Raw genomic sequence first — 72,089 nt, 5'->3', positions numbered from 1 at the left:
ACGTTTGTGGGTTGATAATGAGCCACCTGCCGAGGGCGGGAATCCAAAATGCATGGGAAAAAATAGAAACTTACTGATAGCTTGAGCAAGGGGCGATGATCGTGGTATCGAAGGTATCGCATCAGCTGTTGGTGAGATTATTACGAGTGAAGTCGAACGAATGGTTTATGAACGCTCAAGATAGCCAAAAAATAATTGTAACATTGAAAGAAGGATATGAAATACATTCAAGAATATGTTTATAAAACTTATTGGGCGAGCAGAAACCCGACACAGAAAGCACACGTTTAATTATTTGAACTTAAAACCGAACTTTACTGCGACCACCGCAAAGAACTTGAACCAATACGGTTCGTGTTTTAATGTTCACTTGTAAATTCTTTGAGTCAAGCGACAATTCGAAACAGTTTATGACTGCCATCGAGCGCCAACTTGCGATGGACGAAATGGACGATGAAACTTGAATCTCGAATCGAACGATGGACGGATGGGAAGATGACGCCACTTTGAGCTGCGAATCTGTTTTAATTTCATTTCCGATCGGCGTGGCGTGGGTTTGTTGAGTCCTTGAGGCGATTGATTGATTTGTGTACCATATTTAGCTTCGAATTTCTTGTAAATGGCATTTAAAATTGGCGAATGTGTAAGCTGCTAAAGATTTGAGAGAAGAAATATTATTTTAAAACCAATGAAAAATATCCCAATATTTTCAAAAGGCTTTTCTTTCGAAAAATGAAATCGTTCTTCGAATGTAGAATGCACTGTAAGTGAAACGCTGACATGCTCTGATTTTGGTGTTCACGCAGGTCGCGAATTATGACCGTTTGCGCGACGTGAATGTCACTGGCCTTGATCGGTCATTTTCTGTTGGATAACTTTAAACAAGTGCAGACACGATGGGAGAGGCTTGAGGAAGGAGATAAAAAGACCAACAGCAACAAAGTGCACGCTGCACCATGACACGAAGGTGTGTGAGTACGGGTTTTTTTGCATTTGGCATTCGCCAGGCGTCACTTCACTTTCGTCGCACTAACAAGAGGCTTCAATCAGTCTCATATGAAAAAGCAAGCGACGAACCTCTGACTTTTTTATTTTATTTGTAACTCGCAATGAAGGGAACCATGCGATTGAAGAAAAAGAAACTAACCGAAGGTACCCTTCTTACACCTTGCAGTGACTCAAGATTGAACTATGGCGGTAGTTTTGGGGGCCGGATGCACGTGTCTCTCTTTCGGGAACCTTAGCGAATCGAGGAGCCGTTCGAGCGGAAATTGGATCGATCTGACGAATGGTTCACCAGTTCGCTTGGATTCGGATCTTCTCGTGTGCCGAAAAAAAGTGAATCGATTCGTGATTAGAGTTTGCTTTACGGCCCTGAGAAATAAGACCACAACATGTGAATGTTCGATGTTATTTTGTAATGGCACACTTACCTCAACGGGTGACCTATTTCCTTGGCCTAAAACTAACGAAAGAAGCAAATCAAACAATGTGGTAGCAGTTTGCTGCTCGCTAATCACTTGGTATGTAACCTAACCTTCCTAACCTGGCACCAATTGTTTGATGGTCTTTTCATCATGTACTTTTCGAGGATGAGTTTTCTCCCTGCTTTGTCTTGTGTGTATGTGTGGTGTGCTCATTCCCACTGCATCCCGTTTGAGTCCCGAAGAATGAATCAGCTCTATTTATTTTCCTCCGCGGCGACCGTGCAGAAGCTAACACTTTCTTCCAATCCATCTCATCACGAGGCGAATGCTGTCCTCCCCAGTTTCAACCCCCGATATCAACCGAAGGGGGAAGACACGGGCTACGAATCCAGTGGCGTCGGAGAACGGAATCAATTAACCATAATTTTCGGTTCATTTTCCTCCCTCCCATTTTCTTCACCAAAAAGGCATCTCGGCGAGGCGCGAGTCGCTCATGAATCCCCATCCTTTGGCCTCCCGTGGCTTCCTGCAAATGTTGTTTCTTATTTGTTGGCGCACAATCCTCACTTTCCTCCCGTGTTCTTTTGTTTTACTTATTGCTGTTATTTTCCCCGAGTTTTTGTTTTATTCTTGGCGAACCATGGCAGCCTTATATCAACCAGCACCTTCGAGCAGCGCTTTCGACAACCCGCGGGTGCTCGAGCGAATTATGTCCCGGACTGTTTTATGATCGTCGTATACCGTTTGGCGGCTTCTGAAGGCTCCCAGGTCGACCCGGGCGAGGCGGGTTCTTTCCGCTCTTTACGACAATAATCTGAATTTATAATTATGTTATTCTGCTAATTATCGACTTTTAAGCATCCGACCACCGGTTGGCGGTCGAGCGAGTTCACCCCAAAGCGTGCCGTGTTTCAGTGAACACATTCAGTGGATGAGCTTTGTTGCTAACTTCTTTCCGGATTCTAAGATAATTGATGTTACCCTCATGCTCTGAACTATTCAAGATGTTTGGGTAGAGAAATAGAAAATAATGTTTTTGTGTTGAAAGTTTTAGCAGATTTTTGATTCGCGGGTTAATTATTTATTGGTTTGTGGTTGGAAGTGATAATTAAATGATACTTTAATGTTGGTAATGAATAGAACTGCAAGTCTTCAAAGGAATTTCTTCTGGAGATTACGTACGATTGGGAATGTTTAAAACAAGTTGCATTCGAAAGATAACTCTCCAACTCATTTGTTCACGTCACAAGCTGACGTTACACGACTCGCCCTAATGATAAAAGAAGGAAAATCCTAATATTTACTCCAACAAATCTAATTACACATTCAGGATAATCAACACCAATGCGATAAACGGGTGCGTGATAATGCTGCTTTCAAGAGAGAAGCGCGTCCAAGCACTCAATCACCAACGGCGTACGAAAGGCGGCGGCAATTCGCAAACTCGATAATAATAGACGCAATCCTCGGCGAGTGGTTGCGCAGGAATCGAGCATAGACCACCATCCACCATCGGTCTGCAACGTCAGGCTGACCAGCATGTTTCTGTTCCGGTGCAAAAGACGCCGTCGGTGCGTTGGGTGTTTATTTTTCTTAACCCGTTTTTAGCTTTTTTACCTCCCTTTTCTTTACAATGCATGGCTTACCACCGGAAAAGAGGGCGATGGGGGCCGGTTGGGTACATTGCGCAGAAATTGACACGATTAACGCAGCCACCCATTGCCATGAAAGGGCAGAAGCGGACTCGCCGCTGACGACGAGATTCTCTTGTGCTCTGGTGGTGGGAAGGGGGAAGGTGTGCTGTATGTTGGTTAAGCTATGGAACCTATTTATCTCGAGCCCTTTCGCGAACCTGCATCGCGAGTGAGCTGAGAGAATGTATGGGACCAAGGCTTACAGTTGCATTATCACGTAGTAAAGAAGTTTGTTTGTACGATTTTTCACTCCTCCAATCTACGGTTCTCATCAGGCGGTCATGTTGATCAAGCACGAGTGAGTGGCAGCATAAGTAAGTATGGCTTAAGGCTGACGAGAGGTTAAAAGTCTATCGAACGCAGAGTGATAAGTTCTTGTTGACACGTTAGAAACAACTCTTCAGTATAAAGTGTGAAAATCTCCTCTAAATCTAATGGAAAGTGTTTTCTAGAGAAGTCTAGAATAAACTTGATGACCTGATCTAAGATAGAGAAGATTGCCGTCGATGTTTGAGGATGATGTACAATTGTAAATTGCTCTCTCACTCGAATCTGGGCCAATTATTTTGTCTTTTCTGGACGCACACTTGTTCTTAAGCAGCTTGTAGAGAAGGTTCTTCCCGTTCCAGGAAACGATTTTAATCGAAAAGTAAACAAATTGTTACGATAATATCCTTCTTGGCTTAACGTCTCAAGCCGTCCCACCCTCACAGGATACCGCACAAATGTTCGATCATTAAGAGGTCATTAAGCACTTGAAGAACGACGAGTTTGTGAAAGGAAAGGCAGAGAAAGAGGGAAAAGGTACGATTTTTAAATGGATTCTCGATCGGCGGAAACACCCTGAAGTAGCGCCTCCAACGGAGAAAGATGCTGTACGTCTTGAAGTGGGACATAATTGGTGAACAATAATTCCATCATGAACCCACATGGGTGTGGTAGTACAGGGAGGGTTTCTTCGATCCCTTTTCCAACGATGGTCATCGTAGCGCGTGTTGAAACTCGGTTTGGGAGACGAATCGCATTGACTGTACAAAGATTTCCGCGTGGAGATTTCATCACTGCTGTGTAAGGCGACGAACCCTTTTAACACTTCAGGTGGAAAAAGGGTGGGGGGCCTGTCGTTTCTTTGATATTTTTATGAACCGAATAAAGCTGACAGTCGAATGTCCGCTGAAGCTGACACGTAAAGCTCCCGAAGATTTCTACTGCCGATCCCTCGAAATAGTGAAATGTTGTGGAGGCGCTGAAGTGCTCTTTAAGGTGTTTCATTGCGATGAAATTAAGGCCTAGCGGTCGTGACTGAGACATACGTTGGACGTTAGAAACTGGCTTACTGATGCCTCCTAGATATCTGTATTGAACGCCAGTCGAAGACGATACAAAACGGGAAAGAAATCGTCAACCCTCCTCGATTTGTATCAAGCTTTGCAGCTTCTTAATCTTTGCCTATTTCAGTGGTTGAAAATGCTCGACGGAGTAGGGAAACATTATTATGGAAATTAAATACGCATTTTATTGCACGCGCTCATCGATGAGCCTTCGCATCATCCCTCCCGGTGGGTTTTTATGGTCAAATTAAAGGTATTCATAAGTTTTTAATGTTCACCTCCCGTTCTCGTCGTGCTCTTTCTCTGTCTTTTTTCGATTGGAAGTGAGAGCTTCCGAATGGATCGGTTGAAAAACATCGGCGTACGGCGATCGAGATCAAGTACTGATACGGAGATTCCGGTAAGTTCTTCGGCTTCATTGGAGGGGGCAAACATTCCGTAAGAAATGCGCTGGTGGAAATTGATCGTCCATTTTTATCGAAGCGGTCAAACACAAAACACTGCATTTGATGAGCGCCGACCACCCAGGTTGGCCACCCAATGGTGGCCGAAGTAAATTGATTCCTTTTTATATCCCTCTCCTCAGCCTCCATCCCACTCTCATTGGCCACTTGGAAGGGTGCACTGTTGGTTGATTGTATTAAAAAGCATTGATTTTAAATGGCCGATTCGACCGGGGTCGGACGAAACTGGTTAACGGAAAATCACGTCATTACTCAATGGTGGTGGTGTTTAAACGTTAATTTGCGTCGGCGGCCATTTACGACCGGGCAAGCGCTGGTGGGCTATCATAAGACGCGAGATTATTGTTACTGTGGAAGGGGTTTCCTTTTTGAATCCGGAGTTTTATGATTATATAAATTGGTAGACCGTTCTAAGACAAGCTTAATATTGTCTATTATCATCTAGCTTTGCTGAGAAGGTTTTTGGAATTTATTAAAATGTGTAGAAAACACAATTGAACTTTACACTTGTGAAAATATCTTTCTAAGTATTTTTCAAATGTGTCCAACAATTTCAGGTGATTGACAAATTAGTAAATTGATGATCCACACAACAAACTAGAAATCAACCGAATAAACCTTTCCTGGACCAAGTCTTGAGATAAAACATTTCAATCAACCTTCTCACTTACCGGGAATGACTGCCATCTTTATCGGGCCCTTTCGATCGTCATCCCATTGATTTCTCATCCCCCTATTAGTTTCCAATTAGTTCGAGTTTTCCCGCACTCGCATCACCCCATTGCATCGTCCATTACGTAATTTATTTGTCACTTCAAACTCCTCCAGACCCAAAGGAAATCCCGAAGAATGGACAGATCCGGTCGAAAGAGTTCTGCTTTTAAACGTGTTCAAACTAATTAGTCACGATCCGCGATTGCTGTTAGGGTTCTTGAAGGGGTAAAGAGAGTGGGAGGGAATGCGAACGAGCCGACGAAAGAGCCGCTATCAGTTTACACGATTGGTAACCGATGCGGTCATCTTATCTCGTTGGAAGACTAATGGCGAGTTGCGAAAGAGGTCGCGAAGGTTTGCGGATTTATTCTAGCCTTCCAGATGGAGTCGACTCTGAGGAAGACTCCAGCAACACCGAGTCTCCAGCATTGCAATAATGGCACGGATGGATGAAAGCATCCCGCTTTCCTGCTTCACACGATCCCACATCTCATCTTCTTCCATCTTGTAGGGGGAAGAGGGAGTATGATGGTGTGGTAATCAATAAAATGTTTTTATCCGTGTAGGATTTTACCAAATGAACGCGCCCTCGATGCCCCTTCGGTTTGAGGGAAACATTCGCGGAAATCATCGCTCATGTGTTCTTTGCGACACGCCAGGGGGATTTTTCCACCTGGTGGCACACTTTTCCCGGGCCACCGCGTGTCTGGATCGAGCCGTCCGGGAGCCGTTAGCATTCCGACAGGCGAGTCGCGGTCTTCGGGCAGGGGTTTGGTCCCGGTTCAGGAAGCTAGACCAGAATGGCGCGCTAATGACTGGTAATGAATATTATTGAGCGTCTGGACTCTCGCACGAGTGGCCACTTTCTGCGTGCGTTCTTCGTCCATACGATGATCGTTCCAGCTGCGACTTCGACTTCTGTCGGTTCGATTTGGATGGAGATTTCAGTTTTCCTTTGCGTTGTCCGGTGGTGGAAGCTGCTTGCGTGTGGACTCTTTTCACGTAAGCGTACCCGATTGCGTGTGAGGTCATTCAATTTATGTATTTGCAATATATTTAGTAAGGTAACTTATATTAACACGTTGACTGCCATGGCTATCATTTTTGATAGCCAGTGATGTTTCCTGGGGGGCCATGGCTATCATTTTTGATAGCCACCTACCATGTTTTTTGAAGTACTATATCTTTGAAATGACAACTCTTACCTACAAATCCTTTGGTAGTTACATAGTTTCATCTTCTGTCTAGCTTAATATGTAGTTGGTTTTAAAATAACTATGGTATGAAAAATGTTACAAGCTGTTTTAGTGGAAGGTTTTTGTTTATAGAATCACATGTGAATCGCTTTGTCTCTTTCGCTCAATGTCATTGCGTGTCTATTGGGTGAATGAGATGGATGCAGTCGCGCTGCTAATAAGTAAGCCGTTTATTGGAGAAATCTTGAGGCGCTATATATTTAATAATTACGCCAATAGAAATAAACAATAAGGTGTTAAAGGCAAAACACCAGAAAAATATCAATTGCCGAGCTGTGTGTGTGTGCTTCGAGCACCTATGCACTTCCCAGCAGACCATGGCTATCAAAAATGATAGCCAGCGATATTGTATGAAGAAAAAGTTGGCCTGCAGGTAAACACGACCAAAATAAGCTTGGCAGTCAACGTGTTAAAGGAGGTATTGTGTTTATATTTCTTATTCAGTTTTTATGCAAAATACTATATCGCAAAAGAACATTACATTCTTTGTTCCTCAAAGCAGCGTTAAATATAGTTAATTTATGAGAAGTGCTCGAGGAATTATCTGGGTCAAATTAATTAAAACTTCCTCCATTGCAACCGACGCGTTGCGATCATAAACCTTTCCTCCATTCGGTCATTAGAATTTCCCTCGGGAATGAAGAGGTAATAAAAGTTGCCACTAGGTCAGGACTGTTAGTCTTCCATTTCCTTCCTAGCTCACCGTAAGCGTGGAAAAAGTTACCTTCACCTTCGTGCACATGTCGGCCAACGAGACATTTGCTAGACATTCTAGACCGGCCGCAAGCGGTTTCTTGCATCCGGAAATCCTTCCAACGTGATGGTTAGCTTCTTTCTCGAGGCGCCGTGTCGCATTTCAACGAACAAACACGCGACGGTGCGGGAAAAGGGAACGAACCCTCCGGGCGGAGTGTAAAGTAAATCGTGATGATAAATGAGTCACTGCGCATCGATCGCGTCACTTGTTCGCGCATTTAATAACCCTCGAGGACAGTTATTATTGCACGGAACGCTACCGGGCGGCTTCCGGAGGGAAGAGAGTTATGTTAGGTGATGGAAGGTTAACTGCACGATATTTGTAATTGGTGTGCTTCTTAGTAAAAAACATCTTTATCGACGCAGCTTGTCTAAATCCCATACAAAACAGTAAACATGAATACAAACAAGAAGATTTTTTAATAATAGTTTCGTGTTTTACTGGTGAAGATTACTGTATAGAAGTTGAAGTTTATACTTTCTTCGATGAGTGATGATTTTTGCATCATTTTCCTACTTTTCCTTTATGTTAACAATAACTCAAAATTAGATGCATTCGCTCCGCCACAAAAGTTTGAAAAGAAAATCTAATTATCAAGAAGTCGGATGGATCCCGATCCCGGTCGGGAGTAATTAGAAACGTTCAGGCCGAAATTCCCGGCACCAAAGTGGAACCCCGACGCCGGAACCTTTTTCTTGGTGCCGGAGAAAGACGGCGCAGCATAATTCAGGCAGCATAGGTTTGCATGATCCGCCCTCCACAAGCGTGGGGGAGAGTTCAAATGGGCGAGGTGTGATGCAAGAACTCCGTCAATTAAATCTCCCTTCTCTTCGGTGCAGTCGCGTGTGCCTTCGCCGACATTGGAGTAAAGCAAAGAGCGGAAGAAAACTGACCCCCGCCTGACTAGGAGAGAACATTTACGGAGCATGGCGTCAACCGGTTGCGGTGCGCGTCGCGAACGCAACAACGATTAATCGATTTGGCGTCGGAACGCTAAACCGGCTATAATTTACACCCGCCCGGAGACGCCCGAGAACGCCGGGACTTACCTTTCTTATCCCCTTTTCGGAATGGATTCGGTCCGATTTTCGACCTCCCCGTGGAGTACGCAGACCACCAGAATGTTGCGTGCATGTTGCTTTACTTCGTGGAAGATCTCGTTCGGGAATCCGACGTATCCCGGCTAGACGCGAAAGGTAGGCAAATTTGTTGCCGTTCTGGTTCTGGTTTGTTCCTTTTTCCAGCCCACTACAGTCTGTTTGCATCATGCACATTCCTGGGTGACGTCTTATCGGAGGCCGCTTGTGCAATTGAATGCCATGTGCGGACGATTTTCTTTCTGTCGAAATGTTAAATCTAACCCGGCAGAACTGAAGCTACCATTTCTTCGGACCGTTAAGTATGTTCTCGTTTCTCGGCAACAAATCGAACTCGAGACTGCCTACAAGCATAGAAGAGAGAGATAATTAATAAAATGAAGGATTAAAGGCAACCCCTCGAGACTCGGAATAGTTTTAATGTTTTATTTTAACTTTTCTCAGACCGAAGATAGCCAACTCTGCGTTCCATGTTTCCTTAGACTACAAAAAAGAAAGAAAGCTGCAAACGAATCGTAAGTAGCGTGCCTGGATGGGAAAATGTGACAGCAATTGACACTTTCAATGGCGATGAAAATCAATTCCCCGGCGCAACATTTGTCCAAACGATTGGCGTCACGAGAGATAGAGTATTCTTTTCTTTACATGTTACTTCCATTTTCCTCGCGATCATTGGTTCCATCTGACCCAATCCAATCCCTTCGTTTCGTTTTGGATGTTTTTCTTTTTCGCAACTCCGTAAAGTGTTTTAAGAACGTTTTGTGATAACGTATCCTGAAGAGCCACTTTTCTGTGACTACCGTTAAAGGGTTTTAAAGCGTGCAGAAACATAATGGTTCTCTGTCACGAAATGAGAACGGATGGGGCGCAAGAACGTCCTTAACTTTGGTACGACAAAGATGACTTATCCAAGTGTCAATCTATTGGGTACTACACTTCACGTTTTTCTTCACTGAGTGTATCAATTTCATTCTCTTATGCTCGTTCTTTTCTGTTTGTTTTGCAGGGATTTTTAACTCGGCCGATCAGCGAGCCTCTGTGACATAATTCGCGTTTATTGAGAGAGGTCATGTACTTTTAAGGTATTCTTTGATGAAAATGAGATTTTATGCGATCTGCGAAAACGTCATAGAAGCCTATGATCACAATAACAGGAATGAAAAACGATTTTAAAGATAACCTGCATCAACTCATATAAATCAAGCTCTGTAGAAATAAAATGTGACAAGCTTAAACTGTATGAGCCTTCCTGAACGTTGTCGAACTTTTAAATACTTCCATAGGTATCTTTCCACAAAGAATACAACTCCTACAAAGGAACAAAGATTCGGCAACACATTTCACACTTCATTCGATGTTTCTAAGCCCGCCTTTTAAAAGTCGGTCGTAAAGTTCCCAAACGGAACGGTAATAAAAATGATTCGAACGATGTTAGAATGTATTAAACCACGGCGAGTTCATTGGTTCTAGAGCATCATCGATGATTCGATCCTTTCGGTGAGGGAAATGAGCCTCCTGCCTTCGATTAGCTCTGGGATAGTTTCTCCCATTCCGCATCATGGGTCAGTTTTTGTTTGTCGGAAGGAAAATTTATGGTGTGAAGAATGAACGATAAAAAAGCCAATGAAATCGGAGGACGGCGGCAGCTCGTAATAAAAATCCGTTAGAATTCGCATAATGCCAAACGTGGACGATCGCTGCTCTTTGGCACAAGCGATAGCGACCGAGATTCCGCCAGTGTCTCGTGCCTCGTGAAGCTTAGAGAAGCGTTCGAGGTCTGGACAGTAAATCGCGAATTGGTGCGAAGGAGCTCATTTCGTTTTAGACGACTCCATAGGAGATCCTCCACAGTGGCCTTCGGTCTGGCAATCACACGTCACGCATATCGCGGCGGCTTGTAAAAAGATGAAACGTAAGCCGTTTATCGCGAAGCAGCTCTCGATTGAATGACATCCCTTTCGAGACCCGGACGACCTGTTGTGCGTGTGTCTGGTTGGGGCGCAGTTTAGCGATTAGATAGCGGCTAGTACCGCTTTTTTCCACCAAGATTTTCGTTATAAGAGGCCCTGTATGCGTCAAGGAAGAATCGATCGAAATAGGCTCATTAACGGCGAGCCACAAATATTTACGCTGAAGTGACAGATAAAATATAGCCCGTTTTACGATGGTGGAGTAATTTAATCTCTGTTTTATTGGGCGGCAGATTGAACCGGCTAGAAGATCGATTACGAAACCATCGCGTCAACGGTTCCAATTGGATGGAGAAACAACCTGTCCCATAAAATAAAGCAAACCTCCTCACAGTTCGGTTTCGGTTCCACTGTTTTGCGTCCCTTATTAAGTAGAGCACTATGCAAAGCATTGAAACGATAGCGCACAACGCGGGAAAATACTCAGCTGCTGTAAGGCAGTAGCATCTTCACCATAAATTTCGCTCCATCCACCAAACCAAATGAAGGCCTCCATTCAGCAGCGTCGGAAACACCGGGTTCGATCGCAATCTGGTTCTAGGAGCATATCGGACCGCGGGAAGCGAGTCTTGATCGGTTCGATACGCACAGGATAATCGATTATGTAAATCGAGGCGATAAATTATGCTCGATACATTTGTTGCCTCTTTCTACGACTATTGCTTATGTCTTGTCTCAGGTCTATGATGATAAAAACCCGATGAAACCACCCGTAGTAGGAATTCGGGTTCGAGCGAATTATTTGAAGAGGAATTTAAAAAATAAATACTTTAGATGACGATAAAATATGATTTAGAAGTCGTAACCGGCTTGAGAGCAACAGACAGACCACAAGCTGATCGATGCCGTGCGATGCTGCTTGGAAGTATATTCCCGATGAACATAAACTGTTCATCGTTGACATTGTGCTGATGATGTGTTAAAGTTGTTTTAAATTTTACTCATTCTATGAAGAAGTTAAAAGGAAGAGAAACCGTTTGTAGTAGGATAATATATAAGAAATATCGCTATGATACAATCATTTGCGATGGTGAAGGAAAGAACATGGCAGAACACAAGTTTCCCACAGCTTAGAACAGAGCCCACAATCGACATCTCTATTTTTATCTAAATCTATCCAAAAGCAACCAGGCAGCGTCATATGAGTGAATGATAAATTACTTCCTAGGCTTGCCGATCGCGAAGGATCTGATAGGTTCAGCGTTAACAGGAAAGCGCAAACAAATTGTGTTGCACAATTTATGGCAGATGGAAGGTCAATCTGTAAGCTGATCTAAGAACGGGCGATCAATATCGCATCCAATATCACATTTTGCACTTCCGGGAGAATGTGGCTTTATGTTTTACAAAAGAGGAAAATATTGTCCCGACGATCGAGCAGCAAGTTTGTTCACGACGTTTTCTATAATTGATTTCGTTTTTTACGTTTAAGTCAGATTTGGTGACTTTCGATGGGCGATGGTTTTAAATTTAAAGAGATGCAAGCTGCTTCCTAATTTTGGAAATAAGTAGATCTCACGACGTACTCAAAACACAATCCACAAAAAAGAACAAACGTAGTGAAATCCGATCACTTACTATAAGCATTGGTGACTTCGATCTTTGTTCATAACTGACTTGTTTAACTTGCTTCAAAGTGTACTATACTGCTGAAACGGAGGCGTTGTCATAGGTTACGAAACTCTACGTTTACGTGATCCTCAAACATTGCCTTGGCTTGATCACGATGGCGTGAGAGTTGATAAGAAACTGGCAGAGAGATATCGCAACATCGTTCCTATCAAAATGTTATGATTTATGAATTTATTTGCGTTTGCATCGATTGAAAGATTTTCAAAAACTCGTTTGTGTACGGTTTGGAATGGTTGTAGGGAAAATATCGTTTCGTTACACGGATGAAGCATAAGGCGAGGATACTTACTTCATGTTGGAGATTAGGCTTTGCGAAAGTTATTTTTCCATGTTAATGTTACAGATTGAATTTAGTTTAGCTGTTTAGAAAGAAAAGTTTTTAATTTTAATGTTGTTACTAAGTTTATGCAAGAAGATGAAAATGAATTATAAGAAATACTACCAAGAGACTTGCTCTCGTGTCACTACGGGATGCTTAACTACCTTGTAACAAAATCCCGAAAAATGTTTCAGCTGCTCCCGTTCTTTCTTTTTGCTTGGATCCCGCTGCTCTCGTTTCCATTTAGAAGGCGCCTTGGGACGAAAACCAACTCGCCGCGTTCTGTCCACGCAAAAGCAGCGAAAACTGCCGGAACCCTCGAGCGACCATTAGCCATAATAGCCGTATTAATTAGCGATTCCAGCAGCGTTTAATCTTACTTTACCTTCACGCGTGTCATCATTCTGTTGTGCTGTTTTCTTTCGTTAAGTTTCGCGTTTTGCCTCTTCTGTGCCACTGTTTATCATATTTTGTTTTGTAATTCGTTTTGCTATATGCATTTTACAGCTTTCGCTGTTTTATTTATGATCTTATTGTTGATTTTCTGTATTTGTTGTCATACGGCAGAGATTGTGTTGTGCCATTTATCGTAGAGGGTTCCCTTGGGTTTTCTTGACTATGCTTTTCAGTGTCTTTATAAAAGGGTATCTTTCCGTTGAAAAGTTATCAACTGTAAAAATGTCCTATCCAAACTCACAGTTGAAACCTGTTTCTTTCTTGATCTGCGGTGCTCTATCGGTTCGTAGTAAATTATAATGTTACCCAAATTAATATTTATGCTCGCCCCGTTAGCATCAAACGCAAGCGCCAGAAAAGGTTTGGAATCAAAAATTGATATTAATTTCGTTTTTATTAATAGAGAACGATTTTCCAACGCGTCTCGATGCCTACGGGCGGGAACAGAAACATACATTTCGAAACCCTTTACTGGTCGGTTTTGTGTTCGTGAAGCAATCAAGAAGACAGGATTATGTGAGTTTTTTCAAAAGGGCTGCACACTTATGGGTAAATCGCCATGGGCTTCGAGTGTTCCGATCGACCCCCACGATTGCCTGGTTAGACTCGTGCTTAATGAGTAGTTTTGCATAAAATACCCATTAAAGGCTGAGAAGGGTAACAGCGCCCTTTTGCAGTAGAACCAGTGGGAGCGGCTAGATAAGAGGCGTTATCATAAAGTTTATTAAATTAAGGGTTAGTATATCATCCGCCGGATCTGAGCCGGAAGGGTTTTAGGGCCGCGATCGGAGTCATCAGAGGTCCAGCCTTCTTTGTACCGTCCGTCAGCTAGATTGAGATGTGCTCCGCACCTAACAATCGGAACAAATGTTGTCGGAGGAAAATGGCTTTCGGTGATCAACTTCGAACCCAGCGTGATCATTTTCGTTTTCGTTCTTTTCCGGGGATAAAGAATGATAAAATAAACCTATGTCTCTATGCATCATTTTGGGTCGAAAGAGGGAAAGAACCACCTTAAGAGCGGGGTAATACATTATCTGTCCATAATTTTCGGATCTTTCTGTCTGGCCTTCCTCGGCTTACGACAAAGGTAATTTCCATTAAAATAATTACACCGGCACGACTCTTCCAATGCATAAAACAGGACGTAATAATTCATACATCAATCCAACGACCTGTTATAAAGATCGGTTGGTCCTTCATAGTCCGCGGAGTTGTGGGAGTGTTCGGGAAGAAAATGCACATGAGTGCCGACGGACGATGGTCGACTTTTCTTCCCTCTAGACGATCACTTAATCACCAGCATCGAGCGACGAGCGAAGTCTCGACGTTGGGTGCGATTGGAATCAGTTCGCCAGGATCGTTATGGGATCGTGTGTCTTGCCATGATTCGGTCTGCGAACCCTTTCCGAACTTTAAACGGTTCGCATGCGAACGCTCCCTCGCCGTCGTGCGTAAAAATCCAGAGAAAAACGATCAAACTGCAATTGAACTTATCCACTCTTGGACGAAGAAGTGTGGAACGTTGTACCGGACCGAAGATCGTTACCGTTACGGCGATAATGTACTTTACCTTTTGCCAGTAACTGATGGCCGGTCGGAATAGGGCGAAGTCGAACGACGCTCTCCGTACTTGCGATCGTGATCGTGGCTCCCGCGGGCGTCCAGAGTGGAAAGCAAAACAAAGCATTGCGAGTAACAACCCGAATGGAAAAAAGGGAGTCATACATACCGAGCAACATTCGAACTTACTGGCTGGAAAACATTATCGGTAATGATCCAAATTGGATGTGTTCGTTCTTTTACCTTTGGTTTTGTTTAGCGCTTCTTATCTCCAGTTCGTCCATGCTGACGGTGATTGTGTCGGAGAGAACTTACTTTGGGAAATATTGCTATTGGCATTTCGCGTTCTTCAGATCAGATCAAGAAAAACGCACCTCTTGCACCGTGGGAAAGTTCAAATCTTATCGCAACTGACACGAAAAGCACGCGGAACGATTTAAAATGTCAGTTGATGCGAGAGGTTTTAATAGGTTTAGAGAAATGAAGAAATTTGATTGTTCAAAATAAACCCAACACAAAATAAATGTTGAATACAAGAATCGGAAAAATGAAATGATCGACGAAAATTATTTGATACAAGAGTTTTGTTTAAAGTTATGTTCTGTAAACTTTTCATGATTTCCTTTATAATTAATTTTTTATAACATAACAACAAAATTCAAATAAATTATATCACTTACTCCTTGTTGGATTTGTTAAGTAAGATAGGTACAAGTGCCCTGTGAAGGGTTAATAATTGTAATTGCATCAAATATTTATTGCTACAAATATTTGCCTTTAAACCATCTCTAATTAGTGTTCTTCACCACCAATTAGGAAATTTATTGCACTTGTACCTACACAACATGCAAAAAGTCTCATAAAAAATATGAAAAAGAAGTCATGGAATGCAACGCAAGAAAACGCCACTGGCTGAAATGTTACATGGTATGTAAATAACCGCTTTTCTTCGTTCTAGTGGGTTTGATTCCATTCACCGACACTTGGTTTAGCTTCTGACAAATGTGAAAAAGAAGAACAAACAACCATCAAAGAAACAAAACAGAACGCTTGCAGTTGCATCCGTAAAGTGTCTCGCCGTAGGAAAATGTGGAACGGTCTCCATTTCCGGACTGGGTAGGTTTAATGTCTTCCCGATTTCCAAGCAGATGATCGGGTCCAGTAGACAGATTTACAGTCGATTTTTATGGCACCAATCAGTCAAGCTTTATGACTTTTTGTCTCCGGAAAGAACATACCCAAGAAGCTGCAAAGGTAAGAATTCAGGGCGAAACGGCATTGACGTAAAAGTGTTGTCCAGCCGGAAGCTTTTCTTACTCCCGGAAATCCCCTCCCCTTCCAATATTCAATCTTCTCTACTTGCCCTCCCTTCTTGGACGCACCATAGTATCAAGTTTTTCCACCCTTAGCCTTGCTCTCTAGGCCGTCGGTGTCTGTCATCTAGCTAATTGACCACTGTGGGTGCACTGCTTGAGTGGTCAGAGTCAGAGCCGAGCCGATCACCTAATTACGCAATTCAACGCGTGATTTCTTTGCCCGTCTGATAGCTTTGTTTTTTCCCGGAGACCAGATGATGAAGATGATAATAATGTTAGCGGAATGGAGCTGGAAGTGCCAAAAGAAGAAAACAGAAAAACTATCTAAAGCCAGTAGAATAAAAAAGATGTAATAATAATGCTCACTTGCTCGACAAGTGCGAATGAATTGTTTCGGTTTATTTTTAGCCTTGGAGCTTTTGAGTTTTTTTAAGCGTCAGAACCGGGTTAAAGTGTTTTTTTTTATCTTGTGACTTTTGTCCGCCTTTTATTTCATTGCAAGACCCTCACAGACTTCTGTTTACGTCAGCTGCGAGCTTCGGTGCGTTTAATTAGACGACATTACCATCCGTTATTCAGGGCAACAATTCAGTGGAATGTGTTTTTTGAGAAAAGAGGAAAAACTTCTCGTAATTTTGAGAAAAGAAAAACGAACTCACTTTATAAAATGATGCAATACAAAAAGCTCATACATCTGTCTCTTCCGTGGCAGTGTGAATATGATTTATGGACTGTCAAAGGGTCGTAACTTTTCTTATTTTAGTTTTCCTTTAGACCGAAGAAAATGGGTGGAAAGTGCGGTAGCCCACGACGCTCAGGCAGTATTATGAAGCACGTGAGGTGAAAATTAGACGACATTAAAAGGAAATGGCTCCGAGCATTGAATTCTATTAACGCTTTGTTTTTCTATTAACATCTTGATGGTTCTCGTGCTCCGGGAATGGTTTCGATGACAGATTACTTCTTGTGAGACGGCAAATGGCGATCCATCGGTTCAACGAACGACACAAGCGTGATGCCAGTTCGAAATAGAACTATGATGAACATTTCTTTACCTTTCCAACACTGTTTTGTGCAAGCCGTAAAGAAAGGTACAATCTTGATACCTTGAATAGATAACCCACCATGCCTGAACTAAAGGCGAGTGCAAGGAGACTAAAGCGAGCTGATAAAGCACGGTGAACGCTTCCAAATGAACATACCCTCTGCTTCTTATGCGTTGAGTTGCGATGCATCTCTGCCGGGGCTGCATTCCATCTGGCACAGCATCAGGTTTTCCTAATTAAATTACTCTCGAGCTCCAGTGGATCACCGTCAACCCGGCTGGTTGGTTCTGGTCCTAGTCCTGGACGCCGATTCACGTCGGACCGATTATGCCGTAGTACGTGAGAGAATTGCATCAGGGTGAGGGCATGACCTGTACGAACAATCTTCGAGTACTTCGTCCGTGTGAGTGTCATGCAGCATAATGGGTTTGGCCGCCAAAGATCAGGCCTATGATGCTGATAATGATGATGACGATGACGTGTGTGATGCACTTGCACCTGGCGTGATGTTGGATGCCCGTGAAAGGAAATGGCAGATGATGGTATTGAAGCGCGTCCTATCGCAATTATCTTGAACTAGTTTTTATTTATTTCTCTTGCACTTTGCTGAAGATGCTTTGACCGTGACTGTATGGTTTCTTGTGAGGAGCTTTATGTTAGCTTTATCGAGCACGAGGATATGAGTTAAAGTATTACTATTGAGATAAGAGCTCGGATAGTTATTGACCAATGACGAGGAAAAAAGCTATTAAAGAACTAAACCATGTTATATACTTGATCCTGCATTTTGGCCTGGATTCCAATTCTATTAGCTACTGCAGTTTATGATCTGCTTGCGTAGAACTCGAATCACGCCTGCTTGTCCGATTCCATTTGTTTTTTTTTAAATCGCAATCGATATCCAGAACCTACTTGGATTACGCTTCGTTGATCAAATAAGTGCTCGGTGAGAATCAGCAAACACTCGCCTTTGCTAAGCGAATGAAAACCTGTCCTTCGGGTCTTCTTGATAGGACCGTAATTTTCTCGTCGATCGTTAGAAGAAAATCAAACCACTCAACGCGCCCGTACTGATTGGAGTTGTTGGTTCTATGCAAAGCAGGCAGTCCATCGTATACTTATATAATCGCCGTGTGCAGTTTCCGTCAGTGGATGAACAGGTTACGCTCGAGCTCCGTAGAACTGGACTGACCCGGAAACGTTTGAACCAAGCGGCCGAGATTTGATGTGATCTGTAGGCCCGGGAATGCATTGCGAAGAGCATGAAGCTTGTGGTTCTACGAATGCAAAACATCGTTCTTGGACAAGGGAGGTATGAATCGAGTGGATCTAATTTGCCCAGCGGGTTGCTGCATATGTGTGGACACGAGGGCTTTGTCCAGGAGCAGCTGTTGGATGCTGTTTGCAGAGAATTAACATGCATTTGCGGCTGGGCGTCTATTACGTTCGCACCCTTGTCACCGGAGCGGTTGGGAGTAAATATCCCTAGAGGATACCTGGATGTGCAAATGAGATTTCAAATGTATCTAAACATAATCATCAGATCATGTTAAGATTTGTTTTAGTGGAAACCTAATTAAATTATTCACTCAACACCTTCATTTAAAATAAAACAATCTAAACATGAAACTTTTCTCAATTGAAAAGGCATGTAATAGTAAAAGATTGTTAAATGCACCGAAAGATGCTACGATAAGAATCTCACAAGCAGCACACGGTGGCGCATTAGCCTACAACGAAAAGGAAAATAAGTCCTACCGAACATATCTTACACACTTCATGCATTCCACAGACAGATCATTACGAGAAGAGCCAAGGCACGAAAGCGACCATTGGAAATAGATGGACGCCAATGGTTCTCGACTTTGGGCAGCTATCCTTGCATGTTGTTGATGACCGTTCGAAATGGTTCGGTGTTGGCTTTGTTGGGTCTCGAAAAACAGAAAATGACACCCTTTCGAGCCGAGGAGCGATCGAAGGGCTGAAAAGAGGAGAAAATGCACACAAACAAAATACTACAGAAACGGTCCGGGAAAGCTTGGACAGCGAGATAGCGCTGGTTCGCTAAATCTTCGCGAACGAAATGCGAACATGGTAGTCGTGACAAGAAAATTGTTCCCTCAGTTTTGTTACAATTATTCATGCGAACCAAGCCGTATTCTAATCCGTCTAACAATTCGATGTTTGCGACGAACAGGATCGAGAGAGGAAACACCGACAACCGATGGGGCAGTATCTGAGAGTTGTTGAAGGGTTGGTTCGCCGATTTTATATCCCTTGTTTTTCGACGGGGATTGAGCATCGATTGATTGACTGTGAAGGCCAGATTAAAACGCTCGAAGCAGATGCAAATGATAGCGAAGATTAGTTTCAGCAAGAATTAATTCTAAAGGGAGTTCAAAGATTGAGAACATAATCTTTTACAAGTCATGAGATACTTTATAATTGTTCCAAGAGAAATGTTAGAAGAAAAAGGTAAGTCTCAAGGTACATATCATGTACAGTTTCCCATTATTTTCTATTCTTTTAAAAATGCAATGAGAAATCAACGTTTCTACATGGTTTTCCTTCCGCATGGCAAACATTTTATTTTCCCTTAACTTGAATGGGCGCCGGGCTCGAACGTCTTTACCTTTCCATCAAGGTTAATGGCCTGTGTCAGGTAAAAGAGCAGCCCGGAACCGAGAACCCGAAACCCGCGGTCACAAATGTGTTCCTTGTAACAACCCACTTCCCGGCGGCAATCGGTTCCATTTCGTATCCGGTCGTTCGACGCCGTGTGTGGTTCATCCAGTCCAGTCAGCCATAAATCGAAAATGAAAATCAAATCAACATCTTTCGCCTATTTTCCTTCCACATTTCCTCGAGGAGCACTCCCACTAGTTGAAGTCCGCCTCGTGCGAATACTTCAAAGCTTGAGTAAATACTTCAGACCGAGCTCAGTCCGAGGGTTTCGACGCATTACTCAGTCGATGTTTATGTTGCCGGCTCATTCCCGACACGATGCTATTGTTGATGAAGGTGAACCGGTGGCGTCTTGACGTTCCTTTTTCCTCTGAACGTTCCAAGTATCTTCCTTGCAGAACGTGGTCAGCTTTGCGGTTGTCTATGCCGATTTGAAGCCCTTCCATGCACATGGACAGAAGTGGTGAAGTGGCGTGACTGTTTATGGACTACTTGCGCTAGAGCGAACACTGGCGCACGTCGATCGATCTCGAAGCTGCTCCTATTCCACCAACTTCAACATGTGCCCTACAAGAGGATTGTTTATTTACGCTGACATTAGGATGTGGAACGTTTCTATGCAGAAGACGAACGCAAAGAACATACCCCATTCCGACTAGTTGCAGGTCTTCTCGCCGGGCGCTACCTAAACAAACATAGGATTCGAAGGCGTTGCATAAATTAAGCTACTTGGATGGAATTTATCCTCCATGGAGGGTTAGGTTTTAAGTTTCAGTATCATTTTCTTCAAAGTGAGATATAAAGTAGAGCTGAAGCAACTCTAGACGCTCTGACGATAATAATTTACAAGATAGTTCATCTAGATATTTGTTAGTATCGCAAAACACTAAGGAATATCAAAAACACCTTCGGAGTACTGCAACTGGCCATTCGTCAACGTCTATGTTCTTTTCTATCTAAGATAGAATGTTTACAACGGAACCTATCAAACAGAACTAATTGAAGACAAGCAGAAATTTATGGTAGCAAAACCTTGTCGTTCTGGGGAGACCCAGCTCATCAATACCTCGGTCGAATAAATAAAATCTACACCATACTCTCGTCTATCCGATCTTTCAAGACGGGCTTGCTGAAGTCCGCCGTGTCGGCACGATGTCAAAAGCCCAACGCGGGGAAGAGCATGGTGTAAAATAACAAACTAGTTGCTAGAAGGGCAAACTAAAAAAGAAACCTTCACCAGCGAACAAGATATGGAGACTTCTGCTTGGAAGTTGCCCAGGAGTTGACCACGGATAAGCGATGGACGCCTCGTCAACCGGCGACCACGTCACGCTTCGGTGGGTTTAATACGTTTAAGCCAAACTAGTTCTGTTTTGTAGTTTCTACAATTGAATTAAATTATCCTCTCCATCACATGGACGGTGAACCTCAGGGCGGCGTACGATCGGGAAGAAAGTATTCGTAAACAATGATTCCGCATGCATAAGTTCAGTCTTCCACCGGAATCGACCGGAACGAATGTGAAAGCTCTCGGGAGCTGATCGTTGGTTTTGTTCCGGGAAAGGTGGATAATATTTTCACAAACACTCGGATCCGATGGCCGAGGAACGTTCGCCTTCTTTGGAGCTTCGTCCGAAGAACCGTCCACAAAGACGACGAAGATGGTGATGATGTTGTCTACTTAGCATTGGAGTGCAGCATAACTGGCATCGGTAAGACGTATCTCTTTCTGTCCGCCGCTCCGGAGATCTGCTGTCAGCGAATGATCCGATTATGATGATTCGGATCGTTGTTCCTACCTTCACACACGCTTTGTCGAGCCGGACGAGAACCAGAACTCGTTGAAAACCGGTGCGCATCCGTGTGCGGTTGGAAAATTGATGTAGAATAATTATGACACTTCTCATTCTTCGTTGCCGCCAAACGTACCTGTGGGGCCACCTCCGTAAAGGTGGAAGAGCATTCGGACAATATCTTCATTTTCCCAGTGGATTACGGTCCATTCGGAGGGCTTTGAGCTCCGGCAGCTCGGAGCTGTGGATTGAATTTCAACTGCGTTCTGTGCTCTACAGTGGCTCTAGAAACCGGTGTAATGCCATAAATTATTGTCGAGCCCACAGTGTTATCCTCTTGGGAAAGGTATATCACGTCATTACGGGTCCTAATTAAGACGTTGAGCTATTGGAGTAAAAACATAGCAAACAGCTTTCATGGAAATCTATAAACAGTGTCATATATAAATATTTTATGCAGAAGTGTTTGCCTCATTAATAGAAATAAGAAAAACTTGCGATTGCTTAAAAGAAGCTAGTCCTTTGGGGAAAACACGCATAAAATAGTTAAACTATTACTTGAAAATGCTCTTTACAAGGCCTACTTGATGAATTGTTCGACTAAATTATGTATGCAAGTTCATAGCCTTGTTTGAGATGTTGACTTATCTAGAGCATCATGTTGGGAGATAAAAGAACTGTAAATCGACTGCGAGCCCAATTTGAATACCTACACTTTCCAAATCGCACGGTGGTGACAAATTGCCAACGGCCGGAAGCTTATCTAGGGAAACTAGTTCAAGTTAAACAAACTATAAATTTTAAATAATATCCATTCCATACTAACATCGTGCTTTTTCCCGTTGCTTCTACTTTCGTTCCAGAGTTGACTGACTATCTGTCACACCAGCAAGCCCGCGTCACATCGGGCAAACCGTTCCAGTTGTCATCCGCATTTTGGAGCCACGAAAAACCTGTTTGCCAAAACATTTTGAGCAAGCAACGGGGAACGGAGGAGAGGATAGCTATCCAGACCGAAAAGCAAACCTTCAAAACAGGGAAAAACAGTTGGAATGAAAATTCGACCAGCGGTCAACATTGAATTGTCCACGGTTCCGGACGGAGTACGAATGGTTGCGAGCAGGTGGCGACGACGATTGCAAGTGAAATTTACAATTTCTCAAGAAGGCATCAGCATCCTTCGTTTCATCTGAGGCCCGTGGTGACATTTTTGTCGATGCACGAGGTGTTTCGGATTCGACGAGTCGCGAATCATGCAGACGGATACGCGGAGAGGACACAAATAACGAAAAATTTGAGGCAACATTTTCGTCTGATTGCGTTCCATTTCGGGTGTGTAGCGACATTGTGCAGTTTGTGTTGGTGTGAGCGTTCTGGAATATTTGTGATCCTCACCTTGAGGATTCGGGGATCCTCAACCAAAGACCTGGCAAGGATCCGGACGTGGCAGGACGGGAGTTCCGAAAGGGAGTCGGCAATCGATCAGCAAACTGTTTTTGCCAAGAGTGCCCTCAACACATACACACATTAAACCTAGCGTCCGAGCGAAACCAGTTCCACCAAATGAGGAGTTGACATGGTGACATGTTGCTGCCGGACCAAACGTACGAGCAGGCGAACTTACGCCAGGAGCGTCTGCGCGTACGATCATCGACGGCGTTCGACGACGACGACCATGGAGAGGACCGTGGCTTCCAGCGGTTGCTCGAACTGCGGGGGCTCGACGTGAAGCGGCTTCAGGCTGAGCAGGAGGTATCGTCGGACCGTGTGCTGGCGAATAATGAGATGAAATTCGGTGGCTCCGGAGAGGATGGAAGTGGGAGCAGTGGAGTCGGCAGCTCGACCGACGGTCCAAGAAATGGCAAGCACCAGGAGGTACTCGATGTTCGGCTGCCGATGTCGATGACAAATGGCGGCAAGCACGTGGTGGACTTCGACGGAGACAGTCTGTGGAGTGGTGGAAGGGTCCATCACAATGGTCGCGTTGACGCGGGCAGTCACACGATGGACGTTAGAAGTCGTTCGAGGAGTAGCCAGAGGGCGCCACCGACTTGTGTCTACGCTGAGCCGAAGCAAAGCCGTTCCGATCAGACCGATCGAGGTATCGGACTTGGATCGACAAGTTCAGTAGGAAGCAGCGGACTCAGTTACTCCAGCGATTCTTGCGATGAGGAGGACAATCGATTCGGTCCAGAAGATGTGTCTAGGAAGGCATCATCGCTACAAAAAAAACGGATCAACCCTGACCGAAGGGAGGGATCTCTATCTCCACCGAAAGTTCCTGATGGAGAAAGCTGGGCTCCGGATCATGGCGAGCGCGACGACTACGACAAGACGTCGGACTTCTTCAACAACATTCCAGAATTCCATGGCGAAGCCCTCGGACCTTTTAGTCTGGCGGATAAAAGAACCGAACCAGACTGGGGCAGCATACGGACGAACGTGGACATCCTACGCGCCTGCGAGCTCTTCCTGATGCGACACCGGATGCGACCGGACTTTTTCTGCAAGTACACCAAGGCTATGAAGTAAGTCCGGAACTACACATTCTTAATCCTGAGTACTCTATGACATTGAGAATACTTACGTTTCCTTTCTCTTTACTTCTTTCATCATTCCGCGATATGATCTACTGTCTATGTCTTGTGGCGCCACCCTGCCTTCCTATAGTCCCTCAGCATCGGCACCAGCATCATTCCCGCTGTCCCGTTCCCGAACTCCAATCGACGATCCTCGGAAGCCAAAGAGTGTGTCCCCGCCAATGCAGCGGCCGGCGTCACGGGCGCACGGTTCGGCGAGCTTTTCCCGCACTTCGATGACCCTGGCTGCCGAAGGGCGAAGTCCACCCGGTGACCGTGGTCCAGGTCCGATCTACAGCGTGCCAAATCGTGCCGGCAAAAAACGCCGCCCTAATGCCGGTAAGTCCTCGCACACATTCTCCTTTGTCCGTTTCATTCTGTCCTAGTTAACGTCCTCCTTCCCTGGGCGGAACGGGTTTGGGATTACATCTCTGCCGGTTTTTTGTTCTTGAAATTGAAATTAATGACCAAATTACTCCGATGTCCGTTTGACCGAACTTGACACCGACGACGGCCTTTCCAAGGCGTACGTCAACTTTAGGATAACACAACCGCACAAGACTGTGTAACTTGTGTGTAAACTTCTTTCTGCAGCGATCGTTTCGGTGTAAGGTTCATGAAAGCAAATGTAATTAATTATCTGGATCACGGAGGCAACGAGGGTAACCTTTTTCACTCCTCTTTATCATTGTCGGATCGTGGAGGAATGGGCTGAAGAGTTCACACTTTCTCAGGCCATTCGGGTCAGGTTCACGAAGCTCTAGCGTCTAATTAACATTCAATAATGAGTTTGTGCTCTGACACCGCTTATGGCTCCTTTTCTGAAAAAAATGAATATAACATGCAGATCAAAAACGTAGTTAGTTCAAAATGAACAAATTGTTAAAATGTAACTTAACGTTTGCTACTTTGATTCCTCTTATCGTTTTTAAGCAATTATTTTTCTACAACTTTCCACAAATAAACTCCACACACTAAAAAAAAGAGGGGCAAGATGTGTCTTGACAGCATGGCATCGTTTTTTCTTCCGATGTGTCAATCAATGATTTGAGGGTGAGCATGGGCAAATTTGTCGGTTCATCCCCATCGCTCATCGGTCATCGCACATGTCAGCGGGTCGAATGGGTCGCTGTCGGTTGATGTTCGCTCAATCAGGAGGAGTGGATAAGGGAGTGTACATCGCTGTATTTTCGCAAGGTGCTGATACGTACTGTCCTGCGGCATCTTTTCGACAAATTTATCCCAAGATGAATCAATCACTGATGCCAGAAGGTGCCGAAAACCTTCGCGCGCCCGTTTTCGGCGAGAATATTTGCAGGCATTACACTTTAAAAGGCAGAGGTTAAACATGAAGCCATCGAGCATGTTTGTTTTGGGAAGCATTTGCGAACGACCGTTCGTTCCGAGCATGACATCGCAGTGAGAGACGGATGATCGATCGTTGGGGATGGAATGTGCCAAGTCTTGGGAATATATATTTTCACATTCCAACGTTGCCAACCTAATGTGAATTAAATTCATTTCTCACTTTAAAATGTTACCACTCTTCCACGGTCGGCCTAAGTTGAATTTGATGAATAATTGTTTAAAAATCATGCCGCCCCATTACCACAAATTTGAGGTATTACGCTCGACAAACATTACTCCCATCAGCTCACCGCAACGATTTCGCTAAATAATCAATTCACCTGCGATTACGGCGCATTGTGCGCTTGACAAGTTATCATTATGTTTGACAACATCAAAAAATCCTCCCATTTCTCTCGCCCCAAACCGGAGGGTCATCGCAGGGCGTCTGTGCTTTTTTCTTCTGTTATTGCTTTATCTTCGAATGTTTTTTTCTTCTGATGCCACCATCCGTCAGCCGGACGAAATGTTCGAGCGACATACGTCGTGGGGTGCGCCTTTCGACAGGCCATCAACACACTCCAACAAAAGGTAAGAACGGACCGGTGGGGAGTAAAAGAGGGAATAAAAAATGATAATTTAAGTTGTATTAACAGTTCTGTGGCAGGTAATTTTTGCTTTGCCGCCCAGATTTTTTAACCAACAGTTTTCTGAGACCCTTTCGATCGTTACGTTTGTTCCGGGCAGTTGTTCCGACTGGAGCTTGCCACTGTTGTATGTACTTATTTTTTATATGTTTTTCTTGGGTGTTTTATACGTGCCTGGACCCAGCTCCTTTGATTCCATTTCCTGTGTGCTTTTGCCCTTTTCTTTTGCCAACCTGTTCGAAGGCGTTTTTTCAACGATTCATTGCGTCGTTTTTGCTCACTCTTAACGTTGTTTGGCCAACCACGGACCGAAAAGGACGAAAAAAGGGAAAAAAGCACGGTCCAATCGAAGCAATTCGAAACCATGGCGAAACGGCAAAAGGTTTCCATTCAATTATACGTTGTAAGTGAGCGATGTTATCAGTTTTAAATTCAATTTTGATTAACATAAGTATGCCCGGTGCGATTAAAATTTATGATTCGTGAAATACCAGAAAATGGGCCCTTCGCCGGACCACAATCATGTTCAGCGTGCGAGAAGGCAAGAAAGAATCAACAATATTCGCACATAAACGCAAAACATACACACGCACGACAACGTGATAATGTGAACGCCTGAACAACACGCAGCCTGCAAGCAAAGAGGAAAGCAAAAGTTGAAGGCTTTCTCGCACGGGCTTAAGACTGCGATCCTTCTGGGGCAGCCGACGTGTGGAAGCGAAGGTTTAGGTTTCATTGCCGCTGTTGTTTTCGACCACAGACACCTTAGAACGAGCATCTTTTTAATGAGATAAACATGATAACGAGCCCTGTTGGCGGGTGAGAATGCCGCTGATAAGCACGCCGCAGCATTGCTGAGTATGCAGCGTGGAATGGGTGAGATTGCATTCACAGATAACAACGCCCATTCCTTTCGCTACAATGTATGAATTATTAATACGACCAGGAAGCAGCAATAGAACGGCTTGTTTGACATAAAACATGAGTTTAGCAAAGTCAGCCTAAACGGACAGGAGTTCGTAAGACAATATATAATTTTAAAATCTTTTTTATCTTGTACTAAAATCATTACCAGTTTAAGATATTAATTGTATTTGATAATTTATGGACTAAGCTATGGTGTAAAGTTGTACTTTGTAGATTAACTTTTCAGCCTCGAACAATTATCGAAGATAGCTCCCGTTTTTCTGTCGTATCAAAGGTTTGTACTAAAAATGTGTGTGATCCTGTGAAGCCAGATTTGAAAGCTTATATTTATACCAGCTCAAGAAAGCTCTCGTAATCCAGAGCTTTTGTTTTGATGGAGCCCATAATATAAGCTTTAAGCATATTGGAGCTTTCATGTTGCAATTTAAATTAAATAAAAGCTTTGTTTTAACGAATGAAGTCGTTTGAAATAGTTATTTTCAAACTGTTATTTTTAAATCATAATTTCATAAATACAGGTTCATATTTTTTAACCATTTAATGACTTTTTAACAACAAATAAGAAACATTTTTCACATTCATACACAACTCTTTACGATATGAAGTAAACACCATCTTTTATTACAGAAAAGATAAGTTCGTTGCTCTGTGTGTCCTAAATCCCACTTTCCGCTTTATCAAAATAAATGTTTTCTTCACACGCAATCAGTTTCGAAAACAATCAAAATTAACCGTTGGATCATAAGTTTGCCCGCAGACACACTGATTGATAAAAGCGTATTATACACAGTGAAATAAAAAAGATGCTAAGGTACAATGCGCCATTATTGACCATTTTCCTTCAGCGCAGTTTTGCCTTTACCTTCCCAATCATTCCACTTTCACGCAAGCCTAATGGACAGATTAAGCCAAAACATTATGAATTAGCATAATAAATTTGAGATATGATCGCGCCCGTTTTCGTGGGTCGGAGTCGGTGGACAAAGGCAGATTCCTCCGGTATCGGGGAACAACAACAATCGCAACGCTTGCGGCCAGGACGATACAATGTTTGCGCGATATTGGGTGTGTTTTCTTTGGTACCCGGTTTCCACCGCATCGACCGAACTCATCTTTGTACGGCGCCGAATAAACTGGAAAAGCCCTCTAGCAAACGTTCGATGATTGCAACCGATCGATAATAAGTCGCCTCAAGATGACTCGTGAAGCAAAACAAAAACCTCGCAAACACATGTGTAGATGCATCATGTCTGCACACTTATTGTTTCCAGTTACGCGTGATGAGAACTTATTCACGAAAAAACGGTCGAAATGAAAAGAGCGCTCCAAAGGTGGAGGGTGAGTGAAGTTGCAACCCTCAACAATGTTGCGGAGCGATTTGTTCGTGCCATAAGAACCTCCCCATGGGCAAGACAAAATATTTCATCGTTCTTTATTTTCCAGAGGTGTTTTGCTATGTCCTCTTTTCGTCTCTTCCCCCGAAAAACCGAATCACTGCCGGCCCTTTTTCGCACAGCACTTGGCGTAAAATTGCGCCACCTTCTCGACCGTGTGTGGTTCCTTTCGGGCTGGTCGGTGGTCGGTTTCCTTTTTTCGCACCCAAATTGTGCCCATCATTCATGGCGATCTGCGGCGCGAATGCCCGCGAAAGGGTCAGGCCAGGGCGGTGATGCAATCAGGTTAAATTCGCCCATTAAAGGAACACGCAGCGAACCGGGCACGTCGTCACGCGAAAGGCTTTTTCTTTTCCGTTTTCGGTGTCCGACCGACCTTTAGCAACAAAATAATCGAACGGCCGCCCATCTGACCCCGGGGCCCGAGCCGCTGACCAGTTTTCTCCTAATTAAATATCGGCGAAAGGTTTTCGAAGCGATTAGAAACGGTTGGAATTCGAAACCCCCTGCGTGCCCCTGTTTTGCCCTGCGCTCCGGGGAAGAAAGCTTAGAAAAACAGGTTCCCACTCCCGAAAAGCTTAGAAATCGGTTTGGAGGATTGGGAACACACTTGGGCACACGGCAACGTCAGCAGTTTTCTGCTCGCTCTCGGTTGGGTTCTTTGGGCTTTCGCGAGACCCTTCGCTCGAACACACGAGGATGGGCAGAGAAAGCGCGGGATAACTGTGGTGGGTGGGGGAAGCGAAGGCCGAAAGTGTGCGGTGTGTGCAAGACATGCACGTAAAACCTGCTCACTTGACCGGACCTTCGCGTGCATGCCTGTGTGTGCCTTGCGGCCGCCATGAACCTGATCCGCGCGATCGACGGCGGAACTCAGTCGAGGTCGTCGCGGAAACGGACGAAACCCTTTTTTGCTAGTGTTGGTACGATCGAGAAAGCACTGGCTGAGAGATAAGCTGTTTTCCAGTTTACTCTTTCTTGGCGCTTCCTGATCATACAGCATCAACATGTTGAAGTGTTCACTGGGAGCTTTTCCGAGGAGCTTTGGGTGAACTGATTGCATGAATGAGCCTTTTTCGTTTCATGTTTTTGATTTTTCTTTTCGTTGACATTGTCCATTGCGTTACTTTTCGGTTTCAACATAACTTATTATAAACAATTTTTGTTATAGAATTTCGAAAAGTTTGCTACGTGGTGGAATGATACAATTTTAGTTTTCCAGGAAAGTTTAAACTGTTATCGAAACAGCATTCTCCTCAGGAAGTATTTATTGTTTGCATGGGTTCGCTGCGATAAATCCAAATCGATAAATTCCAACCGTTTTTTCCTCTCCTGTTTTTTGCATTTCTTTCGGCATAGCGATGAGAAGTTCGGTGTACGCCTTTCGGGACCCTTCAGGCTAGCGATAAACGGAAAACAAAGCGAAACACGGGCGAAAAGAGGGAAAAACAAAATTAAAATTAAAACCGATTCAGTTTCGCGACCCGCGCGACGACTGCACGCGATCTTGATAAATGGAAAAATCGTTCAGTATTTTAATTTCCCTCCACCCTGACCCCCACCGGAGCCCCTCACCCCTGCCAATGGTTCTCGGTTTGCTGCATTTGCATCGAATGCACTCCGGTCGTGTGTTGTGTGTTCATTTTTTTCTTTTGTGGAAAAAATCCCTCCCTCTTGGTGCGCGCCGTTCCTTCTGACCTTACGTCTGCAGCCCGAGACACAGGAGAACGTTACGCAAACCCTTTTTGAAAGCCCCCGAGTCTCGTGCGCGGATAACATCTTGCTCGTGAGTGAACGGCGCGAGCGAGACGGAGCGTTCCGGCGTGTTAGCTTTAAGGTCTAAGAAAGCGAGCAAGATGTTTCCCTGTTTGTTCCTTCGGCACTCTGGCGACGCCGAAGCAAAAGCGTCGACGGCTGGAAACGGCGGACGAAACGTGAATAAATCTTTTGGCATTTTCGATCTCCCTCGCAGCCTTTCTCCCTCTCAACCCCACCGTGTTGGTGGACTTCTCGAGCAACCTCTCAGCAAACCGTCTGCACGCGAGAACGCGTTCGCTCCACCGGACCTGTCGCTTGAAATGTATGCTACAGCTTCACGATGATGAGGTTCGTCGCTTATTCTCGCTCGCGCAAGTCTTTCGTTTGCTGCTCGCGAGCTTAGCGCACGGTGGTTGATGCTGGCAGGCGACGGTGGTTGTGTTGGTGCTGACCGACCGTTTGGCAGGTTGCATTTGATTCTCGGGCACGGTTTTCGTACGCCTCTGTGTGCGTTCGAATCACGAGCCAGCGAAGAGGTGAGCATAAGTTCGAAAGAAGAAACATGCGAGAGGGAGATGTAAGAAAAAGAGATCCATAGCTTGCTCGGTTCGGACCGCAACCGTTCCTGGCGATGGCTTCAGTTTCGAGAAAGTGTTCGCTGACGAAGGCAACGCGAGTGCTTGTGAAGGAGTTCGAGTGCGGATCGGATCGAGTGAAGTGAATGTCACATTTGCCCGACATTGTGAGCCAGAAGATACTTCTAGCATAAAACTGACAACCGTGATAGTTGGCAGAGAGAGTTGAAAACAAATATGGTCCATTCGTTAAATAGTCGCAAGTGCAAAGGAAGGGATGTGAATACAATCGCTGAAGAACCTGTGTCATCCTGTAGGGATGAGAAGGGGCAAAAGCTTCCATTTCGTTGCATCACGCTGTAGCACCTTGATAGGGATGTAAGGGGCTTTGTTAAATATGCTGCCTTTGTAAAACATTCATCAAAAGGGTTGATCGAGACTCGGCGCGGTGTGTTTCTTCAGCAACCTGCAGTTAGTTTCAAACTATTAGTGCACAATAACGAAATCCCCTCGGAAAGAAAAGCAACAACAGGGACAACACAACAATAGCGACGACAACTCCAAATTATCCCAGCCCGTTTCGGTTGCATACGAATGTCTGTGTGTGTTTTTGGTGTCGGAAAGATCATAAAACAGGAATACTCATTCGGTGGACGCGCAACGTCCAGAAAAATAAAAGTCCACAGCAAACCGGGCAGCGCAGAATAAAGACTGGAGGCAGCATAAAGGTCGAGGATTGCCTCTTCGTGCGCACTGGAGGAGATGAGGCTGAAAAGCGAAACAACGGATCAACAACAACAATAACAACAACAACAACAACAACAAGCCAAGCAACGGGGAAGCGAGAAAGAATAACAACAAAACGCAAGAGGAAGAGAGTTGGACTGGAAAGAAAGATCGAGAGACGGGTTTAAAGGAAAGGCAGCAACGGAACAAACAATAAGGGAACGCAAGAAGGAAAACCGAGCTCTTCCAAGGGCGCAAATGGAACGACGACTTGCACAAACGGCTCCTTTCGACCGTCCAAACGAAGCATTATAAATCATAGGCAGACTCTTCTCCCCGTGCACGTGTGTATGCGTGTGTGTGTGCCTGTATGTGTGTATGCTGCTGGACGATCGGTGACGATCAGTTTTCTCCGTGGTTTTGGGCGGCGGAGGATTACGGCAACGAAACGGGACGGCGGCCGCGGTGTCGATGATGCTTTTCGATACGGCGAATGCAGTGAACGAACGCAATCCTCCCGGTCGAAGAAAGAAAACCAAATAAACCCCTTCCCGAAAGCCCCCGTCTGGGCAGCCAGAGTGTTGTTGGCTAGTTGGAAGTAGAAAAGAAAGGAGAAGCGTAAGAATCTCGGGCCGTCGAAGGATAGGAAGTGAACGGAAAAAGTTTGAAGAAGAAAGCGAGACGGTGCGAAGAGAGAGGAATAAAACAGCAGAAAACGCCACGGGAAACCGCCGGGTGTGTAATAATCATCCACGGATAAACACCCCGATCGGGAGTTCTCGAAGTGCTTCAGACCTCGGTTTGCCCGGTTGTGTACGTGTTTCGTTCTCGGTGGGGTTGTTTCTCCCCCCCCATGTATGTGTGCTTGTGCGTGCCTCCGTAGTGCAGGCTCCGGCCCAATGGTCCGGTCCGGTGATCGAAGGCAAAAAAGTGCGTCCAAAACGGGCTAGCGAAGAAGGAAACGAGAAAAAAAAAGTGTTGAATGAAAAATAGGTGTCGCGGAGGAGGCCAAGGAATGATTCCATAACTGCTTGCGGGGTCAGACAAAGTAGAAGCGAATGAGGAAGAGAAGAAGCGAAGGAACGACGCCGAATACCGATTTCTCGACCCGATAATTACCGAACCACCTAATCGTAGGGTTTAGCGCCACGATACACACAAGGAATAAAAAAAGGGAAAAGAAATCACACAATCGAAGCCGAAATTAACATCGACGAAAAAAGTTATAGTAATCCCATCCATCCTTCGGGTCACGGTGTCAAAGCTTACGTGAAGGTGCTTTTGGTTTTGGGAAATTAAAATTGAGAAAGAAAAAGTTAAACCGTGTAGTGTAAACGCTTGCCCGATGACCCTGGATTGCGGTTCGTGAAGCACCTGCGCATATGGTGTTAGTGGAAGCGAGGGAGTGTGCGAGCGAGCGTCAAGATTGTGCCTCACCGAGCAAGATGGCCACCCTAGGCCTGTCGAAGGTGTTCATCCTGGACAAGTACTTTACCGAGCTGCAGAAGTTCTGGGAAACGGAGAAGAAGCTGCAAGGTAAGAACCGGAGATCCGGTATGCGACTCCGAACTGCGGGGTCGGTTTCGTTTTCAGAGGCAAGGCAATGCAATGGTGTTGCGCAAGTAGCGTACAGATTGGACGCTCTGACATTTCAGAATCATCTAGAATTGAGAATGAGACCCTCCACTGAAGACTAAATAATGTTTTCACTAATGTAAAACCATCGGAGAAGACCTAACCCATAGTCGCCACTTATTCGTTTCGACATCACTGACGGCTTCGACCTCTTCATGACGAGCAAAATGGCGTTCTTGAGTGTATTGCTTCTTTCCACACCGAACGCTTAGCTCCTCCGGAAAAGGTTGTAATGGCAAAGGACCGCTTCCATTGCGCCTCCACCATCGGGCCTAATGACGCACGCCATTAATTTCGAAACGAAATTATGCTATTTATATCGTAGCTCATGAAAATGATGCTTTAACTGGTGCGATGGCTCCCGGGAACCGGGTTTTAAGAGACCGATGGAGCCCTACCCCTAAACGGCAAGTGCAAGTGAGCAGCCAATTAATGAACGGTTGCTGCTGGTTTGTCTTGTTTTCGGTTGCTCTTCGCTGTTTTGGGAACCAACCTTTACGAAACCGCTAGAAAAACAACAGAAAAATAGATACCGACTGGGAAGATGTCAACTAAGAAATTGGTGGTAGAACCAGATAACGATCGGTACTGGGGATGGCAATTCAACTAATTGCTTTTTATTGTGCCCACGATGTTGCTTTACACATCGTGGTGGTAGTTAAAATAAAGTGTTTATTCGCGCACCGGTCACTGGGAATGTTTTGTTGAAGTATTCCAGCAGCTCTTGGGCATTAAAATAGGGTGTAAAACTGCGACTTTGTTGTTACGTCAAACAAAGACAAATAAAAATAAAACAGAAAATTGGAGACATTTTGGAAAAAGAAAAATAGAAAAAGCCCAGAATAAAGAAAACATAAACTGCTAAAGCAAGAAAATACTCATTGGGAAAATCCTGTTTGTAATTTGGAATATCAATTTTAAATTATACCGGTCCATTAAGGGCTTACAAGATGTTTTCCTGTTGTAAAGAATAGATGATTCGTATTTCCAAGTAAAGTCATTTAATTCATTTGTGACTTTTGATAATTCTAACAATTTCAATTTGTTGCTTCCCTCGTAAACATCTTATATTTCACTCATGCTATTTGTTTTGCTCGTTAATAAAAGTCGGGACCGTATATGCGAACATGATCCAATGTCGCCGGTTGATAAATGTATTTTCTCGCTGACGGTTAACCTATCACGCGAAACGTTCATCTTCTACGGTTGCAGCTGCAGTTGCAGTGTTTTTTTTTTCTTCATTTACCACAGTGCCGCCTGAGGCACTTAAGGGCTGTTCGCCTTCTATCATCACAATTGGGCGCTTCGATGAGTAAGCTATAATATTCTGCGCTGTCTCGAGACGGACGTCATGCTGTGCCATTTGATGAGCTCAATTCGCCTTCGTCGGTACATCGTCTGGCATTGATGCAACTTCTTTTCATGCTTTTCAAAAAACCTTCGAGGGTGGAGCTGAAAGATGCACTTTAAACAACGGAAGGTACAAAGAAGGTGCCTGGTTAGACGGAACGAAGAGGTGAATGGTTTGGCATTCAAATCAGCCGCAAATGATCGTCTTCGGCAGTGGAATGCGAACTCCGCTGGAGTCCGGTTGCCGATGTTTGCCGCTGGCAGGATTTCTAATTATTGCTCCGATCGGATCCCTTATCAAACGATCGCATTTCTTTCCTCAAATTTATGTGTCTTTGTGTGTCCATTTGCTGGCGTGGCGTCAAGGTGAGATGCCCCGCCGGTTCGGCTGCAGTTTTCCATTGAATTTCGACGCAACTCCATTGCGATAGAACGAAATGCTCGAAGAAAGGGAAAAACATCGTTCCGTAAATTATAACTTATGCGCGCTCGGTTCATTTTTGGTCCTCCGTTTCGAGCGCGACTCCATGATGGCCAGAACCTTGAACTGCGGTAGATTGGGAAGTCCGCCATTCTTTCTCTCCGTCCCCGGGCTCGGATGGTTTGCGTCGACCCTGAGCTGCGCTCGGAGGAGGTTCTTCTTCGACCACGGGATGGTTGTTTTTGTTTTTTGCCCACTCCCCGGATTCCGGCGATTCTTATCCTTTTATTTTCCTTTTGCTTTTTCCATCCTTTTGCGAAATGGGGTTTCGATTCGCGCGTGATCGTCGTCGGACGGTTGCGTTGTTTGTTTTTTTTTTTTTTTTTTGCGAGAAAAACCATCTTTCTTGTCCGGTTCTTGCGCTCCCGGTGGTTTCGGTGTCGGCTCGGTTGTCGGATGAAAATAGTTTTCAATGTCAATGGGATGTTCGGGCAAGGAGTATTATTTAATGATAAAGGACAAGAAATAACAAAGAAAGATCGAAAGAAAACAGGTAACAGGAAGGTTACATATTTATGAATTTAACTTCACTTTTGAGTATCGATAAATATTGTGTTAGTTATTTGTTTCAATAACAACATTCGTGCTGAAATAGTCGTCATACTATTTATTTGTTAAACACATGAAACATTAGCAACTGCATGCAAACATCCTCGACCCATGGTTGATTGTGTTGGTCTGTACGAGACGTGGCAATGTGCTCAAACCACTCTCGCGTACGTTGATTACTTTTGCGCCGTTTCGCCATACAACGCGCGCCGAGAAAGAGCTCGACGAAAGCTCAAGCGACGAACCCGTGCGGCAATAATGGTACGGAAAGAAGATAAACAGGACAACGTCGGTGGTTGGCGGTGGTCTTCCTCAACGTTGATGTCGTGGCTGTCGATGTTCCGATTTCATGTTTGGAACTTGATTTCCCCTCGCTGCACCATCTCCCCGAGCCGTTCTGTAACAGGATGGAACAGAATTTATCGTGGCATTCTTTGGGGAATCGCTGGTAAGTGGGTTGACGGGGGCCACCCGTTGCTCCCCGCCACCAGTTTACCGATGCATCCAATTGAACGGCCAATGGCACCGGGCGGGGAACGATTTGGCGCGCAATGGACGCGTCGTGGTTTCGGCGTTTGGTTCGCGCGTTGTCGTCCTTCGTTTCCGTTTTCCAAGAACTGCATGCTGCAAGTGTTTGACGTGCCCGTGCATGTGCAACGGGGGTGAGGACAGGAGTGACTGGGGCCGGTACCGACAAACGGGTGAAAAACGATCCTCCGAGCGAGCGGAAACATTTGTGTGTGGCTTGGGCAAACGGATAAAAATGTCTGCCGCAGCAATGATGTTTATGCAATGATTTGTGGTGGCCATTTTGCGCTGCGTTCCTTTGCGCTCCCGGTCGCGGTAGGGTGGTATTTTGAATTTTTTATTTCGTCTTTTACTCCCGACAGGGCTGCACCCCTCCCTCCCTCACCCTGTTTGCCACCGGGCCATTGTGTCGCATCGGTTCGCAGCCAGAAATGTTGACGCAATGAAGCTGCAGTTTGTGCGTCATGTTTTTGCTCACATTTATTTACATCCCGCTGCTGTTCGCTGGATGTTTTCTTTCTATCAAACGATCGTGCTGTTGCAGCGGAAGACCACCGCAAATTACACACACACACAAGTTCCCCATCGTATTGCTTTGTTTACCGAAGAAACGACTCGCCTCAAGAAGGACCGAACCGCGAGTTCGGCTTTATTTTCGTCCCGCAGTCTCCGGCGAATGTGTTGTTCAAATTCCACACACAACACAGAAAGATCCGCCCCATCTCCACCGCTTCCTCCACCGTTCGGGGAATGCATGAGTGCGCCACTGTTGGGGAAACGACGTCGGGGAAACAAATCGAAAAGAATTCTCACACAGAGCAAATTATATTCATACATAATTTACGCTCGTCGCCTCGTCGGTACAAAACAACAGAAAAAGGAAGCGTTCTTTTTGTGTTCGTTTCTCTTCCCCACCTTTCCGCACGTTTGAAAGGCGTATCAAATTTCAATTCTCTAATTAAATCTGGCCACTCGATCGGTTCGCTTTGAGCCATTCGGTAGGTTTTCCCTTTTCCTGCTCGCCTTCTGCTGCCAACTTATTGTTAATTTTTCCGGAGCGTTATTTTATGTTCTCTTTTTGAAAAAAAAAAACTGGAATACATTTCATTAGCTTCCTTTATTGAGAATGCGGACCCCATGCATCTTGAGATTTGGTCGTTTTTTTTTTCTTCGAACCACTGTGAAATTCGTGGACAAAACAATCTTCTGAAAAACGTAAATGGTACATTGCCCCGGGAGCTCACTCACTGTTAAAGGTTTCAAGCACAATCAATTGTTGGTGAACTTTTACATCGCCTTTTGTTCGCCAAACGTAGAAGGAAACCCTTTCAAACGACACCCACTCGGTGAAAAACGGACCCAAACGATCGCTTTCAATTTCGCAGCCAAGCTCTGGCGTCGAATTTTTGTTTCGACGTGCCGCAGTGGTTCGTCCACTGACGCCCGCAAGTTCACTGTACTAACCCACTTCCCTCGTGCGGTTTTTGCTTGGAAACTCAATAGCCCCCAGTGTACGGCTTCCACAGCATTCGCGACGCCGATGTGCTTGCTTTACCGTGGGTTCTTTTATGTTTTGCCTCGACGAGTCTCCTCCAGCGAATAGAAACGTCTGATCCCTGGAGGGAGTGTACAAACCCGTGAATGTCCACCGAACGACCACCAAACCAAATCCCCTAACCACACACCCCAGTCGGCCCGGGGAAGTCTCGCTGCTTTGGAAAGGGTTGGGGTGGCGCACTTTTTCATTTAACTTCTTTTCACTTCCCTCCAACGACGCCCGAGCCAAGCGAGAAGTGATTGTTTCGGGAGGTGCTTGATGCTGGTTGGCAGCAACAGACCGGGAGGCGAAAAAATGGTTTGTCACGATTTCCCACTCCACTGGGACTCGGGGCGCTTAGAGGCTTAAGGTTTTTCTTCAGGATGTTCCAAACACGCTTTGACCAACAGCTCGAGGGATCGATTAGAAGCCGCTTCCAAATGGTAAACCTTTCCAATCGAGCTTTGGCTTTCGTTTGCCCGAAGCATTCGGTAGGAGAATACTATATTAAACTCTTCTTTTCTATCTCGTTATTAATTGTTTTTTTTTATAAACTGGTCGATAGTCAAACACTCTTCTTTATGGCTGACATTTATCGCGGTTTAATATTACTTGAAACCCCATTCAACTCCGAAATAAACCCCTCTGAAGACAGGTGGTCAATAAAACGGTTTATCCGGCCATCGTTTCAAACTTATAAAACGCTCATCGGCGCGTAATGCTGCTTCAGTTTATTTAGCACTTTACTGCACAAATCTCAATAAAAAACTTTCCGCCAAAGCAAATACAACAACTGAAGGCAGTTAAAAGAATCCCTCGCGAGGTCCGTCCGATGGCTGCATTATGTGGCGGGATATAAATTAAACTGCAACTGGTTCGTAAAATTAACCAAAAAGAATACAGTAAAATGCAGCTACCACTCCCCACATAAAAACATACACACATACATGGATACGGACACTTAGGTCGGCACATGCCAGTGGTCGTAAAAATGCTCGAGTGCCGAATTCAAAACGAAAATTTATTTTTATTGCAAATTTCCTAAAGGGAAAAATGTGCAGTCGCCGTCGTCGTCGCCGTTTGAACGAGCTCTGCACAAACCTCCATCGACCGTTTGCAGTGAGTGCAGTGACTTCTGTTGCTCCGAGGCAACTTCTGCGCGTCCACCAACATCGGTAGGAATGTGGAATCTGGATTCGAATGGGGTTTTACGTTTTGCGGAGTTCAAATCGCGCAACGCTGCCTAGCACCGTAGAGGAAGGGAGACGGAGTGTTTGTGGTGGAGCACTGCTTGCCAAATGAACGGGCAAAAGGCACATTGATACATCGAGCGAACTCGGACTGGGCTGTTCTTATTGCCTCACAGGTCAATTTATGTATTTATGAGATGGTAACACTCCGGTGGTAAATTTCTGCCATTTTGCTTCCCATTGCACAGCCTTCACTCAAGCTGTGAACGTTTTGTCGATCTCTTGGGCGCATCGAACGAGATATTCCTGCGACGTTCGAACGGGACGGGACCCTAAAAGCCTAAGCGCAAAAGCCACACGTTCGGCTTCGGTGGCCACAAACGGAAACGCAACCAAACCGAAGCCGACCATCTCGGTCGACCATTTTGCGCTTACTTTCCCCTTTTCCCGGTGCGGTGAGTTTTCTATTCAAGCGAGCGCGAGCCAGCCACCGGCCGGGAACGCCAGGCCGGGCAGCAAAACGTGTAATCATCATAAAACTTGCCCTGGATGATGCGATCCCGAGAAGGAGAGCGACGGAGAAAACGGGGAAAAGATGGCGAACGGCGACGACTAAACCAAACACACAACCTTGCGCCCGCGAGAGGTCTTGCCCGCGAGTGGACGGATAAACGATGGCGTTTTATTCATGCTCTTTTCCTTTCCTCCCCACCCCGGCCTGTCTTCACCCGGAATAGCCGTCTGCGTCATCGCAAGAAGTGGATCATCTGGGTGGCGACGGTGAAAACCTCCAGAAGACGCGATTCCTGTTGATCATCGGTCGCAATGGCGCTTCGCGTTTCGGGGTGAAGAAAGAATTTTAATTACACCCTTCCCCACACGGAACGGCTGCTTTCATCGGGGAAAGGTTTCCCGTGTAGGGAAACTCCCTCCGTTTTTTTTTGTTTTCATTTTGGGAGATCGCCGTCGATATTACGCCGTCGGATCCGTAATGTCGGGTTGACCATAAATATCGAGCCTACCAAAAATTCCCCACAAATCTTTGCTTCCTTCTACGGCCCCGCTGTATTGGCTTTTATCACGCAGACGGAGGGCCCATTATGGAAGAAATGGGTGCCTTTGGAACGTCCACTCTAATGCAATGGCCACCGTTTGACTGGCAGCTTCCGGTGCGTCATCGATCAACGTCAACGTTTCCTCGGGTACACAATGTTGCCGAATCATTTAATCATCTTTTGATTGTGTGCCTTGTTTATTAAAGTCCTTCCAGAGGGAAAAGCAGGCACCAGGGAGGGAGATAGCTTTCCATCGGGTTCCTAATTATCGTGCTGGTTCTTATCATGCAGGATTTTTATATTAACTTTTATTGCTCGGTGTGTACGTCTTTAATGTCTCGGGAGAAATTAATGCTATTCAAAACCCTTCATCTCTATGTCACCAACTGTACGGCTTCGCTCATGCTTAGCACGTGTGGTACGGCTTTTCATCCTCCCCCTTTCCTTGCCTCCTCCTGCTGTAAGCGACGAGCGAGATGAGCGCTTCAAATTGAATTAACGAAGAATGATAATTTGAACATAATTGCTGCGGAATGGGATAAACCTAACCGAGCGGGGAAGCGAAAGAGACGACCCGGCGGGGCAAGGATTCCAGGAAATCTTCCATCACACTGACAGGTGACGGTGGCAATTGTCGGCGGAGTGCCCGCGATGCGATTTCTGCCCGATTAGCGTCCGACTCGGAAGCGCGCGACTCATGCGCACGCGAAGTTATCCTCATTTTACCGTTCTGAGCTGGGGTGTCTGAGTATAGAGCTTGTGAAGATCGCCCCCCCCCCCCGGAATGGAGAAGATAGCACAAAGGATGGGTAGGGCTTTCGCCGTGCCGAGGAATGCACACCGAGGCATGCTCCGTACGCAGCCACGTCGCCGATTAACAGTCGACAATCCGCCATTAACGTGCGCCCCCAAAAGCGGATCATTTGCCGATGACAGATGACTGACAGTCGGTTATCGTGTGCGTGCGAAACAAGACGCGATCGCTCGTACCGGTCGGCTCGTTCCCCCAGCGAGCGAAAGATAAAAGACTTCAACGAGGTTCGCGGACGACGAACCCGCGTGTTTGTTTCTTTCCAATCGGTAGCGTTTTTGATGAAACCCGATGATGGTGATGATGATATCGTTGTTTGATCGACGGACCTGTTATTCGGTGGAGAAACGAGCAACGCTACAGCCTCCTTCAAGAACCCTCAAACACTACACACCATTAGGCTTTGTTAGGAAAATTAATCTCCTGTTGAAAACCCCGTTATCCAGCAAACGACCGTCGCGTTTCGAAACAACTCTTTGACCTGTTTTCACATCTAATGGGCGTCCTTTGTTCGTCACCTGCTTTGCATACTTTCGATTCTGCTTAAAACAATGCCGACGTCACACCAACGGAAAAGAAATATGGGTGAAAACTATCTCCATCGCCGGGCGAGCCGAACTAACAAGCGATCGTTTATAATAAGGATTATCTTCCGCCGCGAAACGAGTTTCTGCCCCGGCACGGTGTTCGGAGAAAGATATTGATCTGGTTGCAAACGCGCACACATAGGCACCGATAAACCGACCGACATGAAACGAAAACATGGCTCGCATTGGAGTTTGTTCGAGGGGGAATTCGTGGTCTGGGCTAGTCTCTTGATCCCTAAAAGAGTAGTTAGAGGAGATTTTCTTCATTTTTTATAACTAGGGATTTAAACGAGGGTTGATCGTGCCCTATGAAAGAGAAGAAAAACCAGTTGGAAAGAAAGAGTTGGGCTTGTTGGAAGGTTTATTATACTTATTTTCCTTTCGGGAGCTACAAGCGTTAGTTCCTGAAAACGAGTTCCCAACGGCAAGCTCGACCTTCGGGCGGAGAAGGAAAAGATGGACAGAAATTTTATGTTCAATCAATCAAAAAGTCGAAATTATTTATCACGTCTTGCTTTGTGAAGAATCAAACCCTCAAGTCATGGAGCGATGGTTTCGATCGAGCTTGCCCCAACAACAGCAGAAGAACAAATTTCCCGCCCATCGCAACTGCCCTGCTGGGACTCTGTTGGATGAGTTTATTTTATTTCCCCCCTTTTTTCCCAAACCTGTAATATTCGAGCTTTGGGATTGAGTTTGTTTTTCTTCTTCTTTCCGCTTCCCGCTTTTCCTGGTCCTCGAGAATCAAACTCGTTCGTCGTGCACGGACTGATTTGTGTTTATTTGCTGGTCGATTTGCTTTTCCGAACTGCTTCCTGCCGCCCTCTTCGCGTCCCCATATAGTGCGATTGAAATCAGGTTCGGCGTTGCGTCCGTCGTCGACGAAGTGACAAACCTTTAACCAGCCCGATCAAAGAAAACCCGTTTTTCGGGAACGGAAGGTGTGAGAAAGGTAGCAAACTTTGCGGTGGACTTTCCGCGGGACGGGATCTGTGAGGAATCGGGCATGCTGACCGCTGTTGACGAGAACAAGTCAAATGTTTTGATGGGGTCGTTTATTTTGTTTCGATCGTTTTTTTCCGCTCCGTAGAGAACGCCGGAGAGAAAGCGGGAGCAGAAGAGGGAAAATGGCAGTAGTGGTGGTGGTGGTGGTGAACTGTTGGAACTTTCTTCCCCGGGCGGTGCCGGCGGTTGGGAAAGCTGCCCGAACCTGCCCGGCCCGGTATGCATATGTGCTATTATTTGCATAAATTACTATCGATTCGTTAAATTAATCGTATCGATTTTTCAAATCTAGCAACGGCCAAGCTGACGTGTCTTATGGCCAACGGTGTGCGATCGTGCGTGACCACACCGGCCAACGCACCCCGGAGGCTGTTGCGACGAAGATCGGACCGATTGGAAAAGGAAAGAAGGAGCCTTTGGTCGCGAAGAGGTTGTTGATTTGTTTTATTTCATTGGTTCGTTAACCGAAGCAGTTGTTGACATCCGTGGGCTTGACGCTTGACGAGACCGGGGTTCCTTTTCTTGACATGTTCTCGACGCGACAAGTGGACGAGTAGAAAGAGGCTGTTTTTTTATTGACACACAGTGAGAGACGCTTATTTTATAGAGAAACTCGATATAGAATTTCCAATAAAGAATTCAAAGCGATATAGAAATTAAAATGATTAAAACTGCGTCATTGAAACAGAAAAGTTCGTCACTTGATGTAGTTTAAATTCGTAGAAATTGGCAATTGAATAAAATACGGTCCAGTTTTACTCTCTTTAATGCGAAAAATTATGCCATACTGTAACAAAGCCGGAGCAGATCTTGAATTCGCAACGGAAAGACGCAAAAAGACTCAACAATCAACCGCAAACACGCACAAACACACGCCACCGGGGATGGAAAAACTCGTCCCGTTGTCTCCGAATGGGCGTTTGGGAAAGGGGGGGGGGGGAGCCCCCCCCCCCCCCAAAAACATCGCCAAAAATAAAACTGGAGGCTGCTGACTGTAATTTCACGCGCCAATTTATTGCGCGCTGGCCTCGCGAAGCCGGTGGTGATTAATTGATGACACTGGGACAAACACCGGGGGCCCCCCGTGGCGTGTGTTTTCCTCCAGTTTTCCCTTTCCCTACCCTTCTACTGTACGCTTGTTATTTTATAACACACCGTGTACGCGTGTATGTGTGTGTGTTTTGGTTCTTTTCGCGCTATTTTTCGCGTCCCGAGGTATTGTTGACCCCATCGGGGAAGGAAACTCCAGAAGAAAATGGAGCCGAACGGTGTCCAATTTCGGCAGGTGCCGAAATCGTTAATTTGTAGCCTCTCGCGTCTCCCCGTCTCTTGTGCTGGCGATGGCCGCTCCTCTGTACGCTGTTCGGTTCGGATCGAATTTGCGCGCCTCGTTGGGTCGTTCTGTTTGCCATTTTGTTTGTCCATTCGCGCGCTCCACTGCCGCAACGCTCCGCATGGGTTAATTTTCCGCTTCGTGAGGAGCTGGAAGACGAGCTTATTTTTAAAATTAGGCCCCGGCCCATCCTTCATTTTCCGTTCGGTGGCGTGAATGATGCGCGTGGGGAATTAAATCTGGAGCGTAGCGACGGACCGCGGGGAAATGTGGAAACGAATTCCCAACGCCGTTGAGCGGTGCTTTTCGCGGCGTTCCTAATTGGCCTCCGCGAGGAAAACAACGCCGCGGGACCGCGTATTAGCCGGCCCAACCTACTTGTCAATAATTCCGCTCCGACTCGGAGGGCCGATCCGAAATCGATCGATCGATCAATCCCGCGAACCCTTTTCCCGAAATCCCGAAAACAACAAATCTTCCCCTCTTTCGGGTCGCTTGTTAGCTTCTCTCCGTTTTAATAGCTCGTCCGGTTCGGATTTGAGCGGCCGGTCCGTATATGGTTGCGTCGAAAATTGCGCGTCCATCAAGTCCGCGCTGGCAGGTGAATTGGGCCCTTGGGAGTCCACCGGGAGCTCCCGGGGATGACATATTTTACGTCGTCGACTCCGTTATCCCACCCCTCTAGGTCGGTTCTCCTTCCCCGTGGACAAACGGAGGGTTTTTGCGCTTCAAAAAGGCCAACAGGATTAAACCGCGTGCGTGAAAGCCAACCTCTCGGGATGTCGGTTTTTCGGCTGCGGCGTTGCGTGCGGCGTTATCGGCACAAAAGAACGAAGGTTTTCTTCGTTCGGACGCCCTCAGGGCGAGTTCGGGTTGGCTGTCGATCCACTTGTCCGTGCGCTGTGGCTTGTTGTCCCGCGGTCTCGGTTTTATTTTATCCCAATTAACCTTATCCACAAGGGGTCTTGGGCATCTCTCCCCCTCTCTCTTTCTCGAGAGGTTTCAATAGGCCACGTTAATCTTGCCCGAACCATCTCGGAGCCCCCTCGAAGAGAACATTGATGATGATCGGTTTGTGAACTCGCTCGACGTGCTCCACAAAAACCGGCTCTGGGGAAGAAAAATCGTTGCGTTTCTGGAGCTCCACCGTGTATGGTCGATCAATCGTTCCGGGGTCGTTCGTTTTATTTTTTTCCTTTTCCAACCCTGCGTGATACCTCTGGAAAATGATGTGATCGAACGGTGAAGATCACTTTTCGATCGACGCAATGCAAAAGAAACATTCGAAACAGGGCGTCGGTGCGCCGTCTTCCGAATTCTTCCCGGTCGGGAAGGGGGTGGGTTTGCCGCCGATTCCCTTCGCTCCCTTAATCCATCAGGTTAGTCTTCAGAAAGTAACACCGCTCCTCCTTCTAGCCTCAACCCATCTTCTACGCAGTTCAAAACCTGAACGTCACCAGTGAAACGGGATTTGGCGTTGGCTCGATGAGGCTCTCTTTCTGCGTTTCGTTCGAAAGCCCTCAGGAGCCTCTCCCGTGCCCCGCTTTCATATCTTTTACCCACTTTCATTCGCATCTTTCTTTCCCCCACGGTGAAGTTTTGGCGTTGACCTACGCGTTGTCGAACAAAGCGTTTGCGCATTTGCCGGTCGAAGATGTGAGGCTCAAATTAAGAACGCACCGTTCGACGCGGGCCCTTTTCTGTCTCGGCTTTATACGTTTTTCGTTTGGTGATGCACTGTGAGGAAGGTTATTAGCCCTACTAATGATTACCATTAGAGAAAGAACACTCTGGTCTCTTTACTTTGATTTGTTCTACAGCCAGCGGGAGGTTAAGCCATGTTTAATACAAAGTAAAAAACTCGCTGGCTTTTAATTTTAGAAAGAACAAAGAATAAATCTTCTCATAAACTGAGTCAAACGCTTGAATGTAATGTTTTTGCACCTGTTTAATAATGTGGTCCTATTCTTACAGTTTGAATGTTTTCATTCATTGATAATTTTCTCCAAAGAACGTAATCTAGTTTTTCCCCTTTTTTCTGCTTCATAAAGTAAAGCAACAAACTAACTGATCTGCTCTGGTTTGATGTTTTCTTGTTTCTCTCTACCGTCGCTCGGAAGCAAAAGCGATCTTTAATGAGCAGCAAAGTGATTAGTTTTCTTAATAATATGACCGCTTCGTTCCAACGTTGCTACCGGGCATTGCGGGAACGGTTGAACAACGTTGATTAAGCTTTAACAAAAAAAAAAGAAAGAGAAGTGGCGGAAATAGTGGAACAGTAATGGCCTATGGTCGTTAGATAAACCAGTGGTGCTGTTTTTAATTGTCAAAATTTTCCGGCAAGAAAAACACTCCGTTTGAACCTGTTTCAGGTAGATGACCTGGTGTGTTTTCTTACTGCGCTTAAAAGTATTTATCGGTTGTTTTATTCGGTTCATCTATTTATGAAGATAATGAATTTACATGAGCTTTTTCCACACCTGGTGTAAGTCGTAGTACAAGAAAAAATACTTGAGTTAAGCGTACTTAATCGTTCCGTTACGCTTCAACGATGAGCAACTCAAGATCAGTAAGAAAAATGCTCCTCGAGAAACAATAATGAACTTTACGGTGAGTGTGTGTGCTTTTGAGATGTTTTCCATGGCATAATGTTGGCAACACTTGTACAGTTATGCGATGGATAGAAATCATGCAGTTTTTACCGATAAGATAAATTTTATTAAAATCCCTCCGATTCGATATGAGCAAGCTCAAAACAAATGTCCTCCGACGATGGGGTGTCGTATATCTCACACGCATCGTTTATGACCACTTCGCACAACCACACACACACACACACATACAAAAGGTGAGAGGAAACTCATCACCGTCCGTTTACAGCGCGGTCGCTAAATTATGCCGCCGTACGGTGGAAATGATGGCCACCATCAGTTATACGATTATTATCGCCATCCAACCTTTTTGCCAGCTGCAATCTGCATTTCCTGACCATCCCCGGTGTGGCCACTAAGGGTGTGATTCGTCCATCGATGGGTGGCCTTTTGCTCCGCGGCCCCTGGTCAACCATCTTCCGCTGGTTGAACCTTCCCGAGTCAGTCTTGCGGTTAGTCCGAGCTTCGGAGGAATGAAGCCTTCAGCAAAGGCGTTGCCGTAAGTCGCGATGGATTATAGCTGAACACTCACACGATGGCGGACACGTTGCTGGAGTTGGTCGACCCCCCCTGGCATCAAGCCCTCCCTTCAGCATACGCTGGCAAAGGCGCACTTTTCCAATCCATTAGCGCACCTCGTTCAAAGATTCGTCACACGTTGCGGTTCGAAAGGTTATTTTGTGCTTCTTCCACGCATGAGCCGATCGTTCGATCACCCGTTTTATGAGGTGAGGCTATCGACTTGCCGAGGCTGCCAATGGGCTGCTTAAAACGAGCATTCAACTTCAATGTTAACGGTTAACATGCGAAAGCTTACCTCATCTTAATACATTCAATTTACTTTACTGATTACGAAGCTGATTTAAACTATCGAACGTTCTTACCAAAGGAATATTTTACTTGTTTGTAAACAGATTTACTCAAAATATAAATAATAAGTTAGATAAGCAAACTTCCTCCGAAGAGGCACAGTTGATGTAACAGGTCTTGACGGCGGGTAACGGTTGGTTCAAGAATATTTTCCAAGAAATCAAAAGCTCGCATGGGGTCCTTACCTTTAGAGGCGTTGATGTTTTCAATTATAGCAAAACTCCACCTCCTTCCCCACTGTTTCATCGTTTGCGTCAGTACTCAGTCGAAATGATTCCTTCCCGGGATCAAAATGGAACGAAGATCCGCCCGGGATGGCACGAACAGCTGTACGATCGCCTTTGTTCGTTTGTTCTCTGAATCACTCCAGCTATATCTGGTCGAAGAACCTACCCTTCCTCGGGGCCGGTTATGGCAGGGCCTCGGTAAGGCTTTTTCTCCACACCGGATGACGAATGTCCTACTTCCAGAGATGCATTCCAGATGTGAACAATATGCTCACGCGTCCTCTTCTGCGAGGAACCGTCCTGGTCCCAGGTGTAGAAAGTGCATTCAGCCACCTCTTGTTTTTCTTATGCTGTCCATCACAACCATACCTGAATCGGTAGTTGCAAGAGCTCGTGGTAGAAAGTGTCGGTAGGAATTTGTCTTGGAATCTCCGGTTATCTCCGATGGCCTGTGTCCACGCGCAGATGTGTTTGATGGAGATGTAAATTTAATTAACCACCATTACCAACCATCAACGATTCGTCACAAGTTTCCAGGCGTTTTCTTGTTTTTCCAACCACACTTGAGAAAAATTCCATTGAACTCACTCTACGCTCAAGGTGTTGTGAAGTTAAATTTAGATTGGATATAACCTTAAGCATTGAAGAAGACAAACGAACCAACATCGCCGTGTTGGAGCTCTCGGTGCTCATTAGACCCTTCAGGGGGATTTTAAGAAGCCTATACCAGGGTACCCAACCGTTTTCTAGACGTGTGCCATTTCCAGCAGCCTTAGGAAAACGGACCCAACCAGCCAACTCCATCGGGGCGGCAGCACCGGTCGCCAGCTGTTCCGCTGCATTCGTTGATTGCGTATTAAGGTGAGGCGAAAAAGCGCTGGTAATTAGCTTTGAGTCTGTATATCCCACCGGCTTTCTAGCTTTCTTTCAAGCATGGAGTGGACCCTCGTCCCCTCGCGAGCCCTCTCACCGGGCGTCGTGGTAGGCTTCGTTTCCATGTTTGTTCTTCGTCCGCTGTAACGGAATGCATGTACGGAAGAATGAACTTACCGAGCCAGAACCAGTTTGAACTACGGTGGAAAGGGCCTCATGGGGGAGACAGGGAGAAGGACGGGAGAATCACTAGACAAGCAAATGCTAGTTCCATGGCTCCACGTTTCGATGCCCGTTCGGTTGGGAGGTTTGGTTTTTTGTGACGGACAACAAATTGTTTCTCGTCCCGTCCAGCCCTCGCATCGAACCGTGATGGCAGATAAACCCCGCATTATCTGAGATTTTATCCAACGAAAAGCGACATGTGCAGCGGGCTGGAATTGAGGTCAACCGGGGCTCTAGAATGGTACTCCGGCTTCCCCCTGGAGGAGGGACTCCGTTAACAGCTCATTTTGTGCGCAAATCTCATACATTACGACTCCGGTGTGTTCGGTTTTCACGTCGTTCCATCCGTCTCCCGAAATAGTGACGGGAAACTCCCGGTGTCACCAGCCCCGAAACAAAAACCCCGTCACCATTTCCTCCACCAGGGTGCGGTGCGGTTCGTTTGTTCGCACACTGTCCGCACAAATGAGCCGACGTAAAACATATCATTACGCGTTTATGTTTATAATAAACCCGTTAATGGAAAACTAGCACGAAACCGGGTGATCGGAAATGTGGCGCGCCTCAGAGCACGGTGGGCAGCCGGAGTGGAGTGCGAATTGCAATACCACACACCATTTACCGGCAGGGTCCTCCAGGAGTCGAGTTGGGCTCAGGTATGTGTGTATGTTGGCTAGCTTTCATTTCCAATCGTCGCGAACGAAGAAATCTTTTCGACAGAAACGCCAGAGCGATATCTGGAGTTGGTGCGCAAAAACGCATAAACAAGAGGCATGCCCAAAAGCCCCGCAAGAATGGGGAGTGCGCAGTTGGAGAAAAAGGCCAGGAGCCCGTGAGCAACAATCCGAAGTCAATTATTTCGTAATGCTTATTTACGAAATGACGGCCTTCGGCGAGAGGCGACCCATCGCGTTTTGGGCTCCCGAAGGTGTGCTGCTCGCTGGTTTTCCTACAACACAACCAACTGCCAGCTTCAGCTGTGATTATCATAACGGGAAACCATTCGGGGCCACCGTTTGAGAGGCTGCAAGAGGCGCGGGGTTGGTGCCACAGCCGGCTGATGGTCACGATTCGGTGATTTCCGCAAATTGGTCCCCGTTTGGGCGTGAGGGTGAAAGGATGGGAGCGAGCTGGAACCCGGGTGTCACACTACACCTACCTCTTGCCGACTTCCTGGGTCTTCAAAGATGCACTGGAGACGTCACCCAATGTCGCCGTTGAACCAGATAAGCTCGGTGTGCTCAATATCGCGGAGATCTCTCGGCTGGGACAATGGGTCGTCGAATCGCTCTAGAAATGATCACACACCCCGGGCTCACGCTAGCTCCACCGACTAGTTCCTGGTCCGGAGCACATGTTCCGAGCACATTCCGGCCATTCTCGTACGATCCGCCAGTATCATTTCATTCTCACCTTCCTGGACGTGAGCTCCAGGTGGTGTTATTTGAGAATTTTAATGATATAATAAGATTAAGATCACCCTCCATGCGTTCTTCTTCCTCCGGTTCTTCATCTCCCGTGGCACAGCTTGCCTTCATTCACGTACCAAGGGCAGGGCAGGACCACTGTAGCCACCTGGAGAGCTACTCCGGCCGTAATTATCTGCTCGCGTATGTGCCGTGCGTTTTGATGAGCCTTGCGTTGGCTGGAGCTGAATGAAATTGCGGCATTGGGCATAGCATGTTCCTGCCACGGTTCGCGGACATATCGGGATCTGGATCAGTGCAGCTCCACCGCCATCACCACCACCACTGCCGCTCATTCACCGGTTTTTCGGACCGCAAGTACGAAGCAACTACACGCAAGCGCGATCGATTCCGTCAATCGGGCCCGCCCATCGATGATGGCGTGCACTGACTGCGTCTTTCCCCCGCCCCGACCCACTGGGGCGGTTATTATCCCGCTCCGTTTTCCGGGCTCTTTCTTTTGAACTTTTTCTCCACGAATCCACTTGGGCTTAATTTGTCCAGTTACCGTCCGGAGCGTTCGGTTTTCGCCCTTATCTTGTCCGGGAATCTTTTCTCCGCGCCTCTCGCAAACTCCCAAATTAGTCTGACGTGAACATGCGTGCCGAGGTTAACATACGGGGCTGAATGAAGATCAGAATATTACTCCGAGCCCTCAGGGAGCAAATCCCTTGTTCTGTTCGCAGATTAAGATTAAAGACTCCCGAAGCGCCAGGAAGCGGCAATTATGTTTGCGCTGCAGGATTTTGTCTACGTTTAACGAAGCAGGCCGTGCGTTCATGTAACATCTGGTCCAAGTGAACCATGATCGGTAATTTAGTTTTTTTTTAGACTCCGCGAAGTTAATGACACGGAGAGGGAGACAGGGAGCGAATTCTCGGGAAAGAATTTGTTATGATGTAATATGTCTTAAAAGTGCCTCAAGAAGTAGTCAAACTTTATAAGCAATATTTTCTTTCTTTCCTCCCGTCTCCTCCAGATGCGTCGTCATCGAACGAAGCCGTTCATCTGCAGCAAAGACTGAAAAGCCTCAGTTCGGAGTTGGTGACCTTACGGAACCGTCTCCACACTGGCGGTCAACCGACCGGAACTGGTCCGAACGGAACGGGTGGCGTCCCAGTGGGAGGAGTCGTTTCGCCCAACGCTGGACCAAATGCTAACCTCAACAACCACAATGGCTCCAACCACAATGGCGGCGGCGGCGGCGGAGGAGTGCACGGTACGTCGAACCATGCGACACACACCACTTCGGGACTTATGGCCACGACGGTGGGCGCGAACGGAATCAACGTGCTGCCCCATCTTGCCAACGGAGGCTGTCCCGGCAGCAACAACAACAACCCGAACAACAACAACAACAACACCAACAACAGCGTTAGCATTAACAGCAAAAACAACACCAACAACAATCCTACCAATAATGTTAAGGTATGTCTTCGGCGACGCAGAAACGTCACGACAAAAAAGACTCCGGGGCTGCTCGGGGCTTTCCTGCTGACGTTTACGGCGCGATTGATTTATCCACCGGTTCGGAGTGGAACGTTCAGCTCATTTTGTTTTCTTCTCCACCCCCCCACACACAGAACCACATGCTAGTGACGAGTGCGGCCCAGTGCATACCGTCGTCGGTCCAGGCGGGCGGCAACGGCAACAATCTGAACGCCTCGCAGCCGAACGTCAACGTCTTGCCAATCGTTTCGCCAAGGAATACCTCAATCCCGTACCCGCTGCCCCATCACAACGCCAGCACCAACGGCACGATGCTGCACGGAGGTGAGTTTACGGCGCAAACTCGCACGGGAACAGCGAACCATTCGGGCCCTTTCCTAACGTCTCCAGCTAAAAGACCAATCGACGGACTTCAGTACATGTAGACCGGAGTGGAAACTATCTTCTCGTGGCCGGCGATGATAAATGGACAGCACAAGCATTGTAGCAAAGGGGAAAATGGGTTCCCTTCGAAAACATAACATTTACTATTCCACCTGCCGGACGGTCCTAAATTAGGGCCCACCTTGAGCCACACGAGAACAATGTTGACGCGCGTGCTCAAGTGCGTTCGTTTAGTTTATGCTGCCTTTGCGGCAGCAGACGATTAATCAATCCGAGGCACCGGCACCCTCCCACGAGCGCGTTTGATGCGTCCGCCCCGGGAAAGTATGTTCGCTCGGGTGGCGTGTTGAATATTCAACCCGATAGTTGTGCGCATTAATTCATCCCCGACTGAAGGGGAATGTTCGTTTTTAATGTTTCAGTCTACACCGTGGAGAATTGTTTCAAAGAAAAGAAAACTTAAAGTGATCGAAAGTATCTTTTTGTGGGTTTTTTGGGTTTAACCGAATCATTTTCTTGAAGCTTCCTATCACAGGTTTCCATCAGCGGCAATGTTCTCGATCCTTTCGGTCTTTAAAACAATTCCAACCAGCTGCAAGTGATGTCCCTGCGGGACCTTCAGAGCGTGCCGGGGATTGCGTGTTCCGGCGTGCATTCCACTTGCGGGTCGCGTACGCGATCATCCATCAGACGTCCGAACCTGAGCGGCATAGTAATTTCGTTTCGTGCCGTGCGCGAATCTCGTTTCGTTCTTGATTCCCTGCCACGGGAAACGGTGGGAGGGTGGAAAAGGGAATGCAATGGATGACAGACGTGACGAGGACCGCTCGCGTTGCATAATGCCCGACCCGAAGGATGCACGGCCCTGCGTTCCCCCGATAGGCCCTGCCAAGTCGCCAGCCATGATTATGGTTCATTTTACTTTCGTTCGATGCCGTTGGAAGGCGCTCGAGGCCGGCGGCCAGAACGAAGGCGGTCGGAGGAAATGGCAGGCAATTTGTTTTTCTGGCAGTGGTGCCCGGTAATCATAAGGACCATCCCGCGTGCCGACACGGCGCGGAGGGCACGTTGTTTAAATTATTGTGCATATAATTTGTTTTATTGGTGTAGCATAAATCAGAACGGAGACCGACCGCGCCGGACCTGGACGCGGCGCAGCATAAACGGAAACGTATCATTTTCGTTACCCCCCCCCCCCCCCCCCCCCCCTCACTGGGCAAGAATTGAGGACATAATTGAGAGAAAGGAGAATATTTTGCACATTTTGCTGCTTCAGCTGCAAACAGGTTGTTTGGGCGAGAGAATTGTGCGCCACAAAAAGATATTTGAGGTGCAATTACTGTAACAATCGAGGAATGTATAATTTACTATTCCATGTTTTGAAATATCTTCCAAACGAAGGTAAAGTCATACAATTTGAAAGAGACATCAATTTATGTAGCTTACAAGATACTCACGGCCATTGCGACTGATAGTTTTTGTCTATGTACTGGAAAATGCCATTTATGAAATTTTGAATAACTCGTCATGAATACCAAGTTCAAAAGAGCTCATATAAGCTGCAGAAACCATAACCTACAATAAAAAACCAAGTTCAAAAGAACTCCTGTAAACCTAAAAATAAAGATCATCTATAGAGCATAGAGCTTTTTCCAATAAGTTGTTTACTTTTTGTTTTAGATGTGGCCAAACTTCGAGCAACACGTTGTTTCGTGGTAACCTCAATTTTCTTTTTAAAGACAACTCCCATAAACAAGATCGAACATTGATAGTAAGAACATGGTTTTATTGTTGTCTTAAAATCATACTTGTTTGGAAAGTGATCTTCTATGATCCCATAGTGACAAGTCTCTATTGATCTTCATGACCATCAACACATGCTGATGTCAAACGAACCGTCAACGACCGAAGGCAAAGAGAAATAAAATTAAGATGTGCACCACACCAACATGGCCGGTTTTTTTCTCTAGCGCAGCCACCCGATCATGCGTTTGCTAACGAATCCGCTGATAGCTCATTTGAATATTCGGTAATTTATGGCGCATGAACTACGATCACAGAAGAGGCAGAAAAGAAAAAAGGAACACGGAATGCGTCAGGTGGTCAATCCCGGAGCGAAAGTTGCGCTTGGATGTCGCGAGTCGGAATTCTGGTTAATCTTCTTTCTCCTCGCCGCGACCGGAGTCCGTGCGAGATCCTGCCACAAATGCGTCCGCCGCGATTAAGTTTATGCGCATCGCCATTAAGGTAACAAATCGAACGGCATTAGCGGGCACCGTTAAGTCGATTGAGGAACGAGGAAGGTTGTTGAGGAATTGAACACGAGATTCTAGAGATGGAGAAACTTGTTCCTCTGACAGGGACACTTTTTAATACGCAACGGGGTGCCGAACGAGTGAATCGAAGGAAACCAGCAACCGCGAGAGATTCACATTAAATTTCGAGGTTAGGATTATCGGTCCGCCATGCTGTGCGAACACTTTTTCGAGCGAAGACCGAACGCTCGAACTCATCGGATATGAGTACATTCCACATTCGTTCGGTGTGTACGGTCGAAAAACAAAAGGATTATTGATTTGCTTCCACCAAAATCTGCGTAACCTAACCACTCTTCGTCTTTGTTAATCGCCCTTCGCAGACACGATACCATGCGGCGGAACGCTGCCGAGACGCACGGGTACGATGGGGTTCGGTGGCAGCGGAGCGCAGTACGCGATGGGACACATCGGGGGATCGGTCGGTTCGATCACCTCCCCGAGCGGTGCCGGAACCGGAGGAGCCCTGCCGGGGATGTTCGGCGGGACGGGGCAGTCGGCGGGGCACGTTCGGGACCGGCAGGATGCCGGAGGAACCGCCGCGAGCGAGATGGACGACCTGATACATCTGCCCGGACCACTCACCGAGGACGCCGTCATGCGCACCCTTCACAACCGATTTAACGACGGGAAATATTTCGTAAGTATGCCTCAACGCTACCTAACCTCACAATCTTGGGGCTTCGATCGGGACGATTTGGAACGAGGAAGTCATCCATCTGCAAAGGAGGAAGTCGACGGACGTAAACGGTTTCTAGGTGTCAAATTTCTCGGGACTTGTTGTTAAAAGATGGATTGGGGAAACAAAATAAATGACCTTCGTTTGGAAATGGGTTTTTGGTGGGAGGCGGTGTTCCGCTTTCAACCTTTAACAAGATCTTCGATAAACTCCTTAACTCTAAAAGTACTCCATCGCCCAAAGGTGACAAATGCATCGGTTTTCTCTCGAGCAATATATTTCGCGGTCGAGACTTGTGTTGTTTTAAATTAGTCAGCTTCAAGTCAACGTCTTTCCATTCTGGGACGCTGGTTCATTAGCTAATGGAGTGTCGGAGGCATAAAGCTTCCACACAAAACTATAAACTTCACCCACTCGCACGAGAAACAGAGACTTGCGGAATGGATACCGACCAACTCATTTCATCCCGAGCAGTCCCGTGTGCTTCTCAACATCACTACTTACCTTCACCGACTTCACTTTCCCTTAATTGCCAACAAATGAAATAAAACTGCATATTCAATCCAACTTCATCATGACCGGAGGAAAAAGTAGTGAAAACAAACGAAAAAATTAAATCAGTGAAGAATAAAAGCACACATGTTGACCCACTTTGCTCGACACTGCCAGTTCTGTACCTCCGCTGATGAAACACTTTTTTAATGTACTTTACTTTCATTACCTTCCTCGATGCATTGCAAAATCTATTTTCTTGATTGTTTGAAAGTCATTGGCTCGAAAGAAAAACCAACACGAAACACCAAACTGTGTCACGGTCAGCTCAATCTATGACACGACCTGTTCAATTCCGGCCATTTCGGCTTAGCTTCTTGCAGCGGCCGATTACTTTTCCTTCCATCTCGAATCTAGGCTGCGGAGAAAATCAACGGAGCTAATTGTTCCCCAACTGAAGCGGCCCGAAGAATTAAAGACAATCTTCTGTCCAACCGGGTAGAAGAAGAGAGAGGAAAGGAAAGTGGCAACCGGTGGACGGAAAATTCACTTTTCCACCATTCACTGTTGTTTCGAGGGGGGTTTTGTTGTTGCTGACCACAATGCATGCATTTGCTTGATTACCGAATTAACTTTAATGGACGATTTTGATGAAGACGGAATGAAAACAAAACCAAAAATCTAGGTCTCCATTACCGAAGACAACAATTATGGTTGACATTTCGTTTTCCAACTTTTTCCATCCGCCCCGTTGGTAATATCTCCCGCTTGGACTCTTTCTTCTTTGATTACACTGATCTCGTCGTTTCGGAATTGCCTTAATTTGACATTTCACACGACACAAATCATCATCCCCTCGACGATCGGGGCTTCCGGTCCTCTGTGTGTTTGCGTCCCGTGGTGAAAATTGAAGGAGGAAATTTTCTTGTCGTTTTCCTCTATCTTTCTCTCCCCCAAAAACTAGTTCACACCAATTTGCGGCCCGGTTGATGTTTTGGGTTTGGCGAAATCACGCCGTCCGTTCGGTTGATTGATGGTCCAGCGTTTCTCGATCGCGCATCGTAATGTTTTGTTCACTTTGTGTTGTGCTGTGGAAAATCGGAAATGATGCGTTGACTTTTCTTTTTCCTTTCGCTAGCTTTCAAGATCCGTGCCGTGAAGGAAAGTGAGTGTTTTCCACCGGTCACCGGTAGGGACTTTTGCTGATGCGAATTGGGAAATCAAATTGGGAATATTCGAAAGTGGTCGATCCGATGAACGGAAGCTTTCGATTTTTAAATTTTTGTTCAGTTTCGATTTCAATGTTGCAAAAACGAATTCAACTATTTATTGTTAATCGATTAAATTGACAAGATGATTGCCGAAAGGGTTTCCCTAATTGGATAATAAAGTAAACTTTCTTCTTCAAATCGTGGGAAACTGACGAAAGTTTATTTCATTTTAAAATAAATAAATAATGCATACAAACAATCCAAAAATAAAAACAAAACATGCCCTGTTAGTCAATTAAAATCAACTTAACACACAAAAACAACACAAATTCCACCAATTATGCATGCATTCTCGCTTTCCTCGGCTCGGACACAGAACACCGTCAAACATCTTGTTCCGCACTAATTAGACTAGATAACATTGTTGGGCAAATATTTGCATAAATTCCCTCCCGCCCTTTCTCTACCCTTCGCACCGAAACGTAATCAATAAAGCCAGCAACGAGGTGCAGCTAAATAAGAGCAGCAAAAACAAATTATGAAAATAAAATAATCAACACCCATCGGTCGGGAGTGAGTCCGTAGCTATGCCAACGATTCGCGGCATTTCCGTTACGAAGACGTTCGTCCGGAATGCCTTCCGCCTTCCCCCATCCTGCGGCCACGCAGGATTGGGAGATGAAACGGAAGGCAAAAAACAGTCACAAGACTCCTCAGCGAACCGGTCTCGTCGCTTCGCTGGTGTGGTCTGTTCGTTTTAGAGTGTGTGGGGTTATGTTTTCCCGCTCACCCCATCATTGCGTCCGCTTTTGCCCAACCCAGCAACCCTTCGAGGCCATTTTTACATTCATTCCATTTTGCAAACTCGCGAGCTTCGTGCGACGTCCTTCTTCTTCCGCTCGATTTCTTTCGAAGAAATGGGGAAGAAACGCATTAAAAAGCGCTGAGCAATGTTTTGCCGCTTTTGCATTTGGATTTTACTAACTCCAATGGGACTCTCTCTCTCTCAACCTCTATCTTCCATTTGCCCGTAAGCGCCTGGAGGGAACGAAAATCGCAAAAGGATGGAATGAGCGAACCGTCTTCTAACGGTGGTCCACAAGGCAGGAACACGAACACACGGACATGCTCCGATGCTGCGACTTTGGTCGCTGCTTTTACCATTTCTGCGGCTGCCATTTTGACGGTTGCTTTTTGCCTCCGCCCTACTCGATTCGCGCGAAACCGGCAAGAAGTGTACGCCCGGAAGAAGCCAAGCTAGAGGGAGGAGGACTGGACTCTTATCCAATTAAACGCCAACGGGCTGCAAAGCAGAGTTGGATCATTAGTTAGGGGGGCCGAGTGGAGGAAGGGCGGTGAAATGAAGATTAAAAATAATCGCACGAAGGTGGAAGTCGGCGCTACGCACGCATTAACATCTGCTGCGCAACGAAGAGAGCGCAAGAAATCGATTTACGGTTCTATGAATGCTTGCTGGTTCGTTTAAAAATTCTTCTGGCTAAATATCTTTCTCCAGATCCGTTTAGATTAACGATAAGTGATTATTGGATTCGAAATACCTGCGATCGTTGCGCTTTCGGGATCGAGTCATGAAGACGATCTTTAGTTGTTTATTTTCGAAACATATTTCTTAGTTCTTTTTTCTTCGAACTTATCCCAATGTTCATTATCTTCTTCTCCCACTTTTTTCAACGATTGACATCAGACATTCTTAAAGAATTGATCGCATCGGTGAGAGATCTTCAGCACCTTTCGATCGACCTACTTGCGTGAGGTGTTTGGAAGGGCATTAACTTTCTACGACAGTCGCTCGATCACCTTTGGCACCATTCCGAAGGGCTTCGTACATAAATCACAATCGATCGAGCAGCGAGTTGAAGAAATCCCCGTTGGAATGTTTTTCATGAGGCGAGGGCAGCCCTTGAGAGGCAAAGTAGGTCTAAGGCCTTCGTCGGGGAAATTGCGCAACGGTCGTTTTAGTTTTATAATAAAATATTTCCTCCTTGGTGGCTGTGATGTTGGAAAAACATTCAGCAAAACTTGCTTCCCTTTCTTAAAATATGAGCAGTAAAAATAAACTGAAAAACTAAAAACAGTCAGGTCATCATTAACAACAATCTCACCGAAGTTCAAGCAATGCTGGTGTCATGCAATGAGGTTTAATTAAATCTAATGAAGGCTGACACGCCGCTTTCTGGAGGGAAAAAAAATTTAAAATAGCGCACTCGGCCAGCCCACGCTGATTTGCAATGTAAACATCGAGCTGGAGCACCAAGCTGCAAAAAACAAGTCAACAAATTGACCACGTGTGTTTTACCTGGCCTGCGTAGACAGAACACGACTGAACGACTTGAAAGAAAAAAGAGCTACGAATAAAAACCATGAAAACTAGCAGCAAAACCAGGAGTTGCACAATTTTCCGTCACTCCACCACAGAATCAACACGAAAAAGAAGGGATACGACAACACGACACCCCAGATAAGACACAGGAGCTCGAGGTGGTCTCGAGGGACCTTAAAGTGTCGTACCGTGGATACCGCCAACCTCGTCGCATTGGCCTCTAGTTATCCTTCGCTTCTGGTTTCGCACGTGCATGCGAGTCCCTTCCTTTTGGCAAGCAATTGCGACGCCGGTCTGATTTAAGGCAAAAAGCTCGTTTAATTGCTCGTGAGAGCGTGTCCATCGGGGTGGACTTATTTTCTGCAGGCGTGCGAATAGATCAATTTAATAAATCTGTGTTGCTAACCCTTCAATCGAAACTTGTTGGTCATTCCATTCGTAGCTGGCTGCAAACATAATTGTTTGTTATGCCCGATGTTTTAAGATACTGTTCCTATTAAAAAACATCTTCTTCTTGGCGTAACGACCTTATTGGTCATGCATGCCCGTTAAGGGCTTACGAGATTTTTTTACCCTATTGTACGTGGATAGTCAGGCCTCTCGTACAGGGGAGGGTCCGGTCTCGGTTGGGATTCGAACCCACGCCGTCGCTCATGGGCCGATTTTCTAACCGGCGCTACCGCTCGGCTGTCGCGGACCCCCGCGGATTAAAAAACATGGTTAATATTAATAATAATTACTATCAACTATATATACCTAGGATTTTTATTTATTTGCAATCTAGCAAAGGGGAAATAATGCTTATTTCCTAGGTTTATACAACTATCAAATCCATCTTCTTATGGTGATCACTTAAGTACTAGAATTAAAATAGAATAGGTAGAAAGTGATCATTTTTATGAAACCAATACCAATATTGTTCAAAACACAAGTTACAGCTTTCAAAAAGACAGAGTACCAACCAAAAGTCATTTGTTCCAAAATTAAATATATTTATTCGTGAAACATATTTCAAAATATAATATATGACATAACAATACGGTTCAAAGTATCTGGTAATTACTGAATGTACATAACAAACCTTTCTATGATTCATCAAAGTATCATAGATGTAAAACAGATGAAGAAAATCAACAAAAATAGAAGAAAAATAAAAAATTGTTGAGAAAATAATTGAAAATTCAATAGTCAAAATTAAAATAAGTTTTCACCTTATTTTACTTTTGTTTGTTAGGTCCTGTTTTATAAAATTAGATAATTTAAAAATTAAAAAAATAACTTAGGGTTTTCTGTATCTACTCAACGGTTTTGAAATATGTTTTATAATCTGCTACTTTATAAAAATGTGTGCCGACCCCTAGCTGAACTATAAAAAAGCTTCACGCACCGAAGGGTAAATTTTTTCTGTTGCTTTTAAATGTTGGATACCGAGATGGTGAAAATGGCTAGATCATAAACCCGAATCGGACGGTAATCGATTTCTTGAACTTCTCGCGCTCCTTTCCCAACAGACCAACGTTGGACCGATTCTGCTGTCCGTCAATCCGTACCACGACGTCGGCAACCCGCTGACGCTGTCCTCTACCCGCTCGGTTCCCCTCGCCCCGCAGCTGCGCAAGATCGTCCAGGAGGCCGTCCGGCAGCAGGCGGAAACGGGCTACCCGCAGGCGATCATTCTCTCCGGTAAGTGATCAAATTCCCACCGAAGCTCGAATTTCCCACATCCTCCTAATGTGAGCCCGCCCGAATGCGAGCGAGATCACGCCTGACGGCTTTCTCTAACGCCCATCCAAGTGGCGGCTCGAGTCATCCCCTGGAGACTCATTAGCACCAAAATGACCGACCCGGGTGACACAGATCACCGGCGAAAGAGAGACGCTTATCTTAATCGCCTAATCGCGGCTGTATTTTTATTAACCCACCTCAGGCACTTCCGGCTCGGGCAAGACGCACTGTTCGATGCTGCTGCTGCGACAGCTGTTCGCCGTCGCTGGCGGAGGACCGGAAACCGACGCGTTCAAGCATCTGGCCGCGGCCTTCACCGTCCTGCGCTCGCTCGGCTCGGCCAAGACGGCGACCAACTCGGAATCGAGTCGAATTGTGAGTATCATGAGAAACTCTTAGCCGGGATTTCACTTACTCACTACTTCCCTCATCCACACCAACACCATTCAGGGCCAATTCATCGAGGTGCAGGTGACGGACGGGGCGCTCTACCGGACCAAGATCCACTGCTACTTCCTCGACCAGACGCGCGTCATCCGGCCGCTGCCGAACGAGAAAAACTATCACATCTTCTACCAAATGCTGGCCGGGCTGAACGCGGACGAGTGCGCCCGCCTCAACCTGGAGGGCTACTCGCCGGCGAACCTGCGCTATCTGCAGCACGGAGACATCCGGCAGGACGAGCAGGAGGATGCGGCCCGCTTCCAGGCGTGGAAGGCCTGCCTCGGCATCCTGGGCATTCCGTTCCTGGACGTGGTGCGCGTGCTGGCGGCGGTGCTGCTCCTCGGCAACGTGCAGTTCGTCGACGGGCAGGGTCTCGAGGTGGAGGTGGTCGGCGAAACGGAACTGAACGCCGTGGCGAACCTGCTCGGTGTCCCGCCGGCCCAACTTTTCCGCGGGCTGACGACGCGAACGCACAACGCCCGGGGTCAGCTCATCAAGTCCGTGTGCGACGCCAACATGTCCAACATGACGCGCGACTGTCTGGCGAAGGCCCTCTACTGCCGAACGGTGGCAACTATCGTCCGGCGAGCAAACAGTCTCAAGCGGTAAGGATTTTCAGAAACTCGTTCGGTTAGGAAATTATTACTGACGACGAGAATCTCTACCTTTTGCCTTTTTAGCCTCGGTTCGACACTCGGGACCCTTAGCTCCGACAGCAACGAGTCCGTGCATAATCAGGCGGAAGTGGCAAGCCAGCACGCGTCGACGATCGGCGGAAATGCGGGCTCGAAATCGATGGCAGCACTGAACAACGCCGTACGACACGCGACGGATGGATTTATCGGTATGTTTTAAGAACAGAATAAATATTAAGAAAGTTTTAATTTTCTAACCTTACTAATCAGATAAAAGGTGCTTTTAAAGCTAATCAAAAAAGAGAAGAAAATTTGACATTTAATTCTTTTGTTGTAGCTCTAGTTAATACTCATAAAAAAAATTGAAACTCTTGAAGTACTATTGTTATTTTTTGGATATATTTGTTCCACGAAAATTAAGGGTTTTTTCTTCAGGAGAGAATTCAAAAGAAGTGTTTAAAACATTTAAGTTGATTTTTATTTTATCTCACACATCTCAATGATTAATAATGAATAACAATTTTCTCTTCGCACGAAGCTGCGGGCTTCGGATTTCGCAAAGAAATTCACATGTTGGAATTCACTAGGTTAAAAACGGGAACTTTATTTGTTTCTAGCACTTAAGAGCACTATTAAACACGACTGGTGATTTAGCACGAAGCCTCTATTTTTCACTAACAATTCACTAAAAATAATATATGTAAGAATATCGAAAAAGCAAGAAGCAGAAGTAATTCTAAAAATAGATTTTTCTACACTAGCGTCATCTAGTGTTGATTTTGAGTTTACCGTTCAAGTTCAAGTTAAAGTACGCAGCCACAAAATTATGCAGTAATCGGCTGCGTGCGCTAAACATTGAATCATTTTGAAATAGCCGTTTATAATTGTGGATTTTGTTCATTTTGTAAGAGATTCCAATAATGAAGAAAAACTAAATTGAGATATTTTTATTGACGATTTAAAGATCTTTGTTTTCAAATTAAAATTCATAAAATAATTCCATCCTTTCATCGATATCTTTGCAGGCATTCTAGACATGTTCGGCTTCGAGGAACCACGACCTGCACAGCTTGAGCACCTGTGCATCAACCTGTGCGCGGAAACGATGCAGCACTTCTACAACACCCACATCTTCAAGAGCTCGGTCGAGTCGTGCCGCGAGGAGGGCATCATCTGCGACACGGAGGTGGACTACGTCGACAACGTGCCGTGCATCGACCTGATCTCGTCGCTCCGGACCGGCCTGTTGAGCATGCTGGACGCGGAGTGCTCGGTGCGCGGCACGGCCGAGAGCTACGTGGCCAAGATCAAGGTGCAGCACCGGAACTCGGCTCGCCTCGAGCAGCGCGCCCTCGAGCCCTACGACCCGCGCCTCTTCGCCATCCGCCACTTTGCCGGGCGCGTCGAGTACGACACCACCGACTTCCTCGACACGAACCGCGACGTTGTGCCGGACGACCTGGTGTCGGTGTTCTACAAGCACACGTGCAACTTCGGCTTCGCGACGCACCTCTTCGGCACGGAGCTGAAGGCGCTGTACGCGCAGGAGAGCGGTCCTCGGGGGCTCAGCTTCCGGATCGCGCCCACCTCGCACACGGACCTGCTGAACGGCGACGAACCGGTGTCGACGCTGACGCAGGACTTCCACACGCGCCTCGACAACCTGCTGCGCACCCTCGTGCACGCCCGCCCACACTTTGTGCGCTGCATCCGCTCGAACACGGCCGAGAAGGGCGGTGCGTTCGACCGGGGGGCAGTCGTGCGGCAGATCCGCGCCCTCCAGGTGCTCGAGACGGTCAACCTGATGGCGAGCGGGTTCCCGCACCGGATGCGCTTCAAGCAGTTCACCGCGCGCTACCGGATGCTGGCGCCCTTCCGGCTGCTGCGCCGCTGCGAGGAGAAGGCGCTCGAGGACTGCAAGGTGGTGCTGGACTTTGCGCTCGAGAACCCGCCGGAGCTGGACGGCTCGGTGACGCTCTCGTGGGCGCCCGGCAAGCGACACATCTTCCTCAGCGAGGGCATCCGGCAGCACCTGGAACGGCTGCGGGCCGAGGTGCGCACGAAGAGCGCCACCCTCATCCAGGCGACCTGGCGCGGTTGGAACCTCCGGAAGCGACTCGGCACGATCCGGCGAACGCACGACATCCAGCTGATGGGCGGCGCACTGCATTCCATCAAGCAGAACTCCGGCTCAGGTGAGTAACACGTCGACGAGCGAGAACTACTCCTTATTCATAACTGATACGCTTCTCTCCCTCCCTCACTCTCTCAGGTGCACGCACGGGAAATGTCACGCACGGCAATGGCACCGGAAACAACACCGGGACGGCGACGAGACCTAGACCGCAACCGATCGCCGGAACTCCACCGCCCGATCCGAACGAAAAATGCGACTCGAAGATCATCGCACAAACCTGCACACTGTTCGGGCTCGATTTGGTAAGTCGGTGTCCAGCAATCGCATGTCCTCGGAGGGCATGTCATATACCATCCCAGAATTTTTTGCATAGTTTATTAAAAACAATTTTTTCGAAGAATTCCGCTTTTCAACAATAAAATTCTTTTTTCAGATGTTTTATTCGTAGTATTTGCTAAATTTATATTTTTCCAAAATCAATACTCCCGCTCGTATTACCGAGTTTTTTGCAATGAATACATTATTAAGCTCATTTGAAATTTTTGTAATTTCTTTTGAATACCACCAAGGATTTGATTCCAACATTGTTTAATGTTAAGCATTTCGTGCAGAGAAAACCACTAAAACATGTTGCCTTGTTACGAATTGAAATTTAAGATTTATCTTACATGTTTTCAGAGATTTCGAACTGAAATATGACAGTAAAACTAATTCGTGTGTAAAATCAACCTTACTTTTCGAGGCAATCATCTTGGGTAGTATTATTCATGCAAAAATGCGATAATTTAATCCACAAAAATGTTATCCTCAAGGGTCAGAATTGTTATTACCGCTTAATTGATTTTAAATAAATTGATAAGCTAGTTAAAAGTTTATCAAACTGAGATATGCAAAAATTGGATAATTATCGATTCTTCTTTGTTCCATTGGAGTCGTTGATGAACCATGAAAACAAATTATCAACTAATTCCGCTTGCGCCAACAAGTTTATTATTCCTATGAAAGAGATTTAATCGATTCCCTCGAAATTGTCTCCTGCCGTTAAAATTAAGGCGGAAAAGTCAGTATCATGCTCAATCAGATGAAATGTTTATTCCTCTTGAATAAACACCATCCCCGTTATGCATATTTGAGTAAACTGTATATTTATCGAAGTCATAAAAGCAACAAGCGCCAGTGGTGCTTTCCGGCTTATGATTGCTCCACACCTCCCGTTGTGCGGATAAACTCTCGTATTAATATTTATTGATTTATTTTAAGTACCTCCATATCGTTTTTCACACGCCCCCATGCGAGCGCACCGATGGAAACTCGCCTGATCGTACTCGTTTTGTAGTGGTTTTTTTTCCTGTGTCTTCTGAATTTCTCGTTTCCATTCATTATTACCGGAAACGAACGGCCATTAATCGAAAACCCGTGTCAGCCCAGTTAGAGATTATTAACGTGTTTTGTTTTGCACCACTCCTCTCCTCCCCGCTGTAGGAACGACCACCACCCGTGCCACCTTCCCGCTCCTACACCGTCACGGGAAATTCGAAGCTCGGCTACCCCCAGACTCGCATCATGAAGATGAACTTTCCCGAGGATCCGGCCGCCGTAGGGTTGGGCGAGCAGCTGCGGAAGGGTGAGGCGGTCACGGTCACCGGAGCGTCCCATCGGCGGGGACACCTGATCGTCGAACACAACGGCATCAGCCTGCACGTCCCGTTCCAGTACATGGAGTTGGTGAAGACGATCGTTCCGGCCGGCGCAACCAATGGCCCGTCCTCTGGTGCACCCGCCCCTCCACCACCCACGGCCACTGCGGTCAACATTTGAACGGAGGATCACACCCCACCCCGCTCTGCACTTCCATTTTCATCTGTACAGCATCGAAAGTTTCCACCACAAAAATGTAGATTAAAACGTTAGTCCTAGCTGGTAGCAGTAAGGGAAAAGCAATTAGCGCGGACGAGAAGTGTGACGATTGTCCGACCGGCTTCCTTTTACATCGACATAACTGAAGGCATTCAGACGTGAGAGGGGTCTTGAGGCACTACCGCAGTGAAGCACACTGAAGTGGACTCGTTCCTCTTTGTTATACCGATAAGAGCACTTTCGTCGTTTAACGAGACCGAACAATAAATACAGGAACAAGCTAGACATAAAGATACAAATGCAACCACGACGATGAAGAAAAGCAACAAGACTTTGTATCGAAGGAGAATAGCAGACAAAAGACTCAGAAGAAAAGCTCTCGGAAGGTTATAACTTTACCAATCCGTTTAACCGTTTGTGTTTTCCTTCCACCGTACGCATTAATATTACTACTAGTAACGATAACACTCTTATTATTACGAATACTTTCTCTCTTTTTTGAGGATTCCATAAGTGCCAACCCTTGCGTATCTAGACGAGTAAATTACTTATAGCGTTTATAAGTGTATGTTGTGCGTTTCGTGAGTTAAGTGTTATTTTTGAACGTGTTTATGATATTCTTCGCGAGCGTTTGATATGTTGCAGGAAGGATTGTATGATTGTGTTTTTGTTTATAGGAACCTAGAAGTTTAGACAGCATTCCTACGGGAGGGGTGCGGAAATGCCGGACGATTATTAATGTTTGTCGTAAGGAGAAGAAACTTGTTAAAGATCCCTCTCGCAAATCCAATATCTTGTTTCTTATCATTACTTCCCTCCGTATTGCCTGACCGGTGGTGGCGGCGAAAACTTTGACCGAAAGTTTAGATGAGCGTTCCAACAGGTCCCAGTTCCCTCCGGGAGGCAGGAAGCGACATCATAATCTTACGAGATTAAACCGTGGAAAGTTTTATCGAGTCCACTTCGTCTCCGGCGTCTTTGTTATTTGGCACGTGTTTTGCCTGCCGTCGTCGAAAGGAAAAACGATTTTCCACCATTCCACTTCCGACTTCGTAAGTCCCGACGAACGCCATTATTCAATTGTTTGTTGCGGGTTCTTAGCCTCGATTCTTTCCCAGTTTTTCTCGCGTCCCAAGGAAAGTGTCGCTTTCCCTGTCACGTATTGCGGGAAAATCACTTCCCATGGCCATGAGGAGGTCAACGGGGGGCTGCAGCTACACCGTTCTTTCTCTATCGCGCAATGGGCTTTTCCACACGCTTTGCGGAAGATTTTATGTGCTTTCATTTTTTTCACTTCGGGGCGGAAAAGATTAAAACCTCCTGTTTGCGTTCGACTTGTTTTGCGCGGCACTTGCCAGAAGACGAAGCTGCTGGGTGAGATACAATCGTTCGCCCCCTGGTAGACAAGTGGATAAAGTTGTCGCACGTTTTTTGAAGGATCCTTGAGATGTTTTCCACGACCGTCCCGTTATCTTGTAGCTCCCTGTTGTCTGTCATCTACTTTCATGCCGTTTTTCAAAGAGAGAACAAATATAAGCGAAGATTGAGCATATTACCAGTGGCTTGCGTATAAGTAGCATGTAGTGGTAGCGTAGTCGTAAGCTTTATGTTGTATTACTAGCATAGGATAGGGACATAGTGTACAATCATCTTCATGCCGGGCCATTTACCTTTCGAGAGTTCAGACTCGTTTATCGTAGCTGTCACGTTCAATCATTTACCTTCCACCAATGATGGATGAAACGAAGTAAAGGAAAACTTTATAACATGTACCCGCTGGCTATTTGTTTTCATTAGACATCCGAACACTACGATTATTTGCCATCAATGGCTATCATATTATCGATCCTTTGATAAATGTTATGCTATGCGCATTGTTTCGTTGATGTTACTTCTAACAAAACTGCTACAAAAGAATATTCATTTGTTTTAAAATCTTCAAAATCGATGTATTCGAATATTTAGAGAAAATCCCATTTCAATCGACTTCGACGGATACATTTCAGTAAGCTTGTGTAATGTCAGCACATCGTTCTTGGAATTTTCAAATAGCGCAGTGCGTAAAGCTGTGCTCCCTTATTATGATAGATTGTGGTTCAATTCCCGTTGAGAACCTAGTTTATTATTCGCAATGATGAACACATAGCATAATGGGTAATTTACGGCTGATTAATCAGTGATAAAAACTTAATAAGCGTCTGAGCGGATATTCTTTTTTCGTATGTTTCATTCCCGGTACTTTGTAAAACAATTTGTATGATTTTATTTTTATTTCAACGAATCCGAGATAATGTTTCTAAAAATAGCTAAACTTACACTAGCGCCATCTGTCGTCGTTTCAATCAAATGTAAAAACTTTCACACGCAGCCACAAAGTTTCACGACGCAGCCACTGGCTGAATGCGTATAACGATGTCTAGTTTGGATCTGACGATGAAGCATATTTGATAATTTTAAAAATAAATTATTACAAAAAACAAGTTGAGATCACACTGAGATTGAATTTGAAGAAAAAAGGAAAGCTTGAAAAAAATTCCCGCTTGTACGTGGTGCTTGTGCGTTCGCTCTAGTCTTGCCGCTAAAAGACATCTCGTTGGATTATTGGCAGTTCTTGAAACTACTAAAATACTCCAGCAAATAGCTATGATTCGAGCATTTCAAGTTGCTTTTCCAATTTCCGGTCGAAATGGGATCCATCTCTTTTATTTCTGGTATTCATACGATTCTTGATAAAGGACGTATCTTGATTTATCTCACATACCGCGAGTCCTTGAGATACATTGACGAACTATTACGCAGTTGTGTAATATTCAACCATATATTACGTTGCACTTTACAAACAACTAGGGACGGACACGATTTGAAGAAGAAAGTAATTTGATAGCCACATTACATTGAACATGAGATATCTGAAGGAAATAACGTCCATTTATCGATAGAAAATTCATTTATCAGCGTAAAATGATTAAAACAATTAGTGTAAACGCATTCACAAGCATTTGTTTTCCTTTCTTCTTTCTATTCTTCTACATGAGTAAATTATGTTATCATACATGCTATTCTATCGTTAATAATCGGTTGAAATCTGATCTATGTGCAAGATTGAACTTTACTCATTTATTTTCGTAGAATGGAGCATCGGAGGAAGGTGTTGATTTTTTGTTCATTTGGTATGTTTTCGCATAATAATCTTATTATTTTTACTGCTGATTGCTGATTGATAAGGCGAGCGTTGTCTGAAAGAAATATCTTTTTGCTATCACTGAGAAGCTCATATAAAATAAATAATAGGGCATCATAATAAACCATCACTTACTGATCGCTTGATTGTGTTGAAGGAAACATATTAGAATTGTGTAAATAGCCATCATTTAAAAAAACCCCTCCCCGTAACGCACACTGTATGCGATCTTGAATAAACATGGTGGTTTCCTTAGTGCCAATATGGAAGGGCCCTTTTCTGTTCGCTTTCATCTTCAATATCCAACGTCGTAAATGATACCTGAAAGCCGTGAATGATAAACGATCGCTCGCCCGCAACAGCACCGGAAAACGCCAAACTCTTGAGCACCCGCGCCGCCCCCCAACAACGCTCCCTCCCCCCGCTCATCCATCACACCGTTGACCGCGGAACTCAAGAGCAGCTGAAGAAGAGGTAAAGCAAAACCAAAACAAAAACGGAAAGGCAATGAAAAATACTATTTTTACACCGGTTCCGAGTTTGCCGATTTTACCTATTCGAAAACCGATTAACCTTTGGCAGTGGAAAAGTTTTAAAAATATCTTCACACCAAACAGACGGACCGATCCGTCGGCGTCCCGATGGGGGCATTCGGAAACGGGGGCAAAGGGAATGGGATGCGTTGAGGGTAGTGTGCGGGTAGAGCGGGGAAAGAAAAATGTATCGATTTTCCATTGCCGTACACAAACAAACCCCTGAACGTGGTGGTCGCACAATCGGGGCTTTGGAGGCCGGTGGAAAACAGGGAAGGAACGATGGTAAAATGAGGAATTAAAGGAAAAATTGTTGGCGGGCGTGAGAAAAACAGAGCAAAATCGAAATCAAAGCAAGAAAAATCTCACACATGTCGACGACGACGAAGAGGACGGCTGCTGTGGGCATGTTTTCCTTTTGGGAAAAGTGTTCAAAAATCGATCGTTTGCCAATCGTCCCGCCAAAGGGGCACGATCGGTCAGTTGTTGGTTTGTGTTTGCGTGTGTGTGTGTGTGTTAATCTTTTTTCTTTCCTTCTTTGCCCTCTTTGCACCTTGCGAATGGGTTAATTTATTTTTCATCTTTGGCCCTCGACCGCCAGCGGAAACGGAGGGCGCGCTGCGGAAACATTGAACAGCAGATTGTTTGGCATATGTTCTGTTTATTTTTAACCGTCATCATATCCCATCACTCCCATCAACATCAACCGGGGGGCAACATGAGCATCGGCGCAAAGCAGACGGAATAAGTTATTAGTGGCGCGGCTCGAAGAAAATCGAATCCGGCGTTTTCGCGCACTCGTCGAACGAGACCACTTGCGAAAAGCGGGAAAAGCGCACGCAAAGGGTCAATCGGACCTGCGGGTGTTGGGTGGATCCGGGGACGGGTGGGTTGCGGTTGCGTCTTGTAGGAATGTAAACACAAGACAAGTGGCTCGCGAGGAATGCGTTCCTCGACGCTTATGCTTATGTCTCGATCATTTTTCTTAAACGCCTTTTTCCACTTTCTTCCTGCCGATCGATCGCCAGCCTTTTTAAATGCACAACATATTTCATGTAGTAAACATTAATTTTCTGTTTCGTATTTCGGGTGGGTGTTTTCCGACACGTTAAGCCGCTTCGTGTAAATATCAACGGCGTTTCCTTTTTTTCAATTTTTTCCGCAATGCAACCGCATGGAAACCTTTTCCTGGCAGTGTAATTAAATGTTTCCAAACAATCGCGAATTCGAAGATTTCGAAGATATATAGTTCCCGCAATTGTTTCGAACAAAATGCATTTCATAATAAATGTGCCATTCTCCTGCATTGAATACATGTGTGCGGTTTCAAGCATTACCGGGAACAACGATTTATCTTAGCAAAATCTTCGAAGAAAAAATGAATCATTGCCAGTTCAATCCAATTCCATTTCATGTGGAGACAAATCATGAAAATCCTTTTGAGCCGTCATACTCCTTACACGTGTCCAACATGCATGAAATAAAACGAAGTAAACCTCCCAAAAGTATGTTTCACTGGCGAAAGCTATTACACTTTGATTTTTTTTTTATCTTTAATGAACCTTCTCGTAGGAAGGAAAAGAAATCGGAGATTTTTTGATACCTTTTTCTGGAGCCCGGAAAGATGGCTACAATCCCATGAGGTGAAATGTCCTGCCGTTTGCCGACTTCCGGTCAATCGGAGAGGAAAAGCAACACAGATGCTTTGGCAGAGGGGCAGGGGCGGACGGGAAAATTCTCCGAAGGCCCAAAACCATCGACGGATACGTCGAGAAGGAAACCCGCCCCGGTTCTGATAGGATACCTGTGCTTGCTTTCCAATTTAATATTGTAAAAATGTAATCAATGCTTCCCGTTTGCCGTATCATGAGGGAATCGTCCGAAGGCAAACATCAGCCGGACCGCAAAGGGCATCGTGCTCGAGGCGAAGGAAGGAAAGGTTGGCCCGAAAGGAAACTTTGACGGATGGCCTGCAAAGATGCCGGCTTGTCTCGGAAGGCGGTGAAAAAAGTGCTTTCTTGGAAGAGGGTTTACTATTTTTCTACGAAACCGTTACGAGCGAGCCCTCCGAAACCTCGCCAACCCGAGCGCCGGAGAAAACGCTGATGAACGACGGACTGGCTTTATTTATACCGCAGTACGCTTTCCAACGGGTTTTCAGCCTCGGGCTTTTCCGTACGAAAACGGTACCCTAGGGGAAAGTAATGCAATCAATGTCGCTACCATGTTTGGTGTGATGTTTGCTTACGGATCACACATGGATCGCTTGTTGTTGTTGTTTTTGTTGTGCAAAGCAGCAACGCGAACCGGTGACCCACGCCGGGAAAATCAGTTCGTTAACGACAAAGTGGAAAATTCCATTTACAAGGGAAAGGGCTACCAATTCGTTAGCCTTTGCTAAACAAGCGACAGATCAGAGCCGGTTCGAATCCTGTCGAACAGGATTGGTTGTGAAGCTTATGTTACTTCTGAGTTACATGGATTTAATTAAAAATGGAATTGAAAATGCACTTTTCACCGAACATAGCTCATCTAATGATATTGATGTAATGTGTAACTAATGTTAATTACGTTCGCTTTTTAAAATCAATTAGATTGTTTAAAGCTAAAGAATGCAATCAAAGTAACCAATGTGTTGCACAAATAGCAAAAAAAAACGCACACGCTCAAACATATTCGATGACATATTCCTCAACGAATCCAGGTCCGAAGTTATTGTTCTAAACGTGCACACAATTAAGCGCCATTCTGGACCCTCCCGTAAACAACCAAATAAACCGACATCCGATCCACTTTCTTCCTGTTTTTCCACCGGCAAAACGGAGGAAAACCGACGTTTGCCAAAAACCATTGTTCGAAC

The 72,089-nt window shown here is 45.8% G+C and overlaps 2 protein-coding genes across 2 annotated transcripts; both read left to right on the top strand.

Moving 5' to 3' along the window:
• Window positions 1–23,104: 23,104 nt before the first annotated feature.
• On the top strand, window positions 23,105–24,710 carry LOC131293118 (uncharacterized). Its single transcript, XM_058321195.1, has 3 exons — window positions 23,105–24,048; window positions 24,191–24,438; window positions 24,694–24,710. Exons 1-3 carry the CDS (start codon window positions 23,105–23,107, stop codon window positions 24,708–24,710), a joined length of 1,209 nt encoding a protein of 402 aa, XP_058177178.1.
• Window positions 24,711–32,855: 8,145 nt separating this feature from the next.
• LOC131290923 (unconventional myosin-Ia-like) lies at window positions 32,856–65,476 on the top strand. The gene is given in 11 exon segments (XM_058320114.1): window positions 32,856–33,009; window positions 50,826–51,274; window positions 51,430–51,619; window positions 54,318–54,634; window positions 60,229–60,400; window positions 60,645–60,817; window positions 60,893–61,491; window positions 61,567–61,730; window positions 62,547–63,719; window positions 63,722–63,960; window positions 65,141–65,476. Coding segments are annotated over 11 exon segments (3,966 nt in total).
• Window positions 65,477–72,089: the final 6,613 nt, after the last annotated feature.

Source organism: Anopheles ziemanni, chromosome 2 (assembly GCF_943734765.1).
Source record: "Anopheles ziemanni chromosome 2, idAnoZiCoDA_A2_x.2, whole genome shotgun sequence".
Classification (NCBI taxonomy): domain Eukaryota; kingdom Metazoa; phylum Arthropoda; class Insecta; order Diptera; family Culicidae; genus Anopheles; species Anopheles ziemanni.
This window is presented reverse-complemented; position numbering and strand designations above follow the sequence as displayed.

Excerpts from the sequence above, each read along its gene's own strand:
- LOC131293118 (XM_058321195.1), top strand. The coding sequence starts at position 23,105 with ATGTTGCTGCCGGACCAAACGTACGAGCAGGCGAACTTACGCCAGGAG. Across the intron at positions 24,049-24,190 it reads AAGTACACCAAGGCTATGAA|TCCCTCAGCATCGGCACCAG; the intron begins GTAAGTCCGGAA and ends GCCTTCCTATAG.